Genomic DNA, 72,089 nt, shown 5'->3' on the forward strand with positions numbered 1-72,089 from the left:
CTGATATTTCAGTAAAAGTTTAGAGGTAGTGGGGAAGGAAACTATGGGTAAAGTTGTAGAATCAGGAATGTACATGGTATGTACTAGCAGATGGACCAACATCAGTCTTACTTTCATAGTATAAAGTTGCACATGAAGAAGACTTCTAGGTCACATGAACAACAATATGAAATATGGGACATTTTCTTCTGATTTCACATTATCTTTTAAACCATATCAAAATAAGAATTATACAAAGAGTTAAAGTAATCCCAGCTATCTCCATAGTCTAAGGCAGAGGCACCAGACTCCTATAATCAGCCAGCAAAACCAAAGTGCAGTCTGAACTACATTAAAATATAATTAGAGGGGCAGCTGGATGACTCAGTGGATAGAGATCCATCTCATAGAAGATAGGAGGCCCTGGGTTCAAATTTGCTCACAGATACTTCCTTGCTGTATGACCCTGGGCAAGCCACTTAACCCCATTTGCTTAGTCCTTGCCACTCTTCTGTATTGGAACCAATATTTAGCATCAATTCTAAGATAGAAGATTAAAAAATACATTAAAAAATCTTATTGGAAACTAACATGATATAATAGATGATGTTTAATTCTGGTTTTCCAAGGTAAGACATGGTTTGTAGATTTCTATTTAAGTTTGACACTCTTGGTCTAAGACACCAAGAACCCTAATGAGGTAACAAACCAATGAACTATCAGTAGAGAAGATTACTTCCTAAATCCCAACATTCTCACTCAGCCTCACTTCCACCACCAACCACACTATTCTGAAAAGGTGATACAACTTCTGAGATCTGTACCCAGCAGTTCCCTTGCTGAAGCTGTAGCATCTGCCAGTATATTCCTTTGTCCCTTCCTTTACTTCACCTTTCTGAGGTAAGAAGCAACAGAATTCAATTCTGCTCTTCTTCTGTTCTCTGAGGAGGAGTTAGGGGTATAGGAAAACAAGAAGTTTTCTCTTTGGGAGAGGTAGGAGGAGAACTTCCATTGCTCAGTCAGATTTCTAAGGAACAGAGTTTTGGGGGGTACAGTAGGGTAGGGATTCTAGGCCTGAAGGAAGGGGCCTGGCATTCAACTGAAACCAGTTCTGTCCTCCCCAAAATACTGGAAGCAGAGACTGAGGTTGATGAAAAGTGAATTCTCTTGTGTGCGTAGGGTATGAGGTAGCTTTGGGGGGAGTATAGGAGCCAACTCCTACTGGCTTTGTTATTAAATTTTCAGAAGGAGCATTTATACCTCATAAATAGACAAATGCTAACAATTAGGACTTGATTTATTGCTTTGTTGATTTCTAGACTTAAAAAAGTATTGGCAAAAAACATTAATTATGCAGATTCAACTTTTTAAAAAATGCGATATATACACTATTTTTTTTTTCAGTGAGCAATTGTTAAACATTTATCAACCTATTCTTGCTCCTGGGTTTAGCCCTTAGGAAAATCGCAATCAAAGGGGAAGGAGCCAGAAAGTGAGTGATAAAGGAATATGAGAGAAAGAGAGAGAGAGAGAGAGAGAGAGAGAGAGAGAGAGAGAGAGAGAGAGAGAGAGAGAGAGAGAGAAACACAAAAATTACCAAGCATTTCAAGACAAACAAAAAAACTCAGTTTAAAACCTCAAGTATAAGCAAATAAACCAACAGAAAAGTTAACAGAAGGAAATATGGTCACCATATCATTGAAACAAGTCCAATCATCTCTGAATAAATAGTAAAAGATAAATAAAAATGAATGAATAACTGATTAGGCAAAGGATTCTATGGATTCTCAAAGGAACATGGAACTACAACAGTGTGTTCTCAGATTGTTCAAGAAATACGTAAGAATTGTGAAAGCAGGTTTTATGGCCTACACAGCAGAAATAATCAGCTATTGAATTGAAAAACTTAAGCCCCCGGTGGCAATTCTCAATAAAGAAACCAAAGAAAGGACAACTGATTGGGAATACAAATTCACAGAGAGGAAGGATAATTTGGAAGAAGAGAAACAAAAACTAAGCAAAATATAACTGATTTTGAGGACAGGATTTGTAGAAATAACACAAACTGTTGTAGGTCTTCCGGAAGGATATTGCAAATTTAAAAACCAAAAACCAAAAACCTGAACACCACAATGAAAGAAATAATATTAGAAAATTGCCCATAAAAGCTTCACACTGAGAAAATGAATGGAAAGGTAAGTCTGGACAAGATCCAGAGGGCTTTGAATGTCAGCCTGAGGAATTTGGACTTTACCATTAAACAATGGGGAGCCACTGAAAGTTCTGAAAGAGAAAGTAGCAGAATAACAGTGGTAACATCTCACTGAATTTTAAGTGAATTGGTAAAGACATCAGTAGGGTTTTCAACCAAATAGTCTGTTTATTTAGCTATTCTCATTAGAGGCTTTTAGCATATCAAAGGATACTTAGAAATCTACTGGCTAACTTTGGGAACAAAAAGGCAAACAAGAGCACAATATATTACTTTGCCAGCTGAACAAATACCATTCTTTATGCTGATATACCCTAAGGAAGACAGCATTCCTTAAATAAACTCACTTGATTACTGAATTAAAATCTGCACAGGTAGAATCTACTAATTGCTACTCTTTGTTCTATGCTCCATGAAGACAATCCACATTTTTTGTCCCCCTGTCTTCTTTGTGTTTCCATCCAAGTTTTTCAACAAATTTTTATTGAGTACCTACTATGTGCAATATGTTAGGCTCCAAGAAGGCAGCACACTAAATACCCTAAGGGAGCTTACATTCTTTGTCATGTGCCTCACCACTACTCCCATATCTCCAACAAAAGCAGTTTTCAAGGGACTCTGAGTTAACTTTACTTATGGAATGGGAATGAGTAAACCTAAGGTTTCCCTTCCTAAGTTTCAGCCAGAACAATGGGTCTAAAGAAAGAGGAAGACTGATACTGGCACATATGATTAAAGATTTCTTTCAATCATAGAATAATCATAAAAATTTATTTCAATCATCTAGACCTAAAAGGGACCTTCGAGGTGATCCAGTTACTCCTATCCCTCAGCAAAGGTTTAAGTACTTACAATAAGCCAGGCACTTACAAAGAAAGGTAAAATCACAAAAACAATCCCTGACCCATGCTAATTGGGGAGATAACTTGTAAATGCATAGGTACCTGCAATACACACACACACACACACACACAGACTAAAAACACATCCTATCTCTGAGCCCCCACTCAAAATTGTTCAGCTTGGTAGGAGATTCTAGTGTTTGCATTCTGCTGAAGACTTTGAGAACCCCTGACACTTTAATGTGATAAAGAGACAACATAAACATAGAGTAGTGGAAGGATGATTCTGTATTGAAGTGAGAAGCTCTCAGTCTGAATCAATTCTGGCTCCACTACTAAAACCCTCTTTAACATTGGACAAGTTATTTCACTTCTCCAGCCTTAGTTTCTCATCTATAAGAGGATGCCATTGAAAATGATTTCTAAGGCCCCATTTAGTTCTAAATCCCATGATTTTATAAGTAAGGTTCATAGTGCTATGTGGATTTAGAGGGGGAAGAGAACAAGAGAGTGAGGCAGACAGATAGATGGACAGAGAGAGAGAGAGAGAGAGAGAGAGAGAGAGAGAGAGAGAGAGAGAGAGAGAGAGAGAGAAACAGTGAGAGAGAGAGAGAGAGAGAGAGAGAGAGAGAGGAGGGAAGAATAGTGGTGGAAGGAGATATTTTTTGGTTAGGCCATGAATTAATTAGGTAGAACAAAGGAGGTCATTCAAGGAAGAGGGAACAATGTGAGCAGAGATATGAAGAAAGGAAAGTGTGTGAGGCATGGTAAGTACTTCTGGCTGATTCATGAAAGAAAATAGTGAGCAATGCCTGGAAATATTGTTTTGGACCAAATTGTATGGGGTCTTGGATGCCAGGTTAAAGAGTTAAAGGTTTTTGTTTTTTCTTCCAGTTGGAATGCAAGAGATATTAAAAGTTTTTTGGTAGAAAAGTGTGACATGATCAGAGTTGTTATTTAGGAAAGTTAATCTTGTATCTATTATAAAATGGTTTTTAAAAAGAGAGATACTGGAGGCAAGGTCCTTTGAGTCAGAAGATGAGGATAGAGATCTTACTGCAGCTCAAGGTCTAAGGAGGGCAGAAGAAGCTCTGATGTATTAACACTAGTATATACATGGGAGATCTTCAAGAAAATCAAGCCCAAAGCTATGTAGGTCACATATGGGATGAGAGCTGTCACAGTCCATCTTCCAAAGCCAGCCAAACATGGTCACAAAGCCCTGAGGGCAATACATTTCAGTAAGTGAGCAGAGCTTAGAGAGGAGGGAAAGTTGGTACAGAGCTGTGCAAAGGCTAAAGACACAGACACATCAGTAAAAGTATGTGTCCCAAACTGCTTTTGTACAGACAAAGTGGGCATAACTGAAACACATGAGCAGATATTCTATCTTGTAGATTTAAAAGTATATTTAATTTTATTCTTTTTTAAAGCCACATTCCAAAGATTTAAAGGGAAAGCTCTTCTTGGAGATAAAATTCCAGATGAGGAGGAAATTGAGAGGGAGACCCATCTGAAGTTTTGTAGGGTGTCAAATACAACATGAGAAGGATATTGGTATTCTCTGAAAAAAAATGCTAGAACATCTGTTACAGTCAGTATAACAACAGCAAACCCAAAATTAATCTCTAGTGAGGAAAAACTACTAATCGATCATTGTGGGTTTCTGCCCTATTTAAGGGAAACTGCCAAAAGAGCTCCAGAAGGAATAGTACAGGATGAAAGTAATATTTGCTTATGTATGAAGTTATGCCAACTGCTAGGGCTCACTAACCCAGAATTCTCACACTTGGCACTGTCACACAATGGCTCCTAAATTATTCCCCTTAGCTCCTAGACAAACCAACAGCCAGTCAGATTCATTAGTCTTTTTTTTTCATTGTTTTCAGTATAAACATTCTTCTACTAATTAGTGTGATCTGATCGGTGATCACAAATTTTTTTTGTCAGTTTCCCCTGTTCATTGTAATCCATGACTGTACTCGTTCAGATGAAAAGACTTTAGTTTAATATGGGTAGATATTAAGAAATAAACAGCTGGGATGCGAAAGTCATAATAAGTATTTGGCCTCCTCCAGATTGGGTCATTATGATTGATGGAGAAGGTTTTGAAAACTTTTCTATATGCCATTTATGTATGCAGACTCTGATATACTAAGTAAAACAAACCCCTGTTCTGGGTGGGTTTTAAAAGAAATAGCACATGGACTTAATTTCCTTAAAGGAGGAATGAAGCAAAGCAAGCATATATTAGCCATATACTAGGTGCTGGACACTGTGCTGAGGTTACAAATTCAAGCAAAAAAACAAAACAACCCACATCCTGTTCTCCAGGAATTTATGTTCAAATGGGGTAAGACAACCCCCCAAAAAGGGAGTTATAAAGGGATAAGTGGGGAATGAAAGTACCTGGAACAGGTGCATGGTTGTGAGATCCAGAAGCCAGGAACAGGCCTGGGAGAGAATTGAGGGCTAGCTGGGGCCCTCTATAAAATGGGGGCAAAAGGAAGAGCTCACCAGTGGGAGAAGGCAATCAGCCTAGTGGAGGGGATGTTCCAGGCTACAAATGCCTGAGGTAAAGCTACAATAAAAAGAGCTTAATTCAATTTCTACTTGCCAGTTTTCTCAGATATTATCTTCCAGTTTAAAAGCCAATCAGTTCCAATCTAAAATTTGGGGACAACATATTCAGTGTCAGGATGGTAAGTGCCCCAAGTTGGCCAAACTTCAGCCAGGATCATTGAGTGGAATGAATATGCAGGGATAGGACTGAGTTCATATGGAAGAGGTCAGTCTGTGAAAGTGAAGGAGGGCAGAAGAGAAACTGCTAGTGAAAAAGAAAACCAGAAATTTAATTAGGGAATTGACACATATGTTGGTCCAAAAGCAAATTCCTGATAACCTACATGGTCAAAGCATGTGAACAATTTTTGTTCAGGGAATGTTTTATAAAGAAATTTCAGGAACTGGTTAAATGATGACAAGAAGATACTTCCATAGCTTAGGCACAGAAATGGAATTTGAACCCCCCAAATTCCTACTTTAGATGATAAAGTAGTCTATACTACTTCTTAAAAAATTTAATAAGATAAATAAGTCGTTTAATCATTTTTCAATTGCATCCAACTCTCCATGGCCCCTTTGGGGGGTTTTCTTAGCAAGGACACTGGAGTGGTTTGCCATTTCCTTCCAGTACATTTTACAGATGAAGAAACTGAGGCAGAGTCAAGTGACATGTCCAGAGTTGCACAGCTAGTGTCTGTGGTTAGATTTGAACTTAGGAAGATGAGTCTTCCAATTTACAAGCCAAGTACTTTATCCATTCCACCACATAGTCCCCATGCTTGAAGTTATTATACATGCCTATTAAAAAAAACCTATTAAGAAACCTCAAAACATAATCAGAACAAGCCCATACTTCTTTCAAGTTGCAGAACACTTACTTCACACATTATCTCATTTGAGTCAGTAGAATATAAACTCCTTGAGGGTATGACACTGGCTCATTATTATCTTTGCAACCTCAGTACCTAGCACAGTGCCTTACCCATAGTAGGTACCTAACAAATTTTTCTTGAATTGAATTTAAACTTCATAAAAATCCTGAGAGATGTCAGTGTAAATCTGTATTGAAAAACAAACTGTTAATCAGAGAGGTGAAGAGATTCCACTGAAGAGGCACAGCTAAGAAGCCAGGAGCCCAGATTTCCCTGACCGTCTGCCTTCAAGCAAAGGGTAGCCCTCAACATCTTGAGAACTGTTGTTCACCAAATGTACATTCCTCTGAACTTAGGATTTGGCTCAAAAATGTTGTAACACATACTAAAACCTATTTGAAAGTATATTAAATTCCGAGACCCTGCCAGCGAGACGGAATGATATGGTCTTTCCACATTCTGAAGCTTAGCGTTCTGCTTCCAAACACTATTATTGAACTTTATCAATAATACAATGGCTTTCCTTTAAACATAAACTGAGCCATTCCCCTTTCATGCTTTATATTTCTTGGGTCATTCAGTACAGTTTTGCTAGAACCAACAGCCCCAAACAGGAAAAAAAGGCAATTTTTGAGCTTGAAATACCAGATGCTTGGGATTTTGTTTTACCTTTTCTCTGTCTTTGGTGGTGACGCTGCCACCTCACACTCTGAAGTTCAGAACTTCTCTCAGAATCATCTCTGAGCTGCCTCACTTTTCTCAACCAATCTTTTGCTTTGTTCTCTTCTTTCTGTCTCCATACTATTGCTGGCGACCACTTCGTTTTGCATTTCCACCCAAACCCTCTGAATACAGGGCTTTATCATCTCTATAGTCTAGCTTACTAACAAGTCTCATTCTATTTCTCATCTGTTTCTTTTGTCTCCAATTTATCTTTGACTTCTTTCAGACCAAGTACTATTATGTGAAAATTTTCCAGGTCCCTAAATTATTTTTTAAAGATATTTTATTTTACCAATTATATGTAATAACAATTTTCCACATGAATTCTCTGAAGTTATAAGATCCAAATTGTCTCCTTTCCTTCCCTCACCCTTCCTAGAGGTGTAAGCAATTGAATCTGGATTATAAATGTATTATTATGAAAAACCCATTTCTATATTGTTCATTGTTATAAAAGAACATCTATATGAAATCACCCCCCCCCAATAAAAACCCAAACAAACTAAAGAGAAAATAATATCCTTTAATCTGCATTTGGAGATGGAGAGCATTCTTTGTCATAGCTTCTTCAGGATTGTCCTGGATCACTGTATTGCTGAAAGTAGCTAAATTTCACAGCAGATCATGCCATGAGATTGTGGTTACTGAGTACAGTCTTCTGTTTCGCTTATTTCATTCTGCATAGGTTTGTGTAAATCCTTCTTGATTTTTCTGAAACCATCCCTGAATTCTTTCAATTCCATGAATTCTTAATGTTTTTTCCTCCTCAGATTATTTTGTATTTATTCTATGTTTGTACATATTGTAACCATATATTTATTTCTATGCTTGTACATATTGTAACTATCACCAGAACATAAGCTCCATGAAGACAAGGGATGGTTTAGTTTTTATGTTTGTATTCTTAGAGCATTGAATGATAAAAGCCTTTATTTAAAAAAATTTTTTTAAACCCTTGCCTTCTGTCTTGGAGTCAATGCTGTGTATTGGCTCCAAAGCAGAAGAGTGGTAAGGGCTAAGCAATGGGGGTTAAGTGACTTGCCCAGGATCATACAGCTAGGAAGTGGCTGAAGCCAGATTTGAACCTAGGACCTCCCATCTCTAGGCCTGGTTCTCAATCCACTGAGCTACCCAGCTGCCCCCTGATAAAAGTCTTTAGAAAAGATTTGAATGGAATATCTTGCCAAAGCCTAGCCATATTAATCTTCCTAATTCATCTTAAAAAAATCAAACAACCTTACCTTCTCTCTTTAGTATCTCTCATTTTTAAGACAGAAGAACAGAAAGGGCTAGGCAACTGAGATCAAGTGACTTGCCCAGGGTCACATAGCTAGAAAGTGTCAGAAGAATTGAACCCAATTCCTCCTGACTCCAGGCTTGACTTTCTAGTCCCTGTGTACCTTTGCCCATTATTCCTCTCCTCAGAATTATTCCCATTGCCTGCTAATTACATAAATTTTAGACTTTATTTTAATACTCTAGGCTCTGGCTCTTTCTGACATTTCTAACTTCATCTCAAAAACATTCTAGCCAATTTGGTGTGCTGTCCATCTTTACTCACACCAACTCCCTCTATCAAAATGGATTCTCTCCTTATCACTTCTCAGCAAACTCTCTACCTATTGATAACCCACTTTTCCTTCAAGGCCCCTCCTATACAAAGCCTTCCAAGATTTCTCAGGGTGGAATTGGTCTCTACACCATCAAATTTCTCATTATACCTCATTTGAACATTCCTTTCATCCTTATTATATTCCTCCTTATGTGAAGTATCTATGGATTAGAAAATTTCCTCCACTAACATAGACTGCAATTGTTGATGACTTAACAGTTGTTTAAGGCCCATAAAGTTTAGTGACTTGATCTGGCTTGTATAGCTAGTTAAGTATCAGAGGCAGAGTGGGCAGCTAAATGGTGCAGTAGATAGGAAGACTCATCTTCTTGAATTCAAATCTGGGCTCCAACACTTAAGAGTTGTGTGGCCCTGGGCAAGTCATATAACCCAGTTTACCTCAGTTTCTTCAACTACAACATGAGGATAATAGCAACATGTAACTAGCAAGATTGTTGTAAGGAACAACATTGTAATTTTTTGTAATACAATGTAATAAAATCAAAATTGTAATGTACTTAGCCCAGAGCCCATTATATAGCATATTGCTTATTTTCTCCTTGTCCCCTCAATTTATATTATAGCCATTCATGTTTTTTTCTTATTATTCTCTACCAAATTACAAATTCCCTAATAGCAGGAACAGTGATTTAGACTTTTCATCTTTGTAGAAATTACTGGGTTACATTACATAAAATGACTTAATATTCTTTGAATGAAATAAACTGAATCTAGAATGGCAAGAAGAACCTTGCTAAAGTGAACTACAAATTCCTAAAGCTGAATTCTTTACATTTTTGTATCAGAATATGAGTTCCGTGGAAGAACCTATATGAACTGATACTGAGTGAAATAAGTAGAACCAGGAGAACATTATACACAGTGACTGAAACACTGTAGGATGATCAAATGTGATAGACTTTGCTACTAATAACAATACAATGATCCAAGTCAATCCTGAGGGAGTTATGAAAAGAATGCTATTCACATCTAGAGAAAGAACTGTTGGAGTAGAAATACAAAAAAATTATATGATTTATCACTTGTTTATATGGGTGTATGATTTGAAGTTTTGGTTTTAAAATACTATTCTATTACAAAAATAAATAATATTGAAATGAGCATTGAGTGATAGGTAATACATGTAAAACCCACTGGAATGGCTTGTCAAATATGGGAGAGGGGAGGGAAGAGGGGATGGAGATGACAGGAATCATGTAACCTTGGAAAACGTATGTGTATATTTGTTTCTGAAATTAAATAAAGAAAATTTGAAAAAAATATGAGTTCTGTTGACAATATATTGCCTAACCAAAACCAGAAAAAATATATAAAATAAATTTTAGTTGTGTATTCTTTCAGAGTCAACTGTAATTGCCACCTCCACCCCCATCCCCCACCCCCATCTCTACTCAATTCCTATCTCAACTCTTTGCAGTCTGGTTTCTGAGCTCAGCACTATTGAAACCTCTCCCAAAGTTTACTGAATTTTTCACCCACTAAATCCATTTCTTTTTCGAAGTCCTTCTCCTTGAAACTTTATGCTGATTTTGACACTGGCCACCTCTCCTACATCAGTACTTTTTCTTCCCTTAATTTCTGAGACACTGCTTCTTCCTGCTTATCCTCTTACCTTCTGAACTGCTACTTTGATGGATTGTCATCTAGCTTCCATAACTAAAGAATGAGTTGTGTCTTATGCCCTCTTTTTTCTCTCTATTCTGTTTTCTCTTGCAAAGAGAATTAATATTGCAACCAATAGGGACAGAATTATGAAGTGAAAAAGGTTAGTAGAAAGTTGAAATCCAAGATAATTAAGGAGAAGGAATAGACCAATCAGACTCCCTAAATGGCTTTTTGCCACCAGGTCCAGAAAACAATAAAATAACACACAGCATTGATAAGAAGGCAGAGTCTTCAGATATAAGATTAAGGCACCCTTTCCTCTGGGGAAAATGGATGACCAGGAAAGTGGTTTCAAAATAAGGGGAAAAACCCATTTCCCCTAGACTAGCAATATTTGGGGATTCAGAAAGATATAAATCTAGTTTGATATCTACCTCTTTGAGGAGAGCATAGTGACCAGTCTCAAGATATCTTTTCTTGCTCCTCCTTAGATATTACTGAAATTCTGTCTCAAAGAGGAGCAGACAAGATTCCTAAAATATCTATCAAAACATCCTCAGAAGCTGAAAAACCCATATGTTATGCCATTGTATGCCATAGGGCATACAAAAACCTAACCATGTAACATTCACGTCCAATGATTATACTATTCTCCAAGACAGTATTAGGAACCAGGAGTCTAGAAGAGTCCCATCTTTTGAATGTTATCTAAAATTGTTCATCACATATAGCTTATTAATTAGTGCATTTATTTTCTCTAGCAAGAAAGAGAGGCATATCAAATATAAATAGTGCCTTCTCCAAAAATGCTGAAAATGCTTCATTGATATATAGTTCTTAGTAGCAAGGACAGCTTTGGTGATCAGTCCAGGTATTCCACACTTGTGTCTACTTGATTAATAATTCAGATGTCTGGAGTGCTGATTTGGCTCTTCCAATATTATGAAATCAAAATGAGCTCATCGTCCAAACTGGCATGTCATGTCTTTATTGAGGTGGCTTAAATATTTATTGGTAGTTCTATTAAGCCAGTCGAAAAATTGTACTTCTCACGTTCCCATCTCATTTGGGAAATAGTTCTGGATGAAGAGCGCCCTCCTACAAGCAGTAATCAGCAACTGGGAAAATTCTCTGCTTTCTCTTCCAAGAAGTTTGAGGTTTTGGAAGAAAAATCCTGGAGTGTGTTAAATATGCAATTATGTTATTAGAGAAAACAAACATGGGGTTGACGTGAGAGAAATATTCTACTGCCGTATCATAGTCTGCTGTTGGAAGATCACCATTTTCTCCTTCTCCTATCTCTGCCATATAATTGGAAGGGCATTGCTTCCATTTTCATATATATATATATACATATATATATATTTATGTTTTATAAGCCTTTGGTAAATATTACATTATTTCAAGTAATTTAATATATACTAGGTGTTAAAAATAGATTAGATTCTTATTCTGTTCAGTCATCATCACACCTAATACAACTATTATGGCAACATTATGGATGGACCTGCATATTATGTGTGTTAGTATATGTATGTACACACTTGTTAAAAATGAAGAATACCCAAAGAAAATATAACATGAAAGTTCAAAAGCTTTATTTATTAGGTTTAATAACCATCAGTATTTGGCCTGCTCAGTATTCTAGATAACACATTTTCCCTAATAAATCTGCACATTTTCCAGAAGGAGAAACCCAACATATTTCTCAGATGTCCTTAGGATTCACATTCACTAGATCTTGCTGGATAAGGTGAGTCAGCCTTGCTTTATGGTTTTAACATAAGTCAGAAGGAAGTCATGTATCAAAAAGAAAAAAGTTAGATTATACCACTGTTATGATTCTACTTCCCCTAAATAGCTTCTACCTCCCATAAATAAAAGTATGTAAAGGGAATGTGGCAAAGTAGAAAAAGGACTAGGATTGTGGAAGTATACATGGAGGTGTTGATTCTAGTCATGGCTATCTTGGGTGATCCATTTGGACTCCTGGTGACTTGTTTTCTAATTCTGATTCAATAGTCAATAAATATTTATTAAGTGCCTACTATGCGCCAAACACTGGGATAAGCACCGTGCTAAGTTTCTTTAAATTGAAATTTGTACCTAATAAAAATTTAATACATGTTGAGCGAGTGAATGAGTGAATCATACATTTCATTCCAACTGCTTATGTAAAAATAAAAATATATTGTGGATACCTTCAGTTGGTGGTAATGTTTTTCTTAGACTCGAGCACATTTCTGTGAGAACCTAACTTAACCCAGATGGACAACAGACTGGATAAATCTCTATCACTTATTACATATGTCTAATGATCAAAGGTTTTAACTAGATATTTTTCTCATTGGCTGTTTGCATTAGATATGCAAATCTTCTCTCTTGCCAAGACATTTCCGAACATATTTGCAAGGCTATTGATGTCCATTACTTCACTTAAATATAGATTAGAAATACTGACAAATATTTTCATCCAAAAGAGTTTGATCATTTTCAGATTATTCTCAATACAAATCATTAACCTTACTCACTACCCTTCTGTAGAACTTTCAGACAGAACTCTTTGAAAATATAAAGTTTCATAAATATGTACTAAATAACCTTAAAGCCCTTTATGAATAATTATGAGTTTTTAAGTTTTTGTGAATCTGCATATTAATTCTGGGCCATAAATAAAACATGAAGTAAAAATCCAGCATGCTGAATATCAGGGGGATAGAGGAAGAAAAGGAGGGATAATTATCAGTTTTAATGTGGGCATATACTTAACCTAAAAGATTTTCTTAAAAACTGATGCCATTCTAAGAATATATAGTATGGGAGGGTGCTTTAATTTAAATAGGAGGAAAAGTTTTCATATTTGAGTCTCTGTCATTTTTGCAAGCTCTGGGCTAAAGGCAATTGTCAGATTTTTTTATTTGTCAGGGAATTGGTTTCTCTCATTTATTTAGATGCTTCCCCTTCCATACATATGTATTATGAATCTATGACCATGGAATTCCCAGATTGCTGTTTGATTTTTCTAAAACCACATAAAGAGAGAGACATTGTTCCTGACTCAATTGACTAGATTTTGCTTTTCATAAGAAAGTCCAGGCATAAAGAACAAGACAATACATCGCTGGTACCAAGACAATTTCATTTCATTTGTCTCTTGAGTGCCTTGGGATGAAGAGTATATAAATAGTGGCATCAAAGGTGAAGTGTGTGGCCCCCATGGATATCCACTGTACATCATAATTTACAGCAGTTCTCCTCAAATCCCCTGGCCCCAGGCTCCTTACTTTTAAACACAGCATTTCACAGAATGAAATGGGATGATGAATGACATGATCTCTCAACGGTCATGGAATGACAACTTTTCAATGAATCCAACATAACAAGGGCACTGAAGGTATTTGACAGTCTAACCTTATGCACTGGCATGTGTGGAATTACAATGGAAGGAGGGAGAAAAGGGGTTTGGTTATGAATTTTTCCCCAAAGGCCAAAAAGAGAGCCAACTAGGTGTGTAAATGTCATCTGAAAAGATATCAAGTTTCACCATGCATATTTTATAACATACCTGAATTTGTGCTTAGGGCTAACTAGTCCCTGAAATGCTCACATTTTTGAAAACCATGTATTGTAAAAACCTGCACAATCTTTATCACTGTAGCAGGTCCTCAAAAGCAAAGAAAATGCAAAAATTGGTTAAGACACTGTTTAAGATAGGTTTGAAGCACAAGATTTTGAAAGTTCACAAAAAGGAACTTTTAATAATAGCAATATTCATTCCTCAATGAATTTCTACCTTGATGCTTCATTGAGGTATGGAGGTGACTCTAGACTCTGGGTGGCTGTGCCAGCAGGATTCAAATTCTGACAGGTACTGCCATGCTGGAAAGGTTTTGAATATGTTCCCAGTAACCAATTGTCCCTTTTCAAGGAGTAGTTTAGCTAAGCATTGTAAAACCAGGAGGCTGGCTCCTAGGAGATGAATGTTCTAGCTTTGGAAATCCATGATACAAATAAAAATAGCCCAGTGCACCTGCCTTCCATTTCTTCAGTAACCCTTGGAGAGCAGCAACAACAAAAAAAGAAGCAAAATGCTAAAAGCACAGAGTTTGGGGCCAATCTGGTAAATGTGAACTCCTTGTCTAATTGATGACCAGTGACTTGACATGGTAGAATATTCTAGAGCAACTAAATAATTTTAATTGACAACTTCACAATCAATGGAGTCAAATAGTAGAAAGAAGTGGCAGCTAAGACAGCACATAAGTTATCCTTGGAAAAGTAGACAAAGAAGATGGTTGAGTTGCTTCTTTTACATATACAAAGGTAAAAAAAAATCATTTCATGGGACATTTAGTCATCTCATATATTAGTGCTAATGATGAACATAAGTAAAAACCAATTCAATGAAGAGAATTTATAGATTTGTTTCAGAAGAGAAATTTTATGATTAACTTGATGAGAATCTTTAAATTAAATCAACCCATACTTTAATACTCAATGACTTTAGTGAAAAAGCATTCATAGTATAAAAAAATATGTTACAAATTGGACTTGGGATCAAGAAACAAGAAAGGACAAAGACTTGTAGACCATACCCAAATCTTATGGTGATATAGATATTTTTTCCAAGAAAGGAGTGGAGAGGTATAGGACAGAAAGTAACTGGTTGCCAATGTGGGAATCATTTTCAAGTCAGCTTTTGTTCTACAGTCAGTTTCTTTACTTGAAAGAACAAAAGAAAAAAAGTACCAAATGAGATGAAAGAATAAACATAACACAATATGGCACACACAATTAAAATAGCTTAAAATTGACCTATTAAAAACAAGTTATTGATGGCCCCAAATGGGAAATGGATAAATTAACAAACATTAACATCAATTATTATAACCTATTATGAAATTCTACCCAATAAAAAGCAACACCCCAAATGATCAGGCCAACAGAATCTAGAAACTCCCTCAGCCAGAAAAAAATTTGATTTTTTTCCACATAGAGAAATATTATGGTTGAGGGTGTCATATCAATTTAGAATACAAACTCCAAAAAGAATTTTTTGAGGAATATGTTGGAAGCTCATGAGTAGTATCACCTGAGAAAACAGAGAAGCCAATGCATTTGTGGATCACTTAATGAACATTTAAGGATGAAACTTAAGGTAATCATTTTGATATTTATTCAGAATTAAATAAGAATTTATTAAGCAGAATAATATATTGTGCACTGGGTGAAAGAAACAAGTCCTGGGCCTGGCCCTCATGGAACTCATAGTATAATAGGGATGATAAGACACAGAATAGTATGAGCCTATCTTCATGGCACTTAGAGTAGGGAGGATAAGACATTTTATAGTTGAGAACCCTGAGGCAAATAGAGGTTAAAAGACTTTCTCAGGATCACCCAGCTAGTACCTGAGGCCATTTTTGAATTCAAGACATCATGACTTCAAGCCTAATGCTCTATCCACTATGCCACCTATCTCCCAACAAAGTCTCTCTTTCCTTTTGTGTTTCTTCCTCTCAAATGATAGTGGATAGTAAAGGGAAATATAGTAATACCCTTGAGAGGTTTACCCTCTCTCAGGGGCCAATACTGCCTTCCTCTACTCCATCAGCTTTCAATGAAGCAATATCTCTCTTCCAATCAGTTCAGATCAAAAGCTAAAGAAACCAGATGGATTGTTTTAAGAAAACTGGAAAACCATTTGTGACTTTTATAGATTACAAATAAATATTCTTTCATTCTTTCAATAAACATTTATTGATGCCTGCCACATGTAGGACATGGTGGTAAACATTCTGGAGAATTTGAAGATGTATAAGTTTATGAATAAGTGAAGGAGCTTAAAACCTAGTACAGTATCCCAGATAAGAAATAAAATATTAACCAAAATTTTTAGGTAAAAATTAACTTTAATAGAGAAACAAACTTCTCAATTTTGTTGTGAATGATTTTGATATTATAAAATTTTCTATTAGTACTTTAAAAAAACTTCACAATGACCCATAGAGGGGTCTTCATCAATGCAAAAAATCCCAGTGCCCCTTTTCCCCAAACTCAGCCATATTGCTTTGTAACACTAGGAAATGACAATAAAGCAGATAATAAAACACTTTAAAAAATCAGAGAAATCATGGGTCTTGAACTCATGACATAATTAGGATAAAAGTAGAAACTTTGATCTCTCCATGGCTAGACACACACACACACACACACACAGATACATATGGGATATATGCAAAGATGTCAATATGCACATGTATACATTTATATATAATATATACATGCACATTCAAGCATATGTATATATATTATTTAGAAGATTAGATAAAATTAAGTTGCAGATGAGAATATATATTTTTAATTCTTTAATTTTATAAACCCAAAGAATAAACAACAAAATCTTCAAAAGAATGTATCACTTAATTACATGAAATAAATTAATCACTCTAATCTATTTTTATCGAGGATATGATATCAGACCAGTTGCTGTAACTGCCTTCTTACATGTTCTGATTTTTGGATTCTGCTACAACTTCTTACATAATGTAATAGCCTTATAAACCACATATTTTTCTCTGACCCTGTATATGTGTTTAACCTATACATATATGATGAAAACAATGGCTATACAATTTCCTACCAGATTAAAAATTTCCCAGACAAGCTTTTTAAGTACTTGATATTCAAGTGGATATGCATGTTTGTGTATATCTAAGTATATAATATTTTTACAGTCTCAGAGTTGGAAGTCCATCCAGTTCAAATGTATGTAACCCATGTCCACTGGTAAGGAATTTTCTCCTTCCAGGTAGAGATGAAGGCCCTACCCTGAATGAAGGTCAGGGTGGTGTTAGTGAGAGGCAAGAGAGCTCCAGTCATATTCAGTCACCTTCAAAACTCTGACACTGACTCACTAACTCTTATGACTTCCCACTTTGAGAGAGGAGATGGAAGAAACCAATCCCATTTCAGGTTGTTGAAAGCCAAACCTGAGAAGATGTAGGAGAGTCTGGCAGACTCCCATCTCCAGTTTGCTGCACTAGACAATAAGGGGAGTCTCCCTTTAGTGAGATCAAAGACTCTCTTGTTTGAGCTGAGCTACCTCACTTTCAATGAGAAAGGTCCTTTAGTCGTTATTGTTTGATATTTATTCTCCTATGTATAGTTTCTCTGATTTTTGTTTTGTTATGATTTGGAAAAATGGGTTTCTTTGCCATTTGCTATGTGTGTTCATTATGGAACTGTCATTTGGTAGGAAAGGAGTCAAAGAGGGCTTGGAATCCTCCCCTCAGAAATGACAAAGCGATCAAAAGTTACGTGAATATGCTCACATCCTCTAGATAAACAATATTTAAAGGAGCAGATTGTGTGTGTGTGTGTGTGTGTGTGTGTGTGTGTGTGAGAGAGAGAGAGAGAGAGAGAGAGAGAGAGAGAGAGAGAAGAGATTTGCCTCTGCTGCTAACTTCTCTTCTCTTGTCAGGAATTAAAGTATCCCATGGGAAAGGGTGCAGGTCTTACTACCAAGAGCCTTCTACCTACCCTCACTGCACCTGTGGGATCCATACTCTGTTAAATGTGCAAAAATTCTCTCTATAAAATGTCAGATATGGAGAATTCAAGTCTCTTATTGAAGGCCTCCCTTGGGGAGGAACCCACTATTTTCAGAGGTTGCCCATTTCACTATTTTGATAGCTCTATTACTTCAAGTCTAAATTGGCCTTTCTGCAACTTGCAATCATTCTTCATTCTGTCCTCTTGGAGAAAGGAATTGTTTGGTTTGGTCCAACAGGGTAGAACTAAGAACAACAAGTGGAAGTTGAAAGAGACAAATTTAGATTTGATAAAAGGATTCTCTCCAAAGGTAGAATGGGCTTGCCTGGGTTGGAAATACTCTCTCCCTTTCTGAAGATTTTTTGAGAAGAGTATAAAACAGTACAGTTTCTACCAACTGAGCCTCATTTATTTTGGTACAAAATTAGGCATTTGTTAGCACATACCATTGCCTACCATGTCTGTCTCTGTCTCTCACCTCCTTCCATCTCTTTTCCTTCCCCTTCTTTCATGTTCCCCTCCCCTAGGCCCAGAAGGGGCAGCTGTCTCCAATTATTTTAAAAATATTTTGCATTTTTAGTTCACTGAATTTTCCAATACACCCTTCTCTCACTCCCACCCAGAGAGTGATCCCAGGAACAAAGAATTAAATAGAAAGGAGAAGAAAGGGCTTCAGAGGGTGAAGCAGGTAAAAGAAACAAACCAATACATCAACCTAGATTCCACCTTCATTGCTTTCTACTTAGAAGAAAGGATGGGGGAAGTACATTCTCTTAAGTCTTCTTTGGGCTCAAGCTTGATCATTATGATTACAACCTGCTGGTAATTCTTATCCCTACTTGTAGCATTTACATATCAAAAGGTAGTATATTGCATGGTGGGGAAATATCCCTACATTTATCATTCTTACATTATGGGATGTGGCTTATGATTTTCTTTACTGAGACCAGGTAATATAAATAGGGAGTTAAATATGGTATCATGATGACCTGGATTCAAATCCCACCTTATTTCTCACCTGGCTACTCTAACTGCTCCATCATATTTCAGGAAGCTCATCATCATCCTTCAAGATCTGCCTGGGTACTTTCTTTCATCATTATCCTCTGTCTTTCTGCAAGGTGGAGTCATGAACTCCAAAAGCTCCATTTAAGGAGGGCTCTTGGCTCAGAACATTCTCTCATTTCTCACTTGACTGCCTTACTATGGGACATCTCTGACTTCACCTTCCTCCCACCTGCTTTGTTTTCCCCCATTAGATTGTAAACTCCTTGAGGGAACACTGTCCTTTTTTCATGTTTGTATTCTCAGCATTGAGCATAGTGCCTGACATATGGTAAGTACTCAATAAATGGTTTTTGTTAGTGACCCACATCAGGGTATATGGGGTGTGCTGGGAAGACTAGCACCTCTGGTATGAGGGCTTGCCAAGTTTTTGTGAGGGCTGCTCTTCCATGTTTGTTGTCCAACTGTCACCCAACTCTCATGGGTGGCTCCCAGACTGTAGCACTTGTAGTAGCCATATGTTAGGAAACTATAAGCAAACAGGCTAAACCAATTGAGGTTAACTGACTGGTCTCAAACACATTAATGAGTTAACCAACCATGTGAAGACGTCCTCCGGTGGAATGGGCAGGTGAGAACAATTTGTGCCAATAGCCATGAAAGTGGCTGAAGCAAGCCCTGTGGAGCACTTAGAACTTGGTCAGACATCAAAGATGACAAGGTCATCCACTGCATCCTGGGACATTGCCAGTTGTCCTAAATTTTGTCTTGCCATTGGGCTTGCGTTACTCTGGAAGAGAGAGTGAGGTTGAGAATTTTGTGCAACTCTGCCTCACTGAAATCCAATTCATTCACAAGTCAAGCCATCTTCCCATGAAGTCATTGATCCTCTTCAAAATGAAGAATTAATTCTAATTAGCTGTGTGGCACTAGACAAGTCACTTAACCTCTTTCTGCCGCTGATTCTTCATCTATAAAATGGGGATGATAATACCTTACTTCCCAGCATTATTGATAAGATGGTGCATGTAAAATACTTTGTAAACATTCAAATGCTAGTTTAAATTTCAGCTGTTATTATTACTAACATGATTTTCTAAATGATCAAGAATTGAGTTGCCTGAAAGGTTATGGGAGAATCACAATCTTATATAACCTTTATAACTTAATTTTACCTAATCTTTATACCTTATTTATTATATGAAACATGCTAATAGGAGCTTAGAGTGTTTTAAATCACACAATGTTACATTCAGATATTTTTTTTGTTCTTTAATGGAATCCAAGCTTTTTTGTAATCTAGCACTAAATCACCAGGCCCAAGGAGTACTTCTTGTAGAGTGATGGAGTCACAGAATCGTAGGGCTAAAAGTGAATCTTACATTTCATTTTATTTCAGCCTATCTCTACAGAATCCTAGAAAATCAGTTTTCTAGCCTTTACTTCAATGCCTCCAATGGTGGGTACTTTACTTCCTTACAAAACAGCCTATTCCATTTTTGAACAGCACTAATTGTCAGTAATTTTGCCCTCATAATTATCTTAAATCTGTCTTCTACCAGCCAAAGAAAGGGACTAATAGACATTGCCCATATGAATCTATTTATCATAGGTGTTTAATAGAGAACAAAAATTCTTGTTATTTCTGCCATTAAAATAGATTATTTTGGAGGGAAAGCATGTAGTAATACCTTGACTTTTGATTGTATTGAGAAGGGGAAAGAAAACTCTGAAATAAGAAAAACTAGTGGTTAAAAAATCTTCATTGATGGCATTAAATCTTAATTGTTTGTGAGAATAACTAGTCTTACAATTTAAATGCTGAGTTAAAAGACATTAAATATAAATAACAATGAATTCCATCCATAACTGAACCTTGAATTCTAAGGAAACGAGATCTATTTTAGGAGATTACTTTCCCCTTTATCCCCCAAGAAGTTATTTATCAATGTTAAATAATAACCAAAGAGATACCAATTAATATGATTTCCTCTGAACCATGCCCCCCTTCCCTGTTCCTGATAAAAATGAAACCTATTATTAATATAAGAAGAGCTTAAACCACATGGATTCAAATTACACACAGGTAAAAAAAATCTGTCCCTGTTGCTGAAAATAAATGCCACAAGAGGGGGTGGATGGAGATGGTGCTCAAGTTCAGAAAACCAGTTTTCAAGTGTGAACAATCTACCTCCCCTGAGCAACCCAATAAGCTCTAGAAACCATTATACAATGGTCATCTTGCTTCTACAGGGAGGGCATAAGATATTATCTTCATTTCTATGTTGTTTTAAATAAGACTTTCTGAAAGATAGTCACCAATTCAGTTTCTTAGTTGAAATAAAGGGCAGAGATAGCCATGTTGCAAAAGAACCGGCTCTTTGATATCACTAGAGATTTTCAGGGGGAAAATGTAGTAACACTTGGACCTTTAATTGTATTGAGAGGGGTGGGGAAGAAAACTCTGAAATAAGAGAAATTGGTATTTTCTTTCTCCATTAATGGCATCATATCTTAATTGTTTGTTAGGCTAGGATCACAATTTTAAATGCTGAGTTGAAAGATATTAAATATAACTAATAATTAAATTATATCCATAAATATAAATAATAATGAATTATATCCACAACTGAGCTGCACATTCTTAGGAAACAAGATACATTTAATTTAATTAATTTAAAAATTTTAATAACAAATTTCCACATGAATTTTCCAAAGTTATACAGTCCAAATTGTCTCTTTCCCTTCTTCTCTCCAGCCTCCCCCCCCCCCCCCCGAGCTAGCAAGCAAGAAACAAGATACATTTTAGAGGTTCATATACAGATTTGTCTGATGCAAAAGCTTTCTGTTCAGTTTGGGGTTTTGTATATGGCATTTAGGGATCCAAAAAAATTACCAGTGGGATTCCAAGATGACAGCATTGTTCTTAAGACTTGAATCATCCCTGAAAGACCAACCTTTGGTCAAATGATATTTTTATTGGAAACGTATAATACAAGTCAGATTTGGGCTCATTCCCTTACTCATAGAGGCAAGGACTGGATTTGTGACTTCATTGGTATGGGTGAAGCTTGGGGAAGGAAACACCTCTACCAATGCTGATCAGTAACTTCCTCATCTCTTGAAGGATTGCCTCTAGCAAAGAGAAATTAAATGCCTTGTCCTAGGTCGCCTGATGGTGTGTGTCAAAGGCAAGACTTGAACCCAGGATTGCCTGGCTCCCAGACCCATCCACTACACTAGGCTGTCTCTCTTCTTTCTATTCATGAGATGAAAATAGGAATTTGCTTTCCCAGCAGAAATATATGAGTTGCAGGAGTCTGGACTTACAAAAGAAACCCAAACTTTTTGGTAATATGCTTGCCATGAAGCATTCTTTTTTCTTTTCTTTCCCCCCTGCTAATAAACAAATGCTGTGCCTCTCTTGAAAGGGATCAGAGTCTATTCCACCCCCAAGCCTTTCCTTCCAACCATGGCATATTAACCTAAACATGGTGGTTAACAGCTTAAGTTAATTCTGCCATGTGTAGGACTTACATAAATTCATGGACTTTATTACAAACTCAGCTGCAGTGTAAATTATTGGGTAAACTGTTTTCATCTCAAACACTTTCAAAATCCACAACAAAAATAGTAGGCCAGCTGCCCACACTACAAGGAGAGACCCTCATTAGATGTCATTTGCATCCTATTAACCACTGAGCTGTGGGTCATTCACTGCCTGTCAAGCATTCAACTCATTCTTTTTGTGTTAATTAGCAGAGAAATAAGGAGTTAATGAAGATCTTATGATCTGTGATGATTCATCTGTGTTGTTTCAGATGAATCCCTGCTCTCTGACCACTCCACTGAGCCCCCAGTCACTGAATAACAGAGAAATAGATGGGAGGGAGCTTTTCCGAGGCCCTGAGAGTGGCATTCTCAAGGGGCCTTTTGCATGGTGGGCTTTGTTAGCTCAAGATTAGAAGGAGTTAATTGCTTCAAGATTGCTGGGAGATTAGGTTACTGGGTGTGTTGTATCTATGTAAGCATATGTCAGGGCTAGTTAGAAGATAGAAGATGCTTATTTTAATAAACTTATGAAAGGAAGAATTAATTTGTCATTACACTAGAAATCTGACTTTATTAACTCAATTTGAAAACGTAAAGCTGTCTGAAACACTGGTTTTCAGTGCCTTCCCTTCTGAATACGGATGAATCTTAGATTAGTCCAATGTGCAACACTGTTGGTTCAGGGCTCTTTCTGAGCATTCCCCCCTCAATTTGGGGGTAACCTCTCACTTTGGGCAAGTGAAACAGAACTAGAAGCTTTAGTAGCTGCTCTATGGTTGGGTAGGACTGGGTCTTAGTCAAGATAGATAGCGGCTCTGATAAAGGAGTGACCATTGATTTCCCCATATCCTTTCCAGGATCTTCACCAATGGCACCTACCTGCCTCTAGAGTCATTGCTACCTCCCTAGGGTGGTTAGGCAGTATCTCAGGGACCAGATTGTCACAGAATTCTCTGTGTCAATCAATCAATCAACCAACAACAATTTATTAAACACCGACTATGTTTCAGGCTCTGAATAAGCATGAGATATACAAAGACAAATAAAATAAGTCCTGTGCTTCCTTGGCCCATTTGTTCCCTTGGTCCTGGACTAGCTTATCTTTTAGATATTTGTCCCAGGCCCTGACAAATACTCTACACTGGTCAAATCAATATTCTTGTTGATATCCAGGTTCCAAAATGTTCCTTCTTTTACTTGCTTTCTTCTATACCTTTGTTACCACTGTTCCCTCCACCTGGAATGCTTTTACTTCCTCCATTTCCACCAGGAAAACTCTGGCTTTTTTTTAAAGATACAGCTCAAAAATCCTTTTTGAAGTTTTCACTGATCCACTGACCTGGAAGCAGAGCCTCCCCCCTTTGAACTATACTCCTTTGTTCACACCATTTACAATAACTCATGATTATTTCTGTATATGCCTCTCCATCCTCCCAAGTATTTCTCTTCTGTATGAGATAAATTTGTATTGCTTAGGTATTTAAGTAACTCTCAAAGCTTGTATGTTGCTGAGAAAGTATAGACTTATATTGGCAGAAATAGTTTCCTAAACTGGAAGTTCCCTATGCCACTGAAATCATGGGTCCCCTCCCTATGCCTATGCCTATGCCTATCCCTATCCCTTGTATTTATTTTCTTCATGCTTTATCCTCCAGTAGAATGTTAAGCTCCATGAGGACAAGTACACCCTCTTTTTTGTTATTGTCCTTCAGATCCCTAATTTCTACCATAGGGCTTTATATAGAGAAGGCATTTAATTAAAGATTTGTTAAATAGAAGGAAGGAAACAAAAATGTATTAAACACCTTTCGTGTGCCAAATGCTTTACAAATATTATCTCATTTAAGATTCAAAGAAACCTGGAGGTGGTGTTAGTATTATTGTCCCCATTTGAAAACAGAAGTAAAGATTAAATGACTTGCCCAGGGTCACACAGCTAGTGAGCATCTGAGGTCAGATTTGAACTCAAGTATTCCTGATTGCAGACCCAGAGCTCTCTCCACTACATCACCTCACTGCCTCTATGAATGAAATGAAATATTTTATCCCTTCAGCTAATCCCTTGAGAGCAGAGACAAGATCTTACAAATACCTTCCCCCAAATGTGAAATGCCCTACACCATCACTATTGCCTCTTAGAAACCTTGGGTCTTTTCAAGGTTCAGCTTTTTGTTTTGTGGTATCCTAAACTGAGTATTTCTTCCTTTCTTTAAGTGTTAGTTTTATTTCATGTGTATGTGTGTGTATGTGATTGTCAAGCCCTTTGTAGGGCTACATCTACTTTGATGTCCACCTGGCAGTCATCGCTCACGTGTGGCTCTAAGAAGCTGTAGCATGCATGGTGGTCACACTCTGGGGAGCCATTTTAGCAGATGGGCTAAGCTAGGTTGAGATAACTAATGGGCAACACACATATCAGTGAGTTAGGAAGGCGTCTCACCCAAGCATGTGAAGATTTCCCCGGGTAGAATGGGCAGAGCAGAATGATTTGTTCTAATGGCCATGGAGGTGGCTGAAGCAGGTATTAAACAGGCTTAGAGCTTGGTCAGACATCAAAGATGCCACAATCATCTGTGGAGTCCTGGGCCATTACCAGTCAATCTGACTTTTGTCATGCCACTGGACTTTGATGACTCTGGAAGAGAGTAGGGCTGATAACTTTGTGAACTAACTCTGCCTCACTTAAATCCGATTCATGTACAAGTCAAGACATCATCCCATGATGTCATTGCTCCTCTTCAAAGATGAAGGACAAACAGCAAAAATGTGTATGCTTCCCTGCCCCCCTCAAGTAGAATATATGCCTCCATAGTCAGGGTTTATATTATGTTCAGACCTTTTTTTTAAAAAAAGTAAAATGATCTGTGATTTTGCTAATACAGCAAACTCCTGGGGAGTAAACTTATTCTACAATGCAGATCTGTCATTTACAGTTTTCAATAGTTGCCTCAGGCACTTATAGGTTAAATAACCTAATCATGATTATGAGGCCAAAAGTGGCAAGAGGCAGAACTTGAATCTAGGGCCTCTATACATTATATCATGCTGCTTCTCATATTACACATGGTAGGCTCTTAAGGGTTTGTTGGATTGAATTTAATTGTAACTACACTGTCATATTTCTCATAAACTCTAACATGTGACTTTGTATATGTAATAGTGATTACTTAATTAATATTTGTTAAATAAAATTATTGAATTAGTAATAATGAACATTGATTAAGAATTAATAAATTATAATTTTAATCAATTAATAAATATTTTAAACAATAATTACTAAAATTATTGAATGGATGAATAGAGGAATAAATGAATAAACTATGAAACTTGGGCACATCCTAGAATGGCATCTGAAAAGACAAAGGAAACCCATTCATTTTCCTTGCTAATATTCAATTTTAGAGAGCTCAGTAAATAAAATACCATCATACCTTTTCAAAAGACTGATCTATGAACATAATAAATAATCCATAACTTCTGCCCCCTAAGTACCAAAGAAGAGACTGCCTTTGAAATTGTGTGTGTGTGTGTATGTGTGTGTAAGAAATGTACATACGTGTGTGCCTACTTTTTCAATTCTATCTCTATTGGCAGAGTAGTAAAACAGAAATATTTAGTAGCTTTATAATAACTTGGGGTAGATAGTGTGATATCTTGGGCTGAGAAATAGAATTGAACTGATGGTTAAGAGATCTGATTTTAAGCCCAGTTCTGCTGCTAACAAGCTGTATGACATTAGGTAAATCATTTTGTCTCTTCAGTCTCAGTTTCCTTATCTGTAAAGTAAAGGTGTTCAAGTTAGTGATCTGAAAGTTTCCTTCTACCATTGTTATCCTATGATTCTCAAATACTGCATGTCTCAGAAAAAAAATTTATTGGACTTATAGATGATGCAGCCTGACAATATTGACATTGATATCTTATTCTGAAATGCTGTTCGCACCTTTGTATTGTAACCCTTTCCTGAGTTGACATTAAGATGCACTAAGAAAACTGGCAAGACTTAAAAAAAACAAACAAGAAAGATTACATTTACACTGATCCAAAAGGGTCTGCCTGCTTATGAAGAAAAAAAGAGACCAACGAGAGGGTTCCATAATAATGTCTTCCTGGTCCTCCAGGATTTTGTCAGAGTTTATTGTTATTTTTTCAACAGGCAAAATAATAAAAACTATACAGGCTTTCTCCTTTAGTTTATCAGGACAGAGTAGGTATAGAGCAAATATCATCATATGGCCTGTGAAAAGGATGCGAATAGTTTTGTAAGAATGCTTTCCCAAATGGTACAGAGGCCTGATTCCTAGGACTGTGGACTTCATCCTTTTCTATCTCACATGCTTTCATCAGGAATTGGTCCTTTGATGTAATGTATTGTAGTTGCATACTGAAGATCACGAAGCAAGATAAGATACTGGACAGTGAATCCTTTCTCAGGCTGAACTGTCAAATATTCAAACTCTGCTGCAGAAAGGTCAACTCTGATGGATTGCCCACCTTGTTTGAATGCCGAACATACATTTGCCTAAAAGACTATTTTATGGAGAACTCATACAAGGCAAACATTCACATGGAGGTCAGAAGAAGGGAGAGAAGGACACTCTTAAGGTCTCTCTGAAGAACTTTAGTATCGATTTTGAGACATGGAAGACACTGGCATAGGATCATCCTACAAGGCATCCCCACATCAAGAAAGCACTGGGCAATATGAGCAAAGCAGAATTTCGGTAGCTCAAAAGAAACGTAAGATGTGCAAGTTAGAGATAAAACTGCTTCCCAAATGTTCATCCTAATGTTCAACCTGTGTAGAGCCTTCTGAGCTCATATTGCTCTGATCAGTCACAATTGGACACCACTATGTACTCAACCCAGCCTAGTGATGTTATTTTGGTCCACTTTGAGTGTGAAGGACAGCAGTAACTGGTCAGTTAGTCATTTGATGTAATGGACCTGCTATGTAAAAGACTGTAAAAGACCTAGCCTGGGCTCATGAACTCATATTACAAAATACAGAGGGTCAATAACTACAAATTCTATGTCTTTTTTTTTTCTTAGAATCCCATGTTAGTTCTTTTAAAAAAATTCTTACCTTCTTATCTTAGAATTAATATTATGTATTGGCCTAAGGTAGAAGAGTGATAAGATCTAAACAATAGGGATTAAGTGACTTGCCCTGGTCACACAGTGTCTGTGGTCAGATATAAACACAGGAATTCTTGTGTCCAGATCTGGTTCTCCATCTATCAACCCACCTAACCTTATAAACAGAGACTGATACACTGTGGCACAATCGAGCGTAATGGACTTCTCTACTAGCAGCAAAGCAATGATCCAGGACAATTCTGAGAGACCCATGAGAAAGGATGCTATCCACATCCAGAGAAAGAACTGTGGGAGCAGAAATGCAGAAGAAGAAGATACAATGGATCACGTGGTTTTATGGGGATAAGACTAGGGATCTTGATTTTAAGTGATCACTCTATTGCAAATAGTAATAATAGAGAAATAGGTTTTGAACAATGATACATGTAAAACCCAGTGGAATTGTTTGTCGCCTCTGGGGAGGGGGAGGGAGGAGGAGAAGGAATGAACATGAATCATGTAGCCATGGAAAATTATTCTAAATTAAATAAACAAATAAACAAGCAAACAAATAAAAATATTAAAATTTATAAAAAGGGGGCTCCATTTAGGACTATAAAGAGAAAAGGTTTTCTGAATGTTGGTGCTCTGGAGAGAGAGGTAATTTTCCAATGACCATTTTCAATCACAAAATAATAAATTTAGCACTGGAAGTGGCCTTAGAGGTTATCTAGTCTAACCTTATTTTACAAACAACAAAACTGAAGCCAAATGTGGCTTAGTGACTTATCCTAAGTTATATATCCCAAGGAAGTTTTCTGATATTGAGGTCTGATTAATATTTCAGATGTGCAGAAGCAAATTTAAGAGATGAGGACTAACCTAAGCATCAGAAAATCCTGCCTCTGACTTACATTAGCTACTAGAAGATGGACAAGTCACCTAATTTCTCAGTGTCTCAAGCAACCCTGAAGACTATAAGTAACAATTAAGTTTCTGATCTGCATCAGTGGAGGGAATTTCTATAATGAGTTCCCTACACTATTAAAAATCACATCTTAATGGGAAAAATGTTGTAAAGGCTATAAATTCTAGCTTAACCATATATAGTTCTAGACAAGGTTCAGGGCAATTTTCTGTAGCAAGTTATCATTATCTTCCTTCTTTCCTTGTCAAGCTGCAGATTTTGAGAGAATTTGATTAAGTTTAGGGTTGACAGAACTTCTCAAAGTCAAAGGTGGCTGAGGATAGCAAAGAAATGAGGAGCCGTATTGTATAGTAGATAGCATGTCAGACTTGGAGTCTGGAAAACATGAGTTCAAATTTTGACTTAGATACTTACTAGCCGTATGACTTCTGGGCCTTGGTTTCCTCATCTGCAAAAGAAGTGATTGACTTAAAAGCCTCTAAAGACTCTTTCTCATCTACCTCTATGACCCTCTGATGCTATAAATGAGTCTTCAGATCTGTTTACTTGTCTATATATCTTGTTTTGATGTTATTGGAAGAATATCACAGAGCTGATTGCCTGAAATTTCATAACTTGAAAATACTAAGTATTTCATAGTGGCAAATTGACTTTGTCTTGTTACTTCACTTTGACATTTTAAAAGATCCCAATTATCTCGTTACCTCATAGGAATGAGGTTAGAAGGAGCATGATGAACTAGTGGGAGCACTCTGCTTAGACGAATCATCTGAATAGAAAATTGAGAAGAATATGTCTGTGGTTGCAAGAACTAAATAAACTAAAGGAGCTTAATTAAAGCTCTAAGAGAGGGACATATTGAAGCCCTATTTTTAAGTGAACTTTATTGTGAATTGTGAACATAGAGACACTAAACTTCTTTTTGAATTAGGCATTAGGTTTCATTGCAATTAAAATGCTTCCAACACATTTTAATTGCTTTTCTATACAAAAACATTATTCTTGCATAGGTTCAGACTGCTGATTTATTGATTTGAAAAGAACAACAAAAAAATCATTAACGAGTTGGGAGTGAGGGGGCTAAGTTGCTGTAAAATGATATTTATGATAAATTCTTCTCTATAGTGAATGCATGGAAAGGGATGGACTCCACAAACATCGTTTATTTCCACATCCCCTGACCTTTGCCGTGAGAAACAGTCATGAATCAGTTATGAACGGTCATCACTAAACAGTGAAAATAAATGATGCATGAATTTATTTGTACATCTGGATAATAATACTATAAATATGGAGACAAGTTCTGACTGAATCCCAACCAACTCTTGGAATGAACTGGGATTTGGCACAACTTGACTGGAATCTTGCAATGAAATAAGGGTGTTGCTTGCAGGTCCTCAAAAAATGCACTGTTGGCCATTTGTTTATTTCATTTAATGTTTTACATAGTAGTCTATTCAATAACTATTTTTTCCAGGATATGCTATTGTTGTACATTCTCTTTGGTTTCTCTCTACCTTCCCTAAGGAATAGATTCTGATACTCTTTTCTCCAAGTATCATCAGTGTTAAAAACAAACATGTATTTGTATATATTGACCCTAATGGCTGCCATCATAGAGTTATGGTAATAGGAAAACATGTATGGGGTTATTTCTTTATAAAATAATAATTATTAATTTAATGGTGGGGTAGGAGTTGGCAAAGCTATGTCATAATTTCACTCGTGTAGGGGACTGCTAATGTAAAAAACTCCTTGCAATAATAGTTGAAATATATAGAAAAATATTCTAAACTTACAAACCATCACCTAAAATAAATAATCAAACATAAAAGTTTAACTAATTAATTAATTGATTAATGTCACATTAAAGTTCTGCCATGTCTCCCCAAACATGAAATTAGAAATAAAATCTAACATAAGATCCTTAGAATTTAATAAAATAGTATTGAAAAGAGTTACAAACAAAAAAAAAAACCTCATGCTTGCTCAGTTAATGAATATATCACCCTTAGATTTTCTTCTTCTTTGTTAATACGATTGCATTCAATGTACATATAACTCTAGTTTGGCTTAGTTTTGCATCATTCTCCATATATTCATTTTCGTGTCAATGAATTACAAGTTTAAAGATTGGGAAGGAACCTTTTCAGCCATCTGGTCCAAACTTACCTTGCAAAGAATCTTAGAAGACATCCAACAGATGCTTATCTCACCTTTTCTTGAACACTGCCAAGGAGGAAAGATAATCAAATTTAGTACTGACCAGTGGCAAGGAGGTATGTATTTTTGAGCTAATCTCAGTTATAATCTTCATCTAAGTTTCTTACATCCTCCTTAGCCCGTAGTCCCTCCTCCCAGAGAATAACTTTGTTAAAGCATATTCATTGGTGAAGCTCAAGATACCTTTAAACATTGACTCATAAACTTAGAGGTCTGGAAGAGAACTGCAACTGTCATCACTTCCTTTTTCTACCTATAAACAATTCATATCTGAAATGGCCAATTAACTCAGTGTGTTGTCTTATTTTTAAAGGCTTTTAAGAAAGACTATCTTGCACTTTTAGTAATATGTTTCTCAGGCAAGCTAGGTGGTGCAGTGGATAGAATGCCAGGTCTGAAGTTAAGAAAATCTGAATTCAAATCTGGTCTCAAGACATTTACTAGCCACATGGCCCTGTTCTAGTCATTTAACCCTATTTGTCTCAGTTTCCACATCTGTAAAATGATTTGGAGAAGGAAATGGCAAACCATTCCAGTATCTTTGCCAAGAAAACTCCAAATGGTGTCACAAAGAGCCAGACATGACTAAACAACAAAAATCTGTCAGGGTTTATGAATCATAACAATAATAGTTTCTTAATATTAGGTTTTAGTCCTTTATGATATAGATTTGTGATGTTCTTCTTAAAACTATGCTATACTAAGTAGAAAACTTTTGCTACTTATCTTTTGGAGCCATAAGTAGGTTGTGGAGACCAGGATTTTGTCCTATGAAGCCAAAATTAGAGTATAAAATAATTACTGTAGTAATTAATTTTCTCTCCCAGTCAATTTCATTTTTTACTGAATACCTCATATTTTTACGTAATAAATTGCAATGTTTATTTCAAGTTTTTTTTTTTACTATCTATCCTGAGTATGTTGCTGCTTTAAGCACTAAAATCTATAGAAATTAAGGATCTTTGGTTTGGAGAAAAAAAAAAGATATGTTCCCTTTTTTGAAAACACACACACACACACACACACACAAACACATACACACTATAATACAAAGTCTTATGTGGTCCAGGTTCTTTTAATTCAATGTTTCTCATCTTAAATTGATTGCATTGTGGTTAGCTATCTCTACTAGACTAGGGAGAATAGAATGGAACCTATACCTGCAAATACCCAGGCTCTGTCGTTGAATCCTATTTAATTTGTGGGTTCGTTTGTTATATAGCAGCATGTAGCACCTGAAATCTCAGTCAATGTATTTAGCTTTGTCCTGATAATCATACTGCTTTATTTAGACCTATCTTGAACTTTATGCCCTTTTCCATGAACATTTCTTCAATTTATCAAGATCATTTCCTGCCTACTATGAGACAGTTAACATTATTGGCAAATAATGGCTACGCTCACCATTTTAGAATCCACATGATGGGTCAGAACTCCGCTAAAACTGAGCTGCTTATAATCTTACTTATTTTATATGCCTCCCTCTTTAAAAAAAATTTTAATTTATTAATTAAGAAAATTATATGCCTCCCTCTTAAGGGACCATTCTGAATTTAACTCTGCAGAGGCATAGTGGGGGTAAAACTATCTCAGTCTATGTATATTTATCAGAAAAGACAAACCCCAAAACCTTTTTTAGGTAAAAATATGACATATCTAATAATCCCTTCATTATCTAGTGGATTTGCCATTTCTATGAATGAATGTAATATCTTTGTCATAAATATACATTTTGGAAAGCAGAAGGATGGCTTAACTCCTAATACTTGTATCCTATTTAGTCAACATATCTTTTTGCCTCAATTATCTTCTTTTTACCTTCCATTCCCCTTCCCTACTATATTAAATAAACTTCTTGTGTACTTGAACAAGAACTTGATTGACATTCATCCTCCCTTAGCCAGAAGAGGCCCAAATCCATCCTCCTATTTGGGTAATATGCCATAAACTGCTAACAGATATTCTAGATTTGGGGGTGGAGGACCTTATTATTCATGATAACTGACTGGCATTGTCATGAATTGGTAATGAGGACACTACTATCAAAGAGGGATCAGGTCCAAAGCCCTCAAATCGCTATGAAATACAGTATTCTGTTTACACACTGTAACCTCATCCTTCTAACAGGAACCCAAATGGGAGGCTTATTTTCTCGTTACAGCTGCAACGAGAGTCCTTGGTCTCCTGATCTCCTCCCAGCAGCAAACTGACCTGAATGGTCAGAGGGAGTTGGTTAGACTAGAAGAGGGCTTGAAAAGTAATGAAAATAGACAAAGAGAAAGAAGATGATCAAATCTACCAACTGAAAAACAAATTTTCAGTAAAAACAGCCTATCAACATTTTATGAACTTAGTGGCAAATAAAACACTCCGTAAAAATAATGTGTATTCTCTGATTATATATGTCAGATCTCTAAATATCACAATCATGTTATTTTGCTAAAGATATCCTGACGGTGGATCTGTAGATGATTTACATAAATGAGGCATTTGCATAAATTAAATTAACAAGTATAAATACATGCTTATAAAATGCTGATACTACTTACTACCCTCATAAAAATAAATTATGAGGGATGACATATGATAGGACATGCGGTTTCTGGGTAATCATTGCATGCCCCTGACGCATGTTTGGCATTTTGTTGCCAAGAGAAGGGGGGAGTTAACTCAAATGAGTGCATTCCTAAGAATGCTATTCTGCATGGCAAGTTGTATAACTGACTTATGGAAGAGGAAGCCATATGCTAAACTGTTGGAAGCAAGGCCACTGGTCTATTAAAGGCACTTTGTTCAAGAGAAACACATGACCTCGGGGAGGGGAGTCTCTTAAATACCTTCACAGTTCAGTTACCACCACGCTGATGCTTTCTTTTTTTTTTCCAGCATGTGTACCATGTGTGTGGGAAAAGAGCAAATCTCTCATAGACCTTCCTCAACCAACCTATCATTTTTAGGGGAAGAAAAGTAGAAATATAAACAAATACAAAACCAGATTTAATAAGAAAATGCCAAACCTGATTTAATGGGCAAATTGGTATTGCTTTGGATGATGTTGAAATGAGAAATGTTATAATCATTCATTTGTGCAAGGAAAGAAAAAAAGATTTTCCCACATTATAAACATTAGTTTCTGGAAAAGCCTCATGAACAATCAATAGGGATATTGGGTGGGCCCAACACTAGTACCCTGACAAATAAATACAGTTCAATTTTTGAATAGTGACACACTCGAAAAGGAAGTTTATTTTGTGCTAACACAGCAAGACTACGAAACACCCCACCTGGACTCTGGATGAAAATTGTCTGGTCAGCAAGGCAGGGTATGGTCTTCAATTATCCACCAAATCAGAGGACCCCAACTCCACATGAGTAGGGTTTTTTTATGCCCTTGAGTGATGAGGAAAATACACAAAAGGCAGCAGGCATTCAGATTCCAGGGAGAGCTTGGTGGTCTTTTAGAGAAATCTATCTATGTTCCAGGGTAGAGGAGCAGAGAGCATTCTTGGTCCTATCAGAGGTTTATAGACCATTGAGAATGATATCTCTAAAGAGTTCCTAACCTTTTGTTTGGACCTGTTCTCAGAATGTTTTTAAATGACTAAAAGAAAAAGTTAAAGAAAAAAAAGATGTCATTTTTTTCCTCTCCAACTTTGTGGACTCTCTGAAATATATCCATGGATCCTAGGTTAAGAACCCTTGCTCTAAAGGCATCGCATCTCTAGAATTCAGTAGCTTTTGCTGTAAGCTATTTGGTTGTCTGAAAACAGTAGTACCAAAAGAGAAAATATATTATTTATCCCAGCATCATGGCCAAAAGATAAACTGCTAAGTTTTTGACCTCTTCATCAGACCTCTGCGTAAAGTGAAAGGGGGAACGAAATGAGTATTTTTCAAATTTAAGAATATTTAAGAATTTTAAGAATAGAAGCAATATAGTACCTACTATGAACTAGGTACTTTGCTAAGCCCTTTATAAATATCTCATTTAATCCTCACATCAACCCTGGGAGATAGATGTTGTTATCATCCCCATTTTGTTATTGATGAAACTGAGGTAACCACAAATTAAGTGACTTGCCAGAGTTAGCCAGTAAGTGTGTAAGACTGAATTTGAACTCAAGTCTTCTTGACTCCAGGCCCAGTGCTCTCTCTCCACTGAGCCACATGGATGCCTCAAAGTAAAACACATGAGGTTATGTTATTGTTCCTAGCTATTCTATTTAAGACTGGTCAGAGTGAGAATAAACTCCCTTTGTAGGCTAATCTGACAGGTGGTTGGAAGAAAGAGTTGTTTAAGGATGTAGAATATGGTAGACTTTGGGAATTATGAATTTTATTCATTATTGTTCCCTTTGTCCCAACAATCAGAGGGAATTAATAATAATAATAACAACTCAAATATATAACACTATACTAGGTAATTTATAAATATTATTTCATTTGATCCTCATGATAACCATGGTAGGTAGGTCATATTATTACTCCCATTTTATAGGTGAGGAACCTGAGGCATATAGAAGTCAAATGATTTACTCTAGGTTCCACAACTAGTAAGTAACTTAAGAGTTTTTTTCTTCAGATAGATGTTGGTACAATTTTCAATAATCATTTTCTGACATTTTGCCATTCATGTTCTCTTCTTCCCACTCCTCCCCGTTATGCAAATTGCAGGCAATATGATATACATTGTACATGCTTTATTACACAATACATATTTCCATGTTCATCACATTGGGAAAGGAAATATATTGCTTACACTAGGGAAAATTTTATGGAGGAAATAAGGTGAAGAATGGCATGCTTCAACCTGCAGTCAAACTATTAGTTCCTTCAATAGCAATAGATAGCTGTTTTTGTCATGAGTCTGTAGGAGTTGTCTTGGATCCTTGCATTGCTGATAATCATTAAGTCATTCGCAGTTGATCATCATACTTTATTGCTGTTACTGTGTACAACATTCTCCTGGCTCTGCTTACTTCTCTTTGTATCATTTCATATGTCTTTCCAGATTTTTTTTTGATCAACTTGTTTGTCATTTCTCATGGGACAATAGTGTTCTATTATAACATAGTACAACTTGTTCCATCATTCCCCAATTGATGACATCCCTTCAGTTTCCAGTTCTTTGACCTCATGAAAAGAGCTGTTATAAATATTTTTTGTTCAAGTAAGTCCTTTTCTCCTATCTTTGATCTCTTTGGGTTATAGATCTAGTGGTTGTACTTCTGGGTCAAAGAATATCCCCAATTTGATGGCCTTTTGAACATAGTTCTAAATTGCTCTCCAGACTGGCTATATCAGTTCAGTTCCATTGTGTGTTAATTAGTGTTTCAATTTTTTAATATCCCATCTAGTATTTATCATTTTCCTTTTTTGTCATATTAGTCAGTCTGATAGTAGATTCTGTTCCTACTCTTTATTCTCTGTGGATTTCCGTGCTTTAAGTGTGTTTCCTATAGACAGCAAGTTTGGGGATTCTGGTTTTTAATTCACTCTGCTATCTTTTTTCCATTTTATGGGTGAGTTCATTCCATTGACATTCATGGTTATGATTACTAACTTTGTGTTTCACTACATCTTTTTCCCCTTCTGTTTCTCTATCTTTCTATTCTTTAAGCTTCCTGCTTTTCATAAATTTTTTGTTTCTAACTCTTGATGAACTCAGGTCTTCCTGACTTTAGGCTCAGCACCCCAAAACAACTATAAAATTACATTCCTACCACACTCACTAGCAAATCTTCTAGAGATTATAAGAGTCAATGAAATGGGATAAGGGGGCAGGAGTGTATTGGAACAGACTCAGACTGGCTTTTGAGAGGTGATTGTTAAATCTTCAGTGTGAGGTTTAAACTTTAGAAATTGGCAAACTTCAAATGAAGGCTTGATTGCTTTGATTGTCTAGTCTTTAGAACATAATGGATAAAATGTTAAATAACTCAGACTAAACTTAGAAGTATGTCAAATGTACTTAAAAAGCTAGTTGTTAAATATTTATTAGCATACCCCTGGAGAAGAATGAGTGAAATTTGACTCCCAAGTTCTCAGTTAAACAATTCTGCTTGATAACTAAACTCATTCTCTCACAAGTCACTGATAACCTCTTAGTAGTTTGGTATCAAGCCTTTTCTGAATTCTTATCATCTCTAATCTTTTTGGACCATTCAACCACACTTTCTTCCTGGATATCCACTTCCTTAATTTCTATGAAACTGACTTTTCTGGCTTATCTTCCTGTTTCCTTGGTTTCCTTTTTGTGGGTCATTTGTCTTCTATATCCTAAGGTTCTGGCCTGTGTCTTTTACTCTTCTCTCATTACACTCTCTCATTGGTCTCATACGTTTTCCTTGTGTACAGTTACTACTTTTTTTACTACAGATGACTCCTAAAAATGTATCTTTATCCTTAAGTTCTTTCTTAAGCTCCACTATCCCATCTGTCATAGCACCCCAACAATATGTCCAGAAATTGAAGGACTTCCTCTGCATCCTCACAGTTTATCCATAAATGCTGAGGAGCTCTCTATTGTTCTCTCTCTGTAGCTCTGTCTCTTTCTGTGTTGTGTGTGTATATCTCTCTGTCTGTCTCCTCTCCTTTTACTCTGTTTCTGCTCTCTCTGTGTCTATCTCTCTTTCAAGATGCCAAATCTCATTGATTCTTGCCTTATTTAACATCTCTCTCAGTTGTCTTCATAGCTCTCCATTCACAATGCTGCCATATTAGTATCTTAATTCAGGCTCTCATCTTCTCTCATCAAGATTGCTAGAATGGTTTCCTTACTGGTCAACCTACCTTTAATCTCTCATCTCTCCAATCCATCCTTTAAACAGCATCTGACACATCTTTACCTGACATTTATAATCTAGCTCTAACCTGCCTTTATGCCCCTATTCTTTATTTTAATAAAAAATTAAAAAAAGATAATCCTTGCCTTAAAGTCTGCACTCTAAAGAACAGACCTCGAAGTCAGAAAGACCTGGATTCAAGTCCTGACTCTGGTGGCTCCTGGCTCATAATCCTGGAGAAGTCATTTATCCTTTCTTTTAATTTAGACAACTCTATAAAGCTGCAGAAAAGAAGCCAAGTTGCATTGATTTCCTCCCCTGGAAGGGGGGATGGGAGAAGGTATCCTTTTGGGGGGCATGCTGAAGAAAGTACAGGGGTACTGGAGAGGAATGAAGAGGTGTTCAAACTATCTTTATCCCCGTAGTTTATCCTTCACACCTAGAACTGTTCCTTACACACATAGTAGGTATTGAATAAATGTTTCTTGGATTTTTGTTTGTTTTGTCTATTGCCTCTCTAGCAAGGACAGATGCATTTGAAGTTATTGGTATGCAGATTAAAGTTTGATTCTAAGGAGCTTACATCTCTAGACTTTTAACATTCAAGTTTCTCTAAGGAGTTCCCATTTTCTCCTTGCTCATAATTCTGTGAAATATTACTCTTTTAGAGTGAAGTGTTCTTTCTTTAAAAATAACCTTTATTCAGTTGAAAATTTAGGGGGGGTTGTTGAAAGTTCAATTATTGCCTTCAATTGTGCTTTAAATAAAATGCTTAGCTTTTATTCTTAAAAAAAAAAAAACCAACATCAGTGAAATTCTTATCTTTCCTCTTGGGCTTGGACCAACCAAAATATTTCTTTGCTCTCATTAACTTCCTCTGCATGCTTTTAAAAACTATAGTTTGTAAGATTGGAGGCTTCTAAACCAAATTTTGATCTTTTCCAAGCTTCCATGCCATGCATGGGTTCCCCCCAGTGTCTAAATGTAGTAATAAATGAATGGATGAAAAAGTTTTTATCAAGCACTTACTAAATACCAGACCCTGTTACTATGTACTACGGATAGAAATATAATAAGCTAAGACAGTTCCTGCCCTCAAGGAGCTTATGTTCTAATATGAGAAAACAACTCAAATAGAAAAATAATAGCTGGGAAAGGGCTTTTTAGTCAGGGGAGTGACAAGGATGGTGAATATTGCCAAAGGTTAATCAGTTCATACACCATTTCCATGAAGAATGATAATATTCATTTTTTAAAACCTTTACTTTCTGTCTTGGAATCAATACTGTGTATTGGTTCCAAGGCAGAAGAGTAGTAAGGGCTAGGCAATGGGGGTCAAGTGACTTGCCTGGGGTCACACAGCTGAGGCCAGATTTGAACATAGGACCTCCCCTCTCTAGGCCTGGCTCAATCTACTGAGCCACCCATCTGCTCCCTGATAATATTCATTTGATGACTCTTCCTAGAACAAGAGTTAGGGGTTGGAGAAAGAACAAACCATGGCAGCATGGAAGGAAAATGGCCAGGCTACATCATGTGAAATATGATGAACTCACATCAATCAGTAGAGCAATTGCTCCAGAACAGAAGCTGGAGATGCTAGTTGGAAATTAAGAGTGGAGTGATGATAGAAAACTCAGGTGGTAGGGAGCCATAGCAGGAAAATTACTCAGGTACAGCATAATTGGGTTTGGGGCCATCTAGATATGATGAATTCATACCAGTCAGAAAACCATGGCCCCAGGATGAAAGAAACCAGTCCATGCTTCCCAGGGTAGAATTTGGAGCCAGCCACTAAAGTGGTATGATTTACAGAACTCCACCAAATTCTGTTTTTTTTTTTTTTTCCTGAAATAGGTTTAGGCAAGACCATGCTTAGGAAAATCAGCTAGGCTACTCTTAGTTCTCCAGATATGCCACTTGACATGTTTCTCTGCTGGTCCAGACTGATCTCTTAGAGATTGCTGGACTAATAGTCATAATCTCAGATATTCCACTGGTCATGTGGCATCTCCATTAGGAGTAATGTTTTGCTGATCTAGTGACTACCCAGCACTTTATATTAACTGAGTTTTGCTCCATTGGTTTTGTGGAGTTCTTGCTGGTAATGACCACATTCCCTGTTCAGTGGCTACTACTTTTTTTTTTTTCTGGCTGGCTTATAGGGTTCTCTCTTCAGGGCCACACCAGCCATCTTAGTTTTTGTCTATGAGTCAAGTGTTTGGAACCCCTCCCAAATAAGGGCAAGTTGACCTCTCTTAAATCATTGTCACCACTTCCAGATCACAAAAATTGTAGTGCTCCAAGCTAAGATTAAGATTTTCCTTATAAATGGCTTTCTAACTTGGGATTAGATATTCTGAAAACCATATCCAATTTATCCTGCAAATGAAACTGAACCAGAACAAAAGGTAAACTGAAAAGCCAAGGTCCTGTTCTCCAAATGTCAATCTTTGTTTTTGCCTTTATTGTGTGTATCTGGGATCCATAAAGGCCAGGGTTTTTGGTGCCCTACTTTAGCTGGAAAATCTTCACTATTTGCCTTCAGGTACATTGACATCATTTATCAGAGAATTCTGGAGTTATGTGAGACGATAGGTCTGGATTGACTAATGCCCAATATACTTTAAGGTCTCAATGTGTCATCTCTAGGTAAGGAGCCTAGGAAGAAGGACACACAGAGGTATAACCTCAAGCAAAGAGACTCAAATGTCACTTTCTATGGAACCTTCCCTGATTGTCCCAACCAGAAATGATCACTTTTCCTGTTCTGAGTCATGCTGAAATAATCACACAACACCTATCATATACTGTCTTGCGTTCTAATTATTTTGAAACTTTTCTTCTGGGCTTCATGGGGCTTGAAACTCCATGGATTGACTCACTTTTATTTTGTTGTTGTTGTTATCAATTCACCTTGGTAAATACTTATTAATCAGTCAATAAGCATTACTTTTAAATTTTTATTTGTTTTTTACATTAAAATAACCAGTTAACTAAAAGGTCAATAAGTAGCACTGGTATGAACACTAGGAATACAAAGGAAAAAGAGAGTTCCTGCCTTCAAGAAGCTACATTCCAAAGTGGGAAATCAATATGGACCTAATAGGGATCTACAAGATATCAGGTAACCTTAGAAACGAAGGAAGAGGTAGTGTGGTTCTGGTAGAGATTTGGCAAGGTCTCCTGTAGAAGGAGGTCCCTGAGATGAATCTTGAAGTAAGCTAGGTATTCTAAGGGGCAGAAATGAGGAAAGAACATTGTTTGGATTGGAGACAATTAAAAGGCACAGAAATAGGAGTATGAGGAACAGCATGTAGGCTACTATAAATAAACCATAGAGTGCATAGATGGGGAACAATATAAAAAGCAGAGAGGCAAGATAGGAAGGAGCCAAATTGTTAAGTACATTAAATTCCAAACAGGGGAGCCATTTGATCCTAGAAGTCAGAGGGAGCCATTGGAGTTTATTGAGAAGAGGAGTAACAAGGTCAGATCAAGGCATTAGGAAAATCACTGGCAGCTGGGCAGAGGATTGAGGAAAGATATGAGGCAGGGAAACCAATCAAAAGCCTATTGTGGGGAGAGAGGCAGACAATTTGGATAATATAACTTCAAAAAATGTATGTGGAAAATTGTTGCTATATGTAATTGGTAAAAGAAAATATCTTTAAAAAAAAGAAGTCAGTTAGAAAATTTAAAAAGCCTATTGTCATTATTGTTACCATTTTTAGTCATGTTCCATTCTTTGTGACCCCATTTTGGAAAGTTCTGGCCAAAGGTGATGAGGACCTGAATTATTTGTCTCAAGAGATTATGGTTTCTCTTTCCTAGAAGGCCGTCAAGGAGAAAGTGAATGATCCTTTGCTAGGTATGTTAAAATGGGAATTCCTCTGAATAGAGTTTGGAAGAGATGTCTACTAAGGTCCCATACAACTGTCCAAATCAGTGATTCTTTGAGTCAATAATACCAAGTTTTGGAAGCTGAGTGTCTGAGAAGATGGTTGTACTCTTGGCAGTAATAGGGTAATTTGAAAGAGGGGAAAATTTGGTGAGGTGGGGTAGGGGTGAGTTGAAAATGACTTTTATTTTAGGAATTCTGAGTATGAAATATTTCTAAGACATCCAGTTTATAAAAGCAGTTGCCTGTAATGGGCTGGAGCTCGGGGAGAGATTAGAACTAGATATATAGAAATGTACATCTGGGAATTATCTGCAAAGATATGACAGCTGAACCCAGCAGAGCTGATCAGAACATTATATTGGAGAGGATATGGAGAGAAAAGAGAATAGGACTCAGGAGACAGCCTAGGAAACAGTGAGTGGTTTTGCTCTCCATGAAAATTCAACAAAGGAAAACTAAGAAGTAGTGATCAGAGGATAAGAGGAGAACCAAGAGAGAACAGAGCAACAAAAACCAAGAGAGGAGGGAGCATCAAATGAGAAGGTGATCAACAGTATCAAAGACTACAGAGAGTCAGCATCTCAGAAGTGAAGGACTAAGAAGAGGTAATTAGATTTGACAATTAAGTGATCATTGTTAATTTTGGAAAGAGTAGTTCCAGTTGAATGATGAGGTTGGAAGTCTTTAGAATGTAGATTTCTCAGCAGAAAAATATTTCTGCTTCCACTCAACTCTTACTGATGGTCAGAGGAGTGCTCAATCTCTTGAATGCTAAAGTTTACCTGCAAAGTTGAAAATGTCCTTCTCTATATTGTTTATTGATCACATATATTCAAAGAAATACACTCAAAACAGTAGAGGCAGCTAGAGGTCCACAGGACAGATTCAGGTTCACCAAGGTAGCCCATATGCACATTGCCATGTATGAATAAGTACTATGGATACTATGTATGAACAAGGTACCATGGATGCCAAAACAATAACTGTTCCCCAGCTTCCTGGAAGTCCAAGAGAGATTTGGGGCAAAAGAGAGTACCTGGGGGCCATGTTACTCTCTTTAAAATTCACATTGGTCATTCTTCCTGACTTAGTAGCCAAATCACTTTGTCTTAGGACTCAGTCATGAGGCAGAGGGAGGCACTGTGATGGATATGTAGCAGTCCAGGCATGTATAAACCTTGGTTATATTTTGGGGGTACTCAAAAACCATGTTTATGAGCTACCAAGCTAAGTTCTATGCCCTTGGTTCAGTACTTGACCCTGTCAAATTGCAACCCAGCCCTGAGGCTACACTCCAGAAGACTCACCAGATAAGATATATCAGTAACTTGTTTTACCAACAATAATCTAGCAACATAGCTATCAGACCAACGCATATGCCTTAGGCTATATGTACTCTTGATTTGGGGCAACAGCTACCTCTATAGTTTTAGGATCCAGCAGTGTGCATCTTGTGATGATTACCTAACTTGTCAGACCACCTTTGTCCCTTCCCCCCTTCCTTTTTGTAACCATAATAAAAATGAGTATGCCAGAACATGGAAGCTCTTCTCCACCAGAGCTCCATTCCATCAGAGCTCAATTACACCTAGAGCCTATTTGCTGTAAGGACTCCACTTTTGCTGCAATTCCCTTGTCTCTGAGTCTGACTTGATTTATTGTGTCCCTCCCCCCTCCCTCCCTCCCTCCCTCTCTCTCTCTCTCTCTCTCTCTCTCTCTCTCTCTCTGAGTCTTTCTTCCTTTATTGTTTCCCCTCTCTTCTACCTGAATCACCCATTCTCCCTCAGTCTTCAACCTCCCTTCCGAGTTAAATCGGAGACAATAACACTTATACTTACCTGATTCCCACCACCTTCTCTTCAGAACAAGAGGGGACTATTGACATGAGATATTATATATAGACATTTGATATATCAACTAATTTTTGCTGACACGTTTTTTCCCCATCTCTTATAAAAGATAGCTCTCAAAGAGGAGAAATAATGAAAATGTAGGTGATAAAAAAAGAAATAACAATAAAATTTACTATTTGTTGCAGGAAAAATGTTGGAGGGGATGTGGCAAAATTGGGACATTAATGCATTGCTGGTGGAGTTGTGAATTGATCCAGCCTTTCTGGAGGGCAATTTGGAACTATGCCCAAAGGGTGATAAAAGACTGTCTGCCCTTTGACCCAGCCATAGCACTGCTGGGTTTGTATCCCAAAGAGATAATAAGGAAAAAAGACTTGTACAAGAATATTCATAGCTGTGCTCTTTGTGGTGGCAAAAAATTGGGGAATGAGGGGATGCCCTTCAATTGGGGAATGGCTGAACAAATTGTGGTATCTGTTGGTGATGGAATATTATTGTGCTCAAAGGAATAATAAACTGGAGGAATTCCATATGAACTGGAACGACCTCCAGGAATTGATGCAGAGTGAAAGGAGTAGAACCAGGAGAACATTGTACACAAATACTGATACACTGTGGTAAAATAGAATATAATGGACTCCTCTACTAGCAGCAATGCAGTGATCCAGAACTATTCAGAGGGACTTATGAGAAAGAACACTATCCGCATCCAGAGGAACTGTGGGAAAAGAAACACAGAAGAAAAACAACTGCTTGATCACAAGAGTCGATGGGGATATGAATGGGGAATTAGACTTTAAAAGATCAGCCTAGTGCAAATATTAATAATATGGAAATAGGTCTTGATCAATGACACATGTAAAACACAGTGAAATTGTGCCTCAGATATGGAAGGGGGTTTGGGTAGGGGAAGGAAAGAACACGAGTCTTGTAACCATGGAAAAATATTCTAAATCATCTAATTAAATAAAATTTTCAAAAAAAAAAAATAGAAACTAAAAAAAAACAAAAAACAAAAAAACCCTTTCCTTCTATCTTGGTGGTTTGTCCAAGGTCTTACAACTAGGAAGTGTCTGAGGTCAGATTTGAACATAAGGCTTCTTATCTATAGGACCGCCTTGCAATCCTCTGAGCCACCCAGCTGCCCCTAAAAGAAACTTTTAAAATAGGGGGGGAAACCCTATCCTGATAGCTTCCTCATAGAATTGTGAGACCTATGTGAAATAATGTATTAAAAGTATTTCATAAACCTTTATTTAAATAGTATTCGGTGAAAGCCCTTTTTAAACTATAAAGTACTATATGAATGTGAGCAATGGAAATTATGCTGCTGATTCCTTACAATAGAATTTGACGGAAAAGTTTAAGATTGGGTAAATAAATTAATTAGCACTTTACTTATTACACTTAATATCAATCACATTAATACCTCATGTTGAAAATGCCCTATTTCAGGCAACCAACAGAGCTTTCTCAAAGTGAAGATTACTAAAAGGTTCTTCTCATTGCTATATTCTGGGCTGAATTCCAAGTTCTCTCTGAAGGTGTCAAAAATGTATGAAGATATGGATAATGATGAGGATTCAGAGAAACTTGGGAAGACTTTCACAAACAGTAAAGTAAACATTATGAAGAGAATTATATTTGTGATTAAAGTGATAGAAATAAAAGAGGACTAAAAATCAGTGAAACTCAGGTATTTCACAGTGACCAAATATTGTTCCTGACAACTGAGGCTGATGACCTCTCCCCTTCTTAGTAGAAATGTGGGGGATTCTAGGGGTCGAGGGGGGGAATATTCTCTCCAATATAGTTAGTAGCTGTAACAGTTGATTTTGTTTAAATGCTTTTCTTAGAGGACAGCTAGGTGGCTCAGTGGATTGAGAATCAGGCCTAGAGAGGGGAGGTTCTGGATTCAAACTTGGCTTTAGATACCTCCTAGCTGTGTCTCCCTGGGAAAGTCACTTAATCCCCATTGCCTAACTTTTACTGCTCTTCTTCGTTGGAACTAATACACAATATTGAATTCAAGATGGAAGGTAAAGTTTTTTTTTAATTTTCTTCAATAAAACTGCTTAAAAGAAAAGAATTAAACTAGAAGGTCTCAAAGTGCATTCCTGATCATATGTTGTCTTTTTATATTAAATACATTTTATCCTAAATAGGATATGATCATATATGAAAAGTGTATATATGAAACACCAAGTAATGGAACAAGTGAGTTGGAGTGGAAAGACCTCAGGAAATCTGGGTTCTCATCTTCCTTCTGCTTCTCTTAACTGTGACCTTGCAACAGGACCCTTAATTTTGCTAATTCAATTAAATAACTACCTATCAGATGCCTGCTAGCCTCAGTTTCCACTCCTGTAAAAGGAAGGGGACAGATAAAATGATTCCTAAAGCTTTAAAATGTATTATTCCTTGGGAGACTTCAGAAGCTTAAAAGAAAAGAGAGGAAAAAATGGCACAGGAAGAGGGAGAAAGCAAGAAATGTGGGGTTACATATGGTGCCCACAGCCCCTTTAGTACATCAAGCGCCTAGCTATTGACTCACAGGCCCGAGAGCTCCCTGAGCACTAGAACCTCTCATTAAAGCCAAGTAAGGGTTTAAGGGAGACCCATTGGAGGTGGAGGCTTCCTAGTAGTGGCAGCAATAGCAGTGACAGCCAGAACTGGGGATGGGGGGAAGTTTTCCCCCCTTCATCTCCCTGTGACATCAATCAGAAAGGGCCAGCTTTTGAGCTGAGAAAGAGAGGGTGGGGGAGAAATAAGCAGAAGTAATTTATTCGGGATCTTTGAGAGGATAATAGCCAATTATTTGTTTATAACACTGGTTAAATTTTCATTAGGCAGATTAATGGAATATCATGTACTGTCAACATTGGACTGAGGGGTGGTCTGTAAGAGATAAACGGGCAAACAGGCGCTATGTCTCTCTGAGTAAATTAGTTTTTGCTTTCCTGTTTTTCATATGAAAATGAAAAGGTGGCCAAGGTGGTACATTTTAAAACAGGTCTCAAGATGGGCCAAATCCGTTAACTATGAAAGCTGCTCCCATCATAAATACATTATAATAACTTAGCATCAGGCCTATAATTTTGATTTCATGAAAGTCTGGGATAATGTCGATTTTTAACCTGCTCTCTTAATACATATTTCCTCTTGCTGAAGTTCAACGTGGCTCACGGTGAGGTGAAAGCGTATTACTTTGGGGGGCCTGATTTGTCTGTGTAATGTGTTCAGAATTACAGCTAGTAAGTGCTAGAGGCTCAGTGTTCTTTCTTGTGTATCCTGGTATCATCATTTTGTGGATGGTAGGAGCAGCTTTTTCTGAGTAGTGCCTGTATTATCCCAAGCACACCTCCCTAACCCCACAGGAAGAGTTACTCATTGTTCCATCCTGGAAGCAGGCAAGGAGACATGTTCTTGGCATTATGCTCCATAACAAAAGAAAGTCCCTGGGAGCATGGGACATGAAATGGTCACAAACATTTGGACTATGGATTTAAAAAAATATTCAATTTCCAATCTCTGCCTGTTGGAATCTTAGCTATCCTTCAACATCCAACTCAATAGATTTCAGGACTTGGAAGCAAGAAGGCCTGGGTTCAAATCTCACCCCTGATACTTAATAGCTATCTATTATATATATATATATATATATATATATATATATATATATACTATAGCCTTAACAGAATTGTGAGATAAATGTGATAACTTAACCAAGGTTCTTATGAAGTGTTCTATAAATGGCATCCAGTGTCTTCTCTTCTCTTCTCTTCTCTTCTCTTCTCTTCTCTTCTCTTCTCTTCTCTTCTCTTCTCTTCTCTTCTCTTCTCTTCTCTTCTCTTCTCTTCTCTTCTCTTCTCTTCTCTTCTCTTCTCTTCCTTCCTCCTTCCTTCTTTCCTTCCTTTTCTCCTTCCTTCTTCCCTCCCTCCCTCCTGCTCCATCTTCCTCTTCTTCTCTCTTAGTCTCTCTTAGTCTCTCTCTCTTAGTCTCTCTCTCTCTCTCTCTCTCTCCCCCCTTACATTCTGTCTTAGAATCAATACTATGTATTGTTTCCAAGGCAGAAGAGTGATATACAGGCTAGGTAACAGGGATTTAGTGACTTCTTCCTCAGGGTCACACAGCTAGGAAGTGTCTGAGTCTAAATTTGAACCCAACACCTCCTCTCTGTAGGCCTGACTCTCAATCCACTGAGACACCCATCTTCTCTCCCTCCTCTGACTTTTTATTGTATCTCTCTTATGCACATACTCTCATCTATGTTATATTTTAGATACTAGATTATATGTTGTATTTCTCAGCCAGATGAAGTCATGAATATTATCTTTTTTCATCTTTGTATCTCCCCTAGCACTAAGCACATAGTAGGGGCTTAATGAAAATGTATCCAATTGCAATGGCTACATCTATTAGCAAACAAACAAACTCTAATGTGACCTTGTGATCATATTGCTACTTTGAGGTTGAAAATTTCATTTAGAATATGAAAGCTTTTCATTTTAATTATCTTTACAAAGCTATTCAAGTTTTCATTTAGAGTTAAGTTCTACCTTTTAAAGATTCTATTGCTTGAGAAGACAAATGATATCTTTTTCATACATACATATATAAAACACCACATATAACATGTATATGTAATATAAGATTCTACTGCTAGACTATAGGATAAAAACCACCTAAATGAGATCTATTGTTCTTTTTGTAAAATGTTAAAGTATTTAGGGAAAATGTCTAGTAAAGTTTCTTACTAATGCCAAGGATATCTACTACTTCAAACCATTATGGGTCACTTTTACTAGTTGCTTATTAAAATAATTCAGTATATCCCTAATTAAGGATCAATATTTATTGATCCATGAATATTCTATTTCCTTAAGTTATAATTATTCACACTAAGACATGAATAAGGCTCATCCTCCCAGATAAGTATTTGCATTATTTGAAAGAACTTCCTTTATTCAAATGAGTTACCTAATTGATTCTCCAACCAGGAATCTTTCATGTCCACTCTGGGCCACTCTCATCATTTCCCCTTCCACCCCTCTTCTCTTGAATCTAACAGGAAATGAAGCAGGTAGAATCATTATTTCAGCTATATTCCATCCACTGCCACCCACTTTCTTACTTTTAAAGCTATGGGATGGATTACATTAAAGGAAAGGTGTTTGTTGGGAAAATGACTGAGTTTGGTTCATCAAACTGTAAATTGGAGATTTACAAATGTGGAGGGCTTCCTGTAGAGAGAATCCCTATATTTACTGGGCACTTAGCAGTGCCATTTTTTGAGATAGTCCCAAATAAATTAAAGACATAACTTCACTATATGGAGATTTTCCCAATCAGAGTTGAAACTATAATAGAATAAGAGAGTTTTTTTTTTTCCTCAGGGCACTAAAACTTAAGAGTATTGTGATAACACTTAAACCTCTTCACAGCCTGGTACTAACCTAGCAGGAATAGTTAGATAATATGGGAAGCTACCAAGTGGGGAGTTTTTCCCACCCTTCCTAATGAGCTCATACACCTTCCTTTCCCCTTCATATATCTGTCTCTACTATATAATTTAGGGGCTATCCCTGCTGGCAATGGATCATCTTCATCTTCAAGTATAAAAGACATTGCAAATATGTAGAGAGAGTAGGCTCCTGGCCAATAGCTCACATTTTGGTAGCACTTAAAGATTCACGGAATGCTTCCCTCAAAACCACCCTGTAAAGCACATCCTTTAGATATTAGCATCCCATTTTCTAGATGAAGGAACTGAGGAGCAGAGAAGAAAGGCGACTTGCCCAAAGTCACACAGCTAGTTAAGTATTCAATACAGAGATTTAAACTTGTCTTTTGTCAGCCTATAGGGATGGAGAACATTCAAGGTTTGGGGAGAAACAGGACTGAAGAAAAATGTCTTATTGTGCAATAGACATGTGAATTCCATGCCCTAAACCCTACTTCTTATCCCCTCCTAGAATAATTTCTTATATGAAGAAATGTAGCAAAATCTGGCAGCTGGTGACCAATATGTTGTTCATAGCCGAGGAGTCTTGATCCCAATGTAGGGCAAATTGGAATAATCTTAATGCCACTTAGACACTAGAACGGCCTAAATGCTCAGCAGTTTCAATGCATAATTGATAGAGAGCTCTGGACCTGGAGTCAGGGAGGCCTTTGTGTAAATCTGGACTCAGGGACTCACTAGCTGTGTGACCCTAGGCAAGGTTTAAAAAGACAAACAAACAAGAACCATGAGGAATACTCTTATAAATCTTAAATCATGGCAGATAATCACTTTGACCTAACACTGGAAGATCTTACCTGACTGGGACAACAGAATAGTAGCTCTATGGGAATGAGAATATGAATATTTTTAGTTGGTGAAGAAATTTGGCCAGTAGATTCTGGAAAAAAAGGCCCTTACTACTAATAACTAACATTCATGTACACATACTATATACCAACCTAACTTTAAAATTATTATATCATTTGATTCTAGCAACATTGTGACACTGATGCTATTATTATCCCCCTTTTACAGCTGAGGAAATGAGGCAAACAGAGGTTAAATATGACTTGCCTAGGGTTCTGCAGTTAGTGAGTGTCTGAGGATGGATTTGAACTTATCTTCCTGATTCCAGACCCAGGACTCTATCCACTGTACCAACTGATTGCTAGTTATGGTGGCTTTCAAAGAGTAGGCATAGTAGGATCTTAGAAGGACAGATTGTACTTAGTCACTTCAAACTGACCATCTCATAAACAAATCCTTTTGTTAAAACAGGATCAAAATGTATGGGGATTAGTAATATGAAAAAATGTTCTAAATCCCTCCTGATCAGAGAAAAGCAAATAAAAACAACTCTGAGGTACCACCTTACACCTAACATATAGGCCAATATGACAGCAAAGGAAAATAATAAATGTTAGAGGGGATGTGGCAAATTTGGGACACAAATGCATTGCTGGTGGAGTTGCAAATTGATCCAACCATTCTGGAAGGCAGTTTAGAATTATGTTCAAAGTGCTTTAAAAGAGTACATGTCCTTTGATCCAGCAATACCACCACAATGTTTGTATCAAAGAGATTTTTAAAAATAGAAAGGGTTTTGTTTGTACAAAAAGTATTTATAGTTGTGTTTTTTTTTGTGGTGGCTAAATTGGAAAATGAGGGGATGTCCCACAATTGGGGAATGGCTGAACAAGTTGTGATATATGATGGTGATGGAATACTATTGTGCTACAAAGAATGATGAACTGCTTGATTTCTATAAGAACTGGAAAGACCCCCATGGACTGACAAGGAGTGAAATGAGCAGAACCAGGAGAGCATTGTCCACAGTAACTGAAACATTGTGGGATGACCAAATGTGATTGACACTGCTACCAAAAACAATGTAATGATCCAGGACAATTCTGAGGGTCTTATGAGAAAGAACGCTATCCACATCTGGAGAAAGTACTGTGGGCGTAGAAATCCAGAAAAAAAAATATGATTTATCACTTGTTTATATGGGTATATGATTTGGGCTTTTGGTTTTAAAAGATTATTACAAAAATGAATAATATGGAAATAAGATTTGAGTGATAATATATGTATAACCCAGTGAAATTGCTTGTCAACTCTGGGGGCATAGAGGAAGAGGAGAGAGAGACAAGAAGAATCATATAGCCATGGAAAAAATAAAAAAATATATTTAAAAATGTATGGGGATTAAATCATATTCATAAGAGCCCACATTTAAATTCATTATCTTATTCAAGTCTTGCAAGAACCTGCAAGATAGTTAGGATTTCTGTACCCATTTTATAGGTGAAAAGCCATAGACTCAGATAGGTTAAGTCATTAACATATTGGAATATAACTGGTAAATGTCAGGTGCAGGACTTGAGTGCAAATTTATAAATTCCAAATCCAGTGCTCTCTACATGACACCATATTGGCTCCTAGGCAGGCCTGTTTTATACTGAATTCTGTTCTATAGAAATAAATGTTGTTTCAGGGGTCATGGGTATAAAGAAATGCTGTACTTTCCTAATTTCAAATATGAATGATGTCTCCTGGGTCATGGCAATCTTGTAGTGAATATGATTCACATGCTTTTGATGGTTTATACCCCATCTAATTATCAAATCCTGAAGTCAGAAAGCTTCTAATGCAAACCATTTTTATGGCCGTAATTAGATCTAAGGCAAACGTAACCACGAAGTGGCCTGAAACTTCACAGTGATGCTCAATCAGGATCTGATATATCCTAGGAAAGTGATATCTCACTATTGATACTTCTCTCTGGAGCAGCACAAATGAGAGCCATGCCAAAGTGATTTAGAGACCTCAGAAGCAGCACAAAGGGCCATGCCCACATTCTTACAGCCTATGAAAGTTCAGATTCTCATATCATATCCAGTGAACATCTTACTGTGGCCATCTTAATGGAAACCCTATGAAAGTCTTCTGCTGGACTTGGGTGTTAAAAAAGTGCTTCCTTTTAGAGAACCACATGAAATGTTGTTTTCAAGAAAATTCAGCGACTGATAACACTGGAGCATCTGTGTGCAAACTTTTGTGCCCTGTGGGGTACACAGCTTCAAGCTGAAACCATATGAAGCTGTATTGTGCTTTGGATTGTCCCATGCTCACTCAACTGATTCCTGGGACTTCTGAATTTCTCTTTGAAGCTCCAAAGATCAGTCCTTTGGCACCCAGACTAGACAGAGGGATGCACTCAAGGATCCAGATCCTTAAGGAAAGAATACAATATTGATACAAAGCCCACTTGATATGAGAAATAAGATATTTCATGGCATATAATTAATATAATCAATGCATCAGCCTCAAGATTTGGAACCTCACTTGTCTAATTCACTGTATTTGAAGGAATACTTTCAATAGTTGACCATGTTGCCCTCTCTATGACATGAAATTGATTCTACCTTTGCAGAGTCATTCTTCATAGAAATTTTACCTCGTGTCCTCATATATTGTTCTCAGCTTCTTGGTCCAGGGACACCTCATTCCTTATAGCTTCACGGTGGGATTTGAAGTTGTCCCTAGATTATCTTTAAAGTGTTTCTCTCCTCGTTCTGTTTGCAGCTGCCCTGTTTCACAAATCGCACAACAGATGTATGAGGATCCTCTTGTCTCCATTCTGGGCACTTGTCCAACCCAACAGAACTCATTTGTTCTAAGTGTTGCTTAAGTGCTATTGAACCGGCTGTATTTTAAGACCTCGCCACTGATGAGTTTGTATTTAACAGGCTAGCAAATATTTATTGGGCATTGATGTTGTGCAAGACCTGGTGGTGAGCCATTTGGGAGGTACAAAGAAATGTAGTGTGAGCCTTGCCCTCAAAGAGTTTACAGTCTACTTATGGTGACAACACATACATGCTTAGAGAGGTGAGTAAATACAAGACACTCTTGTATGTGCCGAATGAATGATACAGATGAAGTACTGCAGGAGTTCAGAAAAGGTGGAGGTTTCTATGAGCTACTGGCTTCAGAAAAAGTTTCATGGAAGAGGCAGAAATGGAGTTGAGTATTGAGTCTGAAGAGACAGCATGGCATAATGGGAGAAGTGTTGGATTTGGAGGCAGAGAACCTTGGGATCAACTTTTGGCTCTTCTACTTACTATATGATGCTGGTAAGACACATTGTCTCTTGGCCTCAATTTCCTCATTTATAAAATGAGAGTGTTGGATTAGATGGTTTCCTGGGTCCCTTTCAGCTCCAAGTCTAATCTAGGAAGTTGCTCAAGAATCCCAGAGTCTTTTGTAATTGTATAGAAGCAACTAGTCTTTGCATGAAAATTTTATTACTATCACTCTGTGGGCTATAATATCAGCTAACAACTAGCTTCTCTACAGTGCTTTAGCATTTACAAAGTGCTTGATAAACATTTAGTTTTATTCTCACAACAACTCTAAGAGGGAATATTATCTCTATTTTACAGACAAGGAAACTGAAGCTGAGAAAGGTCTAGTGATTTGCCCAGGATTACAAAACTAATAAATCAGAATTTGAACTCAGGTCTTCCTGACTCTAAATACTGCACTCTATCCATTGCAACACTTACTGTTGCCCAGGATTACAAATCCTTCTGTGTGGTCTGGACTTTGTCACCATTGTGGTACTAGACCAAACCTCACCTACTCACCTTCTCAAGGATTTTGATCCAGAAATAAACTTTGACAATGATCTTTAGCTCCTAATTCCTATTAAACCATTGGTGTTTTATGGGTTTTCCAAGCAGCCAGCTAATGAATATTTGAAGTACTCAATTTTATTTAAGCTGAACTTGATTCTTACCCATAAAACATCACATTGTCTATTTATTTTTGTATGCTTTGAAAACTTGTCAGTATCATACAGAGATTCCTATATGAATTAATGGTCCCTGATGACATTTAGGTAGATTGAGCTGGTAAAATTCCCCAAAGGACTAAAAGCACATCCTGACACCAGCTTCTATGTCTCTTTGTGCCTGTTTGAGGCTCAACTCTTTTGAATATGATGGATTCTGTTACTTGCATCTGTAACAGTTCCTTGGTGAAATGTTTTGTGGGGGCCCTGAAACAAATGGACTTTTAAACACTAAACTGAATAACCACCATCTTTCCCTTTATCCTGTGCTCTGTTACTGCATAAAAATTTAAAAAACAATTATGATTTCCTTTTCCAATTCATCATGTTTCCATCCACAATGATGAGAGACAGAAAAAAGAGAGGATAATAGGACTTCAACAGAGTATTAAAATGGGGGAAAGGAATCAGTCAAGAAAGTCATTTTTTTCTCTTTTCTTTTTCAATGATATTTATTATATGTAATAGTACTTTGAGAAAGGGAAAAGGAAGGATACTAGAGAAAACTATGATGATATAAAAAACCCAAATATGTCAATAAAAACTTGTCCAAAAAAAGAAAAAAGTAGACATCACACAGAGGACATTAGAGAGGCATGTGGTGGGTACAATTCATCTGCAACATGTACACAAGAAGAAAATTTGAAAGAAAATAAGAGAATAATATGAAATTGGGGAAGTATATGATAGGAAAAAATATGGGCAGACTGGTCACATGTTGAGAATACAGTGATGGAGGATGGATGAGTAAGTGGTAGGATAAATAACAGAATTTTACACACTTACTATATATCAAGCACTACTCTCAGCACTTTACATATATTAATTCTCATTTGATTCTCACAATGACACCATGAGGTAGATCTTCATTCTAATCTTCATTTTACAGTTAAGGAAACTGAGGCAGAGAGAGGTTAAGGGACTTACCCAGAGTAGTCAATGTCTGAGACTTAATTTGAACTTAGGTTTTTCTGACTCTAGGTCTTATTCACTATATTATCTAGCTGAGAAGGAGGGACAAAGAATTGGAAAAGAGGAAATACAGCCTCATATCGTTTCTGAGGATACCATGCATTCTCCTTACATTATATAAAAGTCACATCACAGGTGAGAGCACTCCAGAACCAATCCTTGGAAGGCAAATCTTAAAGTACGGTTTTTTAGATTTGGAAAGGACCATAGAGATTTATTAGTCCAATACCCTTGTTTTCAGATGAAGAAACTCAATGAAGCTGGTGCACAGCAATGTGAACTATATGAGGCTAAAGGGATGTCCATCAATTGGGGAATGGCTAAACAAATTGTGGTATATGATGGTGATGGAATACTATTGTGCTATAAGAAATGATGAATGGGATATTTCAGAAAAAAACTGGAAAGACCTACATGAACTGATGTAGAGTGAAATAAACAGAACAAGGAGAATTTCAAATACAGTAACAGCAATACTGTATGATATTCAACTGTGAAAGATTTAGCTATTCTCTGCAATACAAAGATCCAGGACAATTCCAAAGGATTTATGATGACCTTTAGAGGTCACCTCCAGAGAAAGAACTGTTGGAGTCAGAATGCACATCATTTTTCACTTTAGTTTATTTGTGTTTGTATTTTGAGATTTTGGTTTTATACAAGTTTCTCTTACAACAATGACCAATATGGAAGTATGTTTTGGATGATAATACATGTATAACACAGATCAAATTGTCCATCATTGCTGGGGTGAAATGGATATGGGGAAGGGGCAGAAGATGACAATTTGGATCTTAGAAATTCAGAAAACATGTCAAAAACTGTTATTACTTATAATTGGGAGAATATTGTTTTTTTAAAAAGAAAAGAAATATGGGAGTCTGGTAAGTGGTGAGCTCAACATGTGGTCCCAGATCTCAGGAAGATGGCTCCAATACTCTTTGCACTCCATCATATTGGCTCTAAAGTCATTGTGTGAAGGAAAGGAATTTGATTTATCTTGTTAGGTCCCAAAGATCAGAACCAGCACCAATGAGTGCAAATTATAGGGAGGAAGATTTCACTCAGTAAAAGGAAGAACTTCCTAGCCATTGTAACTGCACAACAATGGAAAGAATGGTGAGTTTCCAGTGATTGGACGTTTCCAAGCAAAAGTTAGAAGACTGTAGGGGGGGGGGAATTTAAATTTCAGGGAGGGGTTAAATTAAATAACCTTTACAATCCCTTTCATTTCTGACAGTATTATTTCATAAGATGCTTAGAATCAACTCCATAGGTAAAAAGACAAATGGGAATCAAAGAGAACAGTGAGCAATTCCTCAATGTAATTTATGGAAAGAAAAAAGGCTAGTTTCTGAGTTGGACTATCCTACAAATATATTCTTATGTGAAAACTGGAGTCAGACTGTCTTGGTTTATAAGCCAGGAAACCCATCCTACAAATATTTCAAAAAGAGACTGATGCCCAGAAAGCCCAGCCATGCCAGTGGTCTCAACCCCCTTAGGTGATGTCATGGAGATGATAATCTCTAAATTGCCTCTAATCTTATAATGGCTTCCAAACCACATATTACACCACACGTGACAGCCCAATTACTAATACTACCCATCCCCCATTTCCATGTATGCAAAGGATGGGTAACTTTACAGCCCTGCAACTCACTAAACATGCAACAGCCAATTAGCTGGCAACTTCCAATGAGGGACAGGAAAACAACCATTCTTATCGCATTCCAAAAGAAACCATAACCAAATAGCCATGACAAAAGCTGAACCTTTTCCAAAGCCTACTTGTAATCTAACAGTGCTGAGCAGAGCCAATGCAGTCTCCAGGACCCCCCAGCTGTTCTTTCATCAGTGAGAGCCCTCGTGTTTTCTTCAAGCCACCAGAGTAAGAGGATCCAGAGAAGTCCAATTCCACATCTTAGACGCTTTCTTTCTAAGTCCTTGGAGACAAGAGATCCCGAAATGAGAGGAGGACAGACATTTTGGGCAAAGCTCCCCCAGCTCAGGGAGTCAGTGCAAAAAGCGTGTAGAATTGAGTGTCTGGTACTGTTAATGATCACTTTTGGAATCACTGACGTTTGTAAAGCTGGAAGGGATCATCAAGAAACCAAGGCCTAGGGAGAACAAGAGACTCACCCCAAGTTTATTCAGCGAAGCTGGTGGTAGAGCAGAGACTAGAACCCAGATCTTTTGTCTCCCATTGCCCCTCTCCCAGCTTCATGATGCAGTCAGGGTGTAGTCATTGTGATAAGTGCAAATGGGAAAACTACATCTAAGAGGGGATAGGCAGGTGAAAGGAAAGGAAACAATCTCTAATGGACCAACAAAATAAAATTCCATGACTTTCAAAAGTCAATGAGGAGGCTGTTCTGTCCCTAAAGATAAATAAGCTTAAAACTGATCAGCTGCCAAAGAAAAATCTCTTAAAAATCTATTCATGTTTTCCCTGGAGATCATAGGAAAAGAACCTGAGTTAGGAATGAGCTCTTTAGTTTCACTGGTAAGTGGAATTCCCAGATGGGGAAACTTCTATCAGTGGAGTTCGGCACCTTTTTCTATGACTTAGAGAGTTCCTCAATGTAATTTATGGAAAGAGCACAAAGAGATTTGTTTAAGATCACACAGGCACTACATCAGAGGTAAGACTTGAACCCAAGTTTTCTTGCCTTTGAGGCCAGCTACATTACCAACATAATCTCAATCTTCCTTATAAACCTCAAAACTGGGGGCAGCTGGGTAGCTCAGTGGATTGAGAGTCAGGCCTAGAAACGGGAGGTCCTAGGTTCAAATCTGGCCTCAGCCACTTCCTAGCTGTGTGACCCTGGGCAAGTCACTTGACCCCCATTGCCTAGCCCTTACCACTCTTCTGCCTTGGAGCCAATATACAGTATTGACTCCAAAATGGAAGGTAAGGGTTTAAAAAAAATAAAATAAACAAATAAACCTCAAAACTGATCCAGCTTTGTTTGAATCTATATGTCTGTCCCAACATCCAGATTATCCTTAGACCTCTATGCTATCTTCTTCAACATTCCTACCATATTCAACTCAGAGGCAATAATTAATTTTGGTTTTGCTACTGCAATGACCTTCTAATTGGACTCCGTGTTTCCACTCTCTAGATTGGGGGATACAAATACCAAATAAAAAATTCTAAATAGTCCCTACCCACACAGAGCTTACATTCTTCTGGAGAAGGAAGAAAGTGGGGCACACACACAGAGATAGCTAAAAACAATGTATAAAATAGAGGTAAAGTAATTTTGGGAGGGCATTCACAATCTGGAGAATAAGGAAAGTTCTCTTTCCTTATTAATAAGGAAGTGGAACTTGAACTGAGCCTTGAAGAAGTTTTAAAGGCAAATGTGATAAGCTAGTTTGGGTTTCTGGGTTTGAGGGATAAACTTTGTCTTGCCCTGATGGGAATGTTGGTGAGTAGAAAGAAATGTATAATCTAGCTGGAAAGAAAGGCTAGAGCTAGATGTGATTTAAATGTCAAACAGATGAGTTAGTATTTTAATTTTAGAGACAAAAAGGACCAATGATGTGATCAGACTTCTTGGCTTTAGGGACTTCACTTAGACAATTGTATTAAGGAAGAATTGGAGAGAAAAGAAATTGGAAACAGAGGCCAATTAGGAGGCCACTGTGGTAGTCTAGGTGAGAAGCAATGAGGGCCTCCATTGGAGTAGTTGTATGGTGAGTGGAGAGAAAGTAAAGGAGATGAGAAATAGCCCCTTTCCCATTCTTCCTCCACTTTCCATCTTTTGGATCTTCAGCCTACTCTGCCCTACTTGGATTTCTCTAACATTGTACCTCCAAAAATATTCCTTGAGTGTGGAAATTCCTCCCCCCCCACCTATATTGGGCCCCTTGAATCTGAGAACATCAGACTTATTTTGCTTATTAAAGTCATTCTGCCCTTATCTGTTTGACCCTTGTCCCAAACATATCTTCCAGTGCTAATATTTTTTGACATAATGCTAGTTAGCCCACAACATTATTACTGTCTCTTGTTGTACATAAATTACAAATGTTTCCATAGAGAATGAAAAACTAGTTCTAGGGACTAGAATTGTGAGAGGATTGGTATTTTAGATGAGCCACTTGATATATATCTTTTAGAGATAAAATAATAAATAACTATTGAAAAAATGAATAATCACCCATGTATTACCCACCTACATAATTCCTTGAGGAAGCCCAACTCTATCAAAAATCAAGAACTATTACCTTTGTTACTACATATTCGGTTAACACAAAATTTCTCGATTAATACTTGGCATTTAAATGTCTTTTTAAACCATATTATGTAGAATATTTTATTTGAGTGTTACAATAACCCTGAAAGATAGATAATGAATGTATTATTATTATTATCCAAACTGAGACTCAGGGATTTGCTTAGAGTCACATAACTAGTATATGTCAGAAGTGAGATTTGAAACCAAGTCTTCTGGTTAATACTATGGCCAAGATGTCATATTGATCTTTTCTCTGCAGGCTCTGAACTTAAGGAAATCTAAAGGAAATGTGGCATTTAGGAAGCTTCTACCATCAGTGGAATACTGTCTGTCACTCATATGCCCTTGGCTGAACAATGAAATCTTATTTGTTTTGTAGAAGATAGTCATGATAATTATTGTGTCCCCATATTTTTCTCCCATCCAAACCCAAATGGACACAGTCTCTCACACACTTATGTATGTATAGTCCATGTATTGAAAAGTGTGTTTGAAAAGCCAGGATCTCCTACTCCTTTGAAGTAGTCAATAAAGAACAAAGAAAAGTGCTGGAATATTGCAGAGTTTTCAAGTCATATGATAAAAGGGGAATTTTTTTCTGAACTTAATAAATTAAGTAATACAATGAGGTCAATGTTTATGCCTAAAGATGAATAAGCATAGCATTGGTTAGCTACTAAAGAAGTCTTTCAAATTCCCATCCATAATTCATATACAATACAGAAATGGGCATTGGTTTCTTTTCTCACCAATAGAGGGGAAAATCAACCAATCGAGGTGATTGCTTTAGAGCTTAATTTATAACCACAATCTGTGTTTCTGTTGTGGTTTATTTCTATGCACACTCTACACATCCATCTCCCCACAGATGTCTACAGTCAGAAACTTAACTAGTAACTTTGGTGCCCAGGGCAAGCACCATGAATGGTGCCTGAAATAGGCAAGCAACAAGAAATCCAACTTCCAATCAAATGATACAAAAATAATGAAAAAAATTTAAAAAAAGACAAATTCAGTTGACCAAAAGGGAGAATTAGATTCAAATTATGGAAAAACTCTATGCATTTTTGCACGTCCTATAGAAAAACCCTGATCACCTTTCTCTAGCTGTAGTGCTGCCTATTATTCCCCATCTTTCCTTCAACCAGTATTCTATAAACTAGCACCTCCATATTCCCTTTGAAAAAATGATGTTATATTTATAATAATGATCCTGGGACATGGAAAAACCTTGATATGCCAGATCCTGATCACCTAGTCAGGGAAATCATGCTCTGAATAATTGGAATATTGTAGCTATACCCAGTCTTTCACCATTAGACATCCATATATGGTGTATATGACACTTCACCATTAGCCAGAACATTTATTAAACACAACAGCCAAACATTCAGGATAACAAAATTGATTGTACTTTGGTTTCCGCTGCAACCATCATCTGAATCCATTAACTTATTGTCATCTATATATACTCCCCAAGTCAACTGGAACCATTTTTTCCCCAATTAATACCATGACATCTCCAAATGAAAGCAAGAAAGTCAGGGACAGAATTCTCCAATAATGACTAAGTTTTAGGATCTTTAGTACACTGAATATGCCCAATAGGGAGAAGTACAGCAGGCATTGGTCTGTGAATGAGCTACTCTGTTCTTTGCCTTTCATGAGCTGAAGACTTCCAGCAAACTTTTGGGAGTATAAAAATAGATTTCAACTAAGGATGGATGTGAACCCAGATGGATGTGGTTGGGATTGGGAAGAACATCTTGAACTGTTTTTCAAACATTTTGGTTTCGGCAAAAACCAAAACATGTTTTGCCAATCACTTTCCCTTAATTTAAAAACCCATGGATTTCAAAGGAAATTTAATCTGAATGTTTCTACTTCATTTACTCTCTTCTCTTTAAAATGTTCTCTTGCAAGACTGAATTGATGTCCTAGAAACCTAAGGAACATTTTTTTCCTTTAAGGAATAGGATATATTTTGCCAAAAAAATGAAACAACACTTTCCCCCTAAGCCCTGAACCCCCCCCTCAAAACCCTAGATGTTAAAATTAAAAGGAGGAAAAATCAAATTTGGCCTAAAATTTGAATCCAGGAAGAAAGACTGGCTTCTAAAATGGGCAACATATTTTTTCAATAAAAGTGACCAATGAATATAGATAAATTTAAGTATAGTTGGACTCAGTAAATATCACCTACATAATGATATCAGTTCAGTCATATATAATAGTAACTTACATTTATATCACATGCTATGATTTATAAAATTCTTTCCTTTATATATCTCTATGAGGTAGATAGTATAAGACTTATTTGCCCCCATTCTATAGATGATAAAGCAGAGGCTAAGAACTATTAGATGGCCCAAATCATCCAAAAGCAAAATGTCAGAGAGAGAACTCTAAACCCCAGTTTTCTCACCCTGATTATTCTTCTGAATATTCTTTCTACTTTGTGCTGTCTTTTGTCATAGTCATAGAATATCAGAGTTGGAAGGGAGCTCACAGACCATCTCATCTAACCTATATCTGACCAAAACTATCCTGTGTCATTGAAAAATGAACGAAAAGGAATTTATTACTATGTAATTAGAAAGGCATTGTCTTAATTCATGGGGATATATATGTGAGAAAGTCTCTGCTTTCAAGTAACTTATAAGAGGAGGCTAGACTTCCTAGTTGTAGGACCCTGTGCAAGTCACTTCCCTCCAATTGCATAGCCCTTCTGCTTTGGAATTAATACTTAGTATAGATTCTAAGACACAAGTTAAGGATTAAAAAAAAATCTATAAGATTCCACCTTACACCCAGCAAAGTTGTCAAAAGATAAGAATGGTCAATGATGGAGTCAGGTGGGAAGATTAATACATTGAATAGAAATGTGGCTCAGACCAACCATTTTGGAATGTAATTTTGAATTATGTAAATTAGGTTACACCTCCTTTGATGCAAAGATTCATCTATTGGCCCTATATCTCAAGGAGATCATTAATGAGAAGAAAGGCCCCGTATATATCTATATCTATCTATATCTATCTATCTATCTATCTATCTATCTATCTATCTATCTATCTATACATATATATATATATATATAGCACATTTTATGGTAGCAGTGGACTATAAACAAGGCAGATTCCCATGAGTAGAGTAATGGTTAAACAAATTGTGGTGCAGTAATGAAATGGAATATTATAATGCTGTAAAAAATGATGACTATGATAGATTCAGAGAAGCATGGAAAGACTGAGGTAAACTGATGTAGAATAAAGTAAGCAGAATCAAGAAAATGATTTAGATAATGACAACAATGATTGGAATGGAAATAATGACTATAAGAAAATAACAACTATAAGGAAACAAATAAAAAAATTATTACAAAAAATAAGTATGATTCCAAAGAAAATTTACAGGAAAACCTCCTACCTTATTCCCTCACAGAAGTACAAATGCCATAGATTCAGATTTTTTGAGATGTTAATCAGTTTTGTTGTTTTTTTTTCTATTTTCTTTAAAAATATTCCTTTATTATATAGGATTTTTCACTTTTTATCATGTAAAAATAAATAAATAATTAAAATTTTATTTAAAAATGTCTGTTGTTTCAGAGAATGACTGTTCAGCTTCTGGAGATGTTTTCCCCCATACAAATTATTCATGCCTCCACCATCCTGTACTTGTGGAGTTGATTTTTGCAACCAAATATAAGACTTTATACTTATTGCTATTATTTTCATCTGAGATTTTGCACTTGATTCTAACCTATTGTGATCTTTCTTGATTTTGACTTTTATCATCCAATATGGTATGTATACTTCCCTGCTTCATGTTACATGTACAACTGGCAAAAAGACTTCATCCAAGACATTGAAAGAAAATATCAGTTAATGAACATTTGCTTTATATTTATTAAGGCCCACTCTGTGCCAGGCACTGTGCTAAGAACTAGAGCCATGACAGATGCCTCTAAAAGTCTCCCAGAGATCTCCTTTCAAGCCATCAGCCCACTAATAACTACTCTTTTATGGAGTTATTTAACCATTTTCAAATATACGTCACTGCAGTATCATGCAACCCATAGTTCTCCATCTTCTTCATGAGGGATAGCATGAGAGACTTTGTAAAAACTTATTTAAGGGGGAAAATTTTATAACAAATTTCTCTGATAAGGGTTTCATTTCTCAAATATAAAAAGAATGCAATCAAACTTATAAGAATATAAGGCATTCCCTAATTGACAAATGTCAAAGGATATGAATAAGCAGTTTTCAAATGAAGAAATTAAAGCTATCAATAATCATATGAAAAATCTTCTAAATTCCTCCTGATCAGAGAAATGCAAATTAAAAAAACTCTGAGGTACCACCTCATCCCTATCAGATTGACCAATATGGCAGCAAAGGAAAATGATAAATGTTGGAGGGGATGTGGCAAAATTGGGGCACTCTAACATTGATGATGAAGCTGTGAACTGATCCAGTCATTCTGAAGGGTAATTTGGAACTATGCTCAAAGGGATATAAAACAATGAATAACCTTTGATCCAGTAATGCCACTACTAGGTATATATGCCAGAGAGATTTTTTTAAAAGGGGGGGAGTACATACTTATACAAAAATATTTATATCTACTCTTTTTGTGATGCCAAGAATTGGAAATTAAAGAGATTCCCATCAGTTAGAGAATGTCTGAACAAATTGTGGTATACAATGGTGATGGAACACTATTGTGCTATGAGGAATGATGAACAGGATGATTTCAGAAAGAGCCAGAAAGACCTACATGAACTGATGCTGAACGAAATAAGCTGAACCAGGAAAACATTGTACACAGTAACCACAATACTGTGGAATGATCAAATGTGATAGTCTTAGCTCCTCTTAGCAATAGGAGGATCCAGAACAATTCTGAGGGACTTATGACAAAGAATGCTATCTATCCACCTCCACTGTTGAAGTAGAAATGCAGATGAAAGCATACAATTTTCCAAGTGTTTATTTGGGTTTATGTTTTGAGGTTTTAGTTTTATAAGATTACTCACAAAAATGAACAAGATGGAAATATTTTTTGCACAACAATATATGTATAACACAGAATGAATCACCTGCCAGGACCAGGAAGGGGAAGGGAAGGGAAGGAGGGAAATAAGTTTGATCACATAACTTAGGAAAACTTGTGTGGAACTTTATTATTACATGTAATTGGTAAAAATAACAAATATTAAAAATTTTAAAACTTATTGATGAAATCTTAGTATACTTTGCCTATAGCGTTCCCTTGATCTATCAATCAAGTTTTTCTGCCAAAAAAGGAAATGGCCTTAGTCTGCTGTGACTGCCCTTAATGAAGTCATAGCAACTTTTAGAGATCATATTTTCCCTTTCTAACTGCTCATGAGGCATCTCTTTATTATTAGTGCATTCTAGAATTTTATTAGGAGCTGATGTCAAACCATTGGCCTGTGGCTTTCAGACTATACCTGCCTCCTTTTCTTGAAAATTCAGAAATTTTTCTTTCGTTAGCCTTATGGCAACTATTCTTTCTGTACTTTTTTCAAAAATCATTGACACGACTCAGCAGTCAAACTTACAAGGTCTTATATGACCCTAGAAGTTAACTCATCTGAGCTTCTGATACAAACTCATTGAGGGCAACAAGGTGTCCACTAGGAGATCTATATAGAGAATTTTCTTCCTGTCCTTTTCTTTACAATTTAAACCTCTTTAGATCAGATTTAAAATGAAAATTTTATAAGCTTGTGTTGGCAAAGGATGAAATCTTATTCATTATTCTTATTTTGGAAGCTATGGTGCATTCTGAGACACTGACTTTTTGGCTGTGTACTTCCTAAAATATAACTTTCTCTTTTAAATTCCTACTTTGAATCATCATTAGCGATGAAAATACTCTGCTCTGCCTCTAGTTTGGGAATAGGCAAGTGGAATGGGGAGTTGATAAAAGATGACTTCATCCCAGTGTTTTCTATGTTTCTTCTCTGGTAGTTTTATTAGTCACCACATGAATGACAAAGAATGATGATCACATTTGATAAGTCTTGGAAGTTTCTCTGTCATATCCTAAATACACTCCAGGAAGATGGCAAATATCTCTATTGCATAGGATCAAAAATGGTTTCATTAATAACAACCCCTTTCCAGGTTGTCACCAACCACCACTACTAAAGACAATGATTTCTCATTTGATGACACTTATTGATTCATGTCATCATTCCTTGAGCTTCTAGATATTTTCCTAATAAAATTCTTCCTGAAATCAAAGGATAAAAGATTTAGAGCTGGAATCCATCTTCCAGTCCGACTGAGATTCAGAGCAATTAAGCAACTTGCCCAGAGTAATACAGCTAATAAGTTTCTGAGGTAAGATTTGAATTCAGGTCTTTCAGAAGCCAACTCCAGTACTCTAGCCACCAAGCCATGTAGATATCTCTTAGCTTACCCTTTTACAGGAAGAGCCTTAGATCAATGACTTATTTCTAATTGTTCAGGAAGTCTTATTAACTTTTTGTATCATTTTCTTTCACCTTCCAACATCCCTACACAGATTAGGATCTCTCCTGCCTCTTCACATTATTATTGTTTCCTTCTTAAAATACTGCTTTCATTCTTTCTTTTTTGAAGGAAGGAGAATGGAATCACTTTATTTTTCATGACTACAGTTAAATACAATTAAGTACTTTGAGAACAAAAGTGGATTTGCAAATTTGATGTGTAAGTTGACTTTATTAAGGAAAATGCCATTTGGTCAAAATGTATGTGGAGCAGGGAAAGGAACATCTAAATAGTGATTTCTTCCATCAAGTGGAATAATCCGTTATAAGTACTACAGGTAACATTTCCCTGAAAATGTTGAGGATTCTTTCTTTTTTTTCATAAAGAACAATTTGAGGAATTTGGGACAGGATTGAGGTCAAGGGATTGTTTTGGTGAGTTACCTCATTAATAGATTAAGCTGACATCGCTATCATAACCTGTCTCACTCTGATTTCAATCAAACACATAGAAATAATACACACCATGTATTTTTGTCTCCTCTACATTCTTTCTAACCTTTATCTATCAAATCCTTCTGGTGTAAACTGCCCTCTCCCACTCATATCCCTACTTCGCTAGTCACTAGCAGAGGTTCCCAATATTTTTTGTCATAGACTCTTCAGGGGATGCCAATGGACCCCTTCTCCGAAGTGTTTTTAAATGTGTAACATTGCTAAGGAAACCAAGAGAGGTAAAAGGTCTCAAGTTAATGACATGGGAGGGTAAGCTGATTGGGAAACTTTGGCCTGGAGAAGAGAAAAGACATGAGTTGAAGGGGAGAGCAGGGAACATGACGATTGTCTTCACATATTCGAAAGACTTGGGGAAAAATAATTAGACATATTTTCCTTAGTATCACAACAACAGTTCTTTTGGATAATTAGGATCATTTGGTATAAATTGCAAAGAGACAGATTTCTTCCAAAGGAATTGATAGGGTAAAGATTTTGTTTAGTTATTTTTCACTTGTGTCTAACTCTTTGTGAGCTCATTTGGGGTTTTCTTATCAAAGAAAGACATTGGAGTGGTTTGCTGTTTCCTTCTCCAGTTCATTTTATAGATGAGTAAATTAAGGCAAACAGAGTTAAGTGACTTGCCCAAGGTCACACAACTAGTGTCTGAGGCAGAATTTGAACTCATGAAGATGAGTCTTCCTGATTCCAAGTCCAGTGCTCTATCCACTGTGCTAATGAGCTGTCCCTTTTAAGTAAAGGCTAAATGGTGTGTGGTAGAGGAGCTTCTCAGGGGAGGAGGGTAGTAGTGGTCTCAGAAGTCCCTCCCAAGTCTGAGATTCATTGCTTTTTGTTGTGTCTTTTCCTCATATCTTGTATCCTTAAACTTTAGTCAAATCATTTGCTGAATTAATTATGTTTTAAGAAAAACATGGGGCACTTGTGAAATGATGAACTTGAAAATTGGAATATAAATCTTCTTGGTCAGTAGGGTTCTTTTTGTGAATTATAGGTATGAGATCAATGTTTTTATTTCCAATATTCTGTCACAATAGTGATGTCCCCAAGAGTTATTCATATACCCCTGACCCCCCAAATTACTGCTAAGTAAAAACTTACCTATGGGGGAAAAGATGGATGGCAATGCTCCTAGGCTTATGAATTGGATACATTAATAATTATCATTTACATAGTACATGTACATATAATTTATATTTACATTTACACAGTATTTTAAGATGGAAAAGTGCTTTATAGTTATTATCTACCTCATTACAACATCCCTGGTGCTATTGTTATCCTTATTTTACAGATGAGGAAACAGTCAGACAATGTTCAAGTGACTTGGCAAGGTCAATGTCTGAGATCAGATTTGAACTCAGGATTTCATATTTCTAGGGCCAGCACTTTATCAACTGAGTCAATTAGGTAACTCCTTTCTTCTCCCTCCTTCTTCATTTTCCTTTCCCTGATTAACAGGATTGAAAATGCCATCTTTTAAACTACTGTTTAAATGTTGTTTTCATTGCTCTGAAGAATATTTATTTCAATAGAAGATATATATATATTATATATATATATGGGGGGGTAAATAATCAAACAAATCACTTTGAACTATGCTATATTGAAAGAAATAGCCATTCAGTGAAACCCCTTCCAATATGAAATTATAGTTTGCATTTTATGGTTCTTCCAGCATCTGTAGATACAACATCCACAAGAGAGGTAATGTGATGTAAAAGAAAGGACGTAGGATTTGTAATTAAAGACTTTAATTTTAAATATTGACTGTGTTATTCACTCATCAGATGACTTTGGTCAAAGCTGCTTAAACTTGTTGAACCTCAGTTTCCTGATCTGTAAAATAAAGGTCCTAGAAACAAAATCAGAGGTATATTATACAAAGATCTATGTGAAAAGAAAGCTAATGTGGCTAACAGGAATTCAAAGATAATTACAAATCTGGTCCCAAATAAATATCACCAATATACTGAAAAAATTAAAAACTGATCATAGATTTTCTTTCATCAATCAGTACAGACCTGTCTTTAAACCAGGAGCCAATGACTTCTAAATGCTCTCCCATCCTTTTACCTTTTCATTAACTTGCCTCCTAAACAAAGATTTTGAGAACCACACGTTTCTAATTATACAAAGTAAAGGTTGATGAATGATTCATACAACTAATCTAAACTTGGTCCAGGTTAAAATAATACTGTGTAATAACTTGTATTTATATAACACACAAAGCCACATTTCCTTGGAGCTCAAAGCACTTTCCAGATATTATCTGATCTTTTTTCCTAACCTCCATCTGGTAAAGGTAGCATTGTCTCTGTTTCACAGAGAGATTCCCAGAGATGTTAAGGGACTGATGTAAGGTCATACAGAAGAGCAGAAATGAATTCATGAATTTCCAATGTCTTCAGAGATTCCAGTAGATCATTGAAGTCTGAAAATCTATTTATTGGAAAACGAATTGTGTCTATATCATATTTGGTAGTGACCATTCCACTTTCTTTTATAACTTCCAGAAGGGGATGCAATTTTTAGCATAGATTTAGGTTTGGAATAAGGAAATATTTACCAGCAATTAGAGTTATCCCAAAGTGTCATGGGCAGCCATAGGAAGGAGAGGGTGTGAGAAATGCGATTACAACGGACCTTACTCATAATCTATCCAACCTGGGACATGGACGAATTAATAGTGAAAAGGCATGGCTATTTTCTTGGTCTTGCCCTCCTTAATGGCAGGGGCCATATTAGATTTGTTCTTTGTATTCCTAATTCCTAGTGCAGAGCTGAGATATTATAAAATTATGTATTGAATTGAAATGAAGTTCAGAACATCCTGGTTTTCCTTAGTAATCCATTATGCCTTTGGTATTCATTAGATTATTTAGACTTTGAAAACTACACAGTCTCATTTGTAGCACCTGTTGAAGTGACCAAGTTCTATAAATATACTACACAAAGGGTGAAGAAGTTAGTGAAATAAATCTATAAGAACTAGAAAAACTACTCTCTCTCCTTCTCTTTCCTCCACTGTAATGTAGAGGATAGTGTGTAGGGTCAAGGAGTCAAGAAGATTTATATTCCAATTTTCAAGTCTAGTCTTATATATTTACTAGCTGTGTGACTGTGGGCAAGTCACTTAATCATGTTTGCCTCCGTTTCCTCATCTATAAAATAAGCTGGAGAATGAAATGGCAAATCCCTCTAGTATCTTTGCCAAGAAAATCCCAGATAGGACCATGAAGAGTTAGGCATGATTGAAAAATGACTGAACAACAACATATATATCTTGTTTGCATATAGAAGTTTGCATATTGTCTCCCCATTAAAATGTGAGCTCCATGGAGGCAAGGAATATGTTTTTGTCTACCTGGCTCAGAAGAGTGCACATCATTAGTGCTTAATAACTATTTGTTGAGTGACTGATGATTGGTATTAAAACTGAATTGCTAAAAACTCCTGGGGGAAAAGCTAAAAGCACTATAAAAAGATAGCATGTAAATTACCATGGGAATCAAGTGACGTAGGTCCTACTAATAGCCCTACCACTGAATAGCTGTAGGATTTTGGGAAAGTCATTCCTCCCCGATGGATTCTATGTTCTAAGTCTGTGAAATAAAAGGATTGACTCATGAGTTAGTCTCAAAGTTGTCTTCCATGTTTGTCATTGAGTAATGCTCTGAAAATTTAGAAATAAAAATATGACTGATGTGGACATTTTTATAAATCATTTAGAAAGGAGTCGGTTTTTCATTTTCTCATGACCATTCTTGAATGGATTTTGGATGAATTTTTAATGTCACCTATTGCATAACAAAAAGCACATGTAGACTGTTTGACTATAGCTCTGCTAGTTATATCCACCATATGTGATTCACCACTGGGCATAAATAAGTCTGGTTTAATGAATATATTTGCCCTCTGGTGGTTTAACAGCTACTCGCAAGATGTAAATGCATCCAATAATGACATCTATTACCCATCCCAGTCAAGTATGTGAGAGAGGAGGAGTTGGCTGAGAGTAGGATAAGTGTTATAAGTTAAACTCCAATCAGAACACATTTTTTAATGATCAGTTCAAGGTACTTCTTAATGTTCTAATATTCCATCATATAGAACGTTGAGATCTGGTGATCTTTCCAGCTCCTTGAATTTCATAGAGGTGATAAGAATTGAGCAGTACATTTTCCTCTAAAATATTTATCGCAGCTCTCTTTGTGGTGGCAAAGAAGTGGAAATTGGAGCGATGACCATCAATTGGGGAATGACTAAACTAGTTGTGGCATATTATTGTCATGGAATTCTACTGTGCCACAAGAAATGATGAGCCAGTTAATTTGGGAAAAACATGGAAAGACCTCCATGAAATTATAAAGAGCAAAGCAAGCAGAACCAAGGGAGTATTATATTCAGCAACAAAAATGTTTTTTGAAGAATGACTTATATATGTCTATCTCCAGAGAAAGAACTGATAAATAGAAATAAGTGAGATGGTTTTACATATACACATATTTTTTTATCAAATGATGCCTTCTCTAAAGTGGGAAGGGGAAAGAGGGAGGGAGTAAACTGGGTATTTTAATATCACAAACAAATCAATTCAAAAATTTCAATAAATAGAATTCAGCACTAAGAATATAGGGCATCTTGTGATTTTTGTCATAAATAGTAAAGTTTAACAATTTTTCAATAAATCAAAAAGTTTTCCACAAAAGCGTTGAGTGATAAACAAATTCAGACAATGCCATCACAAGCAAGGGCTAAGGAAAGGGATTAAATTTGCAATTTCACTGTGAAAGAGAATTTGAAAGTAAGGGAATCTGTCCCATGAGTCCTAGAGAGCTTCTTAAAGCACTTAGAAATGATTTGTCCACACCACCTAGTCAATATATGACAGAGGTAGGACTTGAACCAAGGCTGGTCTACTAGCCAAACATATTGAACTAGATTCACAAGGATAAGTAATAACCCTTTGTGTTGTGATTTGGGCTTTTAGTTGCATAACCTGTATTCTCCCTGCTTTCCATCCAATATCCAGCTGATTGATTTTAATTCTCAGGGCTAATAATAATGCCATTTGCTCATCTGCTCAAATAAAACAAAAACAAACAAACAAATAAACCCATCTCCCATAAAATAAAATCCAAACTCCTCGGGTTTACTAGTAAAACTTCACCTTAAAATCTGACTCTACCTTACTTAATTCATTATCACAGTCAAATCAGACTTGATTATTCATTGTTGCCATGTTGCGTACTTTCCTAACTTTGTGTCTTTACCCCAGTGGAATCTTAGTTTGCTGGGGCAAGTTAGGTAGCTCAGTGGATTAAAAGCCAGTATTCAGAATGGGAAATCCTGGGTTCAAATATGGTCTCAGATACTTACTAGCTGTGTTACCTTTGTCAAGTCACTCAATCCCCATTGCCTAGCCCTTACCAGTCTTCTACCTTGGAACCAATACACAGCATTGATTCTAAAATGGAAGATAAAGGTTTAAATTTTTTTTTCAAAGAATCTTAGGTTCTTGAGGATAAAGACTACTTCTATTTTTTTTTTATCCTTAGCACCCAGCACAGTGCCTGGGCATATATTAGGTACTTAATAATGCTGAATGTGTTGAATAGTGTCATTCTTATGCTTCGACTGTCCTTTCTTCCAAATTGCCACCTGTTAAAATATTAACCATCCTTTTGGGTCCAGCTCAAGTCTCAAGTCTATCATGAAGTCTTTTTTGAATCTGCTGGTAATTCAGAAGTGATCTCGTCCTTCCATAAATATTCACATATCTCTTTTGGCACAAGTTTTATTTTGTATATAGTTATTTTGGTACACATCCTGTATTCCTCAGTTCAAATCTTGGCTCTTAAATATGACCCATGACATGTTAAGCTAATCATATCACTTCTTTGTTTTATTTATATATAAAATGGCACAGTCATATTTGCACTATGTATATCTCACAGGGTGGTTGAGAGAAAAGTGCCTTGGAACTGAAAAGTATTATAGAAATGTCAATTATTATTAGTTATAATAATTTATTAATATTGTAGTCAATCTTCAGGGACTTTTCTTCCTTTTCACCTTTTCCATCTAACATGTGACTGGTAAAATTGATTTGAATATTTTCATCCAGTTGACTAAGAAAAGATTTTTTGAGTATTTAAGAGA

The sequence above is a fragment of the Monodelphis domestica genome, chromosome 1 (genome assembly GCF_027887165.1).
Source record: "Monodelphis domestica isolate mMonDom1 chromosome 1, mMonDom1.pri, whole genome shotgun sequence".
NCBI classification, from domain to species: Eukaryota; Metazoa; Chordata; class Mammalia; order Didelphimorphia; family Didelphidae; genus Monodelphis; species Monodelphis domestica.